General features: G+C 44.3%; 1 protein-coding gene across 1 annotated transcript; it reads right to left on the minus strand.

Annotated features, from left to right (window-relative positions):
* Nucleotides 1-8,787: 8,787 nt before the first annotated feature.
* Nucleotides 8,788-15,682, minus strand: Gja8 (gap junction protein alpha 8). The gene is made up of 2 exons (XM_031374919.1): nucleotides 15,528-15,682; nucleotides 8,788-10,271 (listed from the first exon to the last, which is right to left on the minus strand). Exon 2 carries the CDS (start codon nucleotides 10,263-10,265, stop codon nucleotides 8,943-8,945), a length of 1,323 nt encoding a protein of 440 aa, XP_031230779.1. The 5' UTR covers nucleotides 10,266-10,271; nucleotides 15,528-15,682; the 3' UTR covers nucleotides 8,788-8,942.
* Between the last annotated feature and the right edge of the window lie 56,407 nt (nucleotides 15,683-72,089).

Raw genomic sequence — 72,089 nt, forward strand, 5'->3', positions numbered from 1 at the left:
CTAAGATGGCTTCCAAAGTTACCTTGATGACAGAATCTTTAACATGATGGCTTTCATCTTCAATATGTGGCCACCAAGGTTTCTGTGATGACATGCAGGAATTTATATTTATTTATTACAAAGGAAACCTGCTTGCTTTGAAGCCTGAAAACCTGGCACCTTTAGAGAACCACTTTTTCAGACATATCCTTAGCTAGTGCCAACCTGTTCTGTTGCTGTGGAGAGCTTTGCCAGTTATCTCACTCCTGCCCTGCATGGTATTCATAATTCATTCATTTATTCATAAAAAGTAACTATGTTCCATGTACTGAATATATAGATATGTAGGATAAAATGTCTGCCCCAGTAAATTAAAACAATTTTTAAAAATTGACACGTATTTATTTAGTATGGGTGTATAGTCTCTGACTCTCTGTCTCTCTGTCTCTGTCTGTCTGTCTGTCTGTCTGTCTCTCTCTCTCTCTCTCTCTCTCTCTCTCTCTCTCTCTGTGTGCATGTGTGCATGTGCATATGTGTGTGTGCATATGTATGGAACAACCTGTTCCTCCATCATGTGGGTCCTGGGGATCAAATGCAGGTCCTTAGCCTTGATGGCAAGTGCTTTTACCCATGAACCATCTCTCCAGTCCCAATAAAACTATTTGATAAATAAAAAAACAGGAATGTTCATGGGTATCAGGGGTCTGAAAAGGAAGTTTCGAACTTTATCTTAGAATTTATGGAATTTCATAAACAAGAAGACACAGATCTGAAACAATGTAGGTTTAGGTTTAAGGTTAGATCCATCAGACTAAGGCAAATGTATGCAGAGAGATGAAGGAGATGAGGTTTCATGGTGGTACATCCATATAGGGTTGTTGCAGGTAAGCCATATAACTGATCTGGGGCTATGTGAAATTTAAAAAAAAAAAGAGGAGAAGAGGAGGAGTAGATGGAGACAGAGGAGAAGGAAGAGGAGAAGAAGGAGAAGAAGAGATGATGACAAAGATGGCGATGATGACAACCTCAGGGACAGCTTGACAAATTGAAGGAATGCTAAAAACCATAGTCTGAAAAAAGAAGAATTAAGTATTTCCTGGAGGTCTAGATATTCAAGGGGTTGTACCATCATGAATGAATTCCAACCAGTTTTCAGTTTCAGATATTCCACATATGAATGATATTCTAATTGGCTCAGTGGATCCCAAAAGCTGACCTCCACCAAGGAGATCAACTAAGAATCCAAGAGAGGCTGGAGAGATGGCTCTGCACTCAACAGCATTGGCTCCTCTTCTAGAGAACCTGGGTTAGATTCTCAGCACCCACATGGAGGCTCTCAATCCCAGGGGACCCGATGACCTCTTCTGCCCTCCTCAGACATGGTGCACAGACATAAATGCAGGCAAAGCGCCCATACACATACAACAAGGGAGAAAAAAAGAAGCCACCAAGTCTACATTCAACTGCAGAAGGAGGTTTCCTGCGGACAAATTGAGCTGTTATAAAAGAAGGGGATATCAGCAGGCAAAAGAGACATTCTCTGAATGAGTAGGCACAAGCCATAAAGAGCTTTGTCAATCATGGTACGGAATGAAGAATTACTAAAGAGATTTGAGTAGAGAGGAGACATGATATATCCTAGGCAGAAGCTTATGACTAATTTAACCTGAGTGTAAGTTTGTTTTCATACTTAACAAACTGTTTTATCTCTTGTTTAAATCCTCAAGGGCAAGCATGAGAACACATGCTATTCTTTTGCTTCTTTCCATGGGTATGTCTTTTGTTTTTTTTTTTCCCTGAGGTCTGTTGGAGTAGAAGAGGAAACATAATGAGCAAAGCTCTGCTGACTGGGAGAGTGTGCTCTGTCTGAATCATATTCTCCCTTGTTTCACCTAGAAGTATCTTGGATCTGTCAAGCAAGTCATTTGCTCAATTCTTAAGGATTTTGTAAGCCAGTTCCTCAGTACATTCACTATCAACAACTAAATTGTATAAACCTAAAAATGGAACAGAAGGTAACATATACTCAAAGTATCATTTTCTATTTTGCTATTAGTTTTTAGTCCACCAGTCAGCTTTCTATCACTGTAACAAAATACTGGACACAGGCTATGAGGAAAGAAAAGTTGTGTTGTGTGTAGCTTGGCCTTCATGTGGGTCCCCAAACAACTGGAGTCGGGGCTTACCCTGACTCTGCCACCTGCCTGGGGATCCTGTTCCCCTAACTGGGCTGCCTTGTTTGGCCTCAGTGGGAGAGGATGTGCCTAATCCTGCAGTGACTTGATGTGCTAGGGTGGGTTGGTAATGGAGGGGAGTGTGGAGGGGGAAAGGGAGGGCCTCCCCCTTCTCAGAGGTGAAGAGGAGGGGTTTGGGGGAGGGGCTGAGTTAGTGGGGACTAGGAAGAGGGGTTGGCTGCGATTGGGATGTAAAATGAATGCATGCATGGATGAATGAATGAATGGTAAGAAAAGAAAAGAAGTACCCTTTAGCTCACAGTTTGAGAGGTCTGATGGCAAAGCACTTGTATCAGGTCAACTCTGGTGAGGGCTCTGTGGTAGATGGCAGGCAGTAAAAGCAGGTGTTGCAGTGAGCAGTCATGTCTCAAGCCAGGGAACAGAGATATCTAGGAGAGGCCACAGTCAATCTTTACGTAACCACTCTCATGGAAGAACTATCAGGAGGACACATTAGACCAGTCAAGGAGTTGTGTGAGAATGACTTCATGCTACCAGTGAGCTAAGGGCCTTCTACTAGTCCCTACCTCTTAAAGATTCCACCAGCAGCTAATACCATCCCCTTGGGGACCAAGCCGCCCATTATATGGACTGTTGGGGACATTCAAGCCATAGCCCCAAGGTTACTTATATCTACTACACTGTATATACCTTGTATGGTAGGGAAACTTGATAATGTGCTACTGGACATGTCATAACTCTGCCAGTGACATCATACTGGCCTCAAAATGGGTAATGGTGGATGGATTTATACAAATCAAGTAAGAAAAACCCACAAGCTAGGGCTTCTTTATCTCAGAAAGAGTTGTTAAACATTTACTAGCATACAACTCTCCCTTTCTTTCCTGGGATCCCGAACTCCAAAAGAATAATAGTTAGAAACCGAGGCAGTCTTTTTACCCAATTGATAAGTCAAGAGAAAAAACAAAGACTAAAAGTCAAGTTAGTTTTATTTGTTTGTTAACAATCTAACATGTAGTTATTAGTTCTGACACAGGAATGGGGAAGGTTGGAAAATACAGATTGAAAAATCCCAGCCTCCCAGTGTGGCCGCTGAGAGAGGTTTCCCAGTGCAGTTAACTTTGGTGCATCTTCTTAGCTCCTCCTTTACTCGTTCTCTCAGATGGCAGAGGGCACACAGAGAAGGCAAAGGAGCGATTTCCTCTCCTTTCTGGGCAAATTTCTGATTTCTTCTAGAATTTGTGTACTGCCCTGGAAACTTCCAGAAGCCAGTAAGAGTAGAGACTCTAGTCTGTCCTCCCGTCCCTCCCCGCCACCTGGTGGCCACTGACAGAGTTGAATGGCATCACCTCGTCTCTGGGAGCAGCAGGGCCAAAAGCAGAGCACTAAGTTCTCTTACTTAATTGCTGAATCTAGAATTACATTTCCTTTATCTCCTCCCTTCACTTAAGGACATACTTAGCTATACCACAATAGTTTCAAGTTAGGGGAACCCCCCTGTCTTGTCTGTCATAATTTCTAGGCACACACTGCATCTTACAGAACATATTTATACTTAAGAGTTTTCCATCCAACCTGTCCCCCCTAGGCTGTACTAGCTTTGGCTGGGCAATTGTTTGTGTATGACATACATAAACGACTGGTTTGGAGTCAGAGGAAGAAGACAGGAGGAGGATGTAGTGGTATAAGAGCTGCTGTTGGGTGTCTGGCTCATTCTTACCCCTCCTGTGCCCTTTGCCTCCTCAGGAACTGAAGAGCGGTGGTCTGCACCTGTCTTGCTCGTGGCCTCTCCTGGAGCTTCAGCTGAGCAGTTCCTGTGTGCTCAAGTCAATCTCAGAGGGTGACATATCCCTGTCTGTACATGGGCTCTGGTAAGATGAACCCCTTAGCATTGCTTGCAACAGATTCTTATAGGATTAAAGATGTTCTTGTGTGTGATGCAATTCATAGGCCTTCAGGACCATCCCTCATTTCATTCACTGTCCCACAGTTCACCTGTCTCTCTGTTTAACAAGCTGTGCTTTATTCAGGAGGGATGAACGTCGTGCTTAAGGATGTACTTTACAATGTGATTGTTACGGTTTGGACAATGCCTTCTTTCTTTTCTTTTTATTTCCACATTAGTGAGTTTTTGAGAGGACAGATTAGACCTTGTGGTATAAAGGTATAAAGGAAGGGGGCTCATATGCCCTATTAACCTAGAGAAAACTATCATAGAGAACTGAGAAATGATAACTTGGCATCTCCAGAGTTAGAAAGAGGCAGCTGCCACACCTAACCAAGGTCAATGAGTTTTGTGAGTCTCTAAGCCATACTGATCTTCAGGAACATTTGTTCAATGCTGTGTTGGATGCATCACCTGACCAGCAAGGGCTAACGTCATGAAAACCAGACAGGTCTTTTTACAAAGCCCCAAATGCTAGGGACCACCCAGACAACGTGACTGAACTTTGAGTGATTCTGGGCTTCCTGGTACAGACCTCTCCTGATGGTGGGGTTACAACCACCATCAAGCCACTGACTCCTTCCCTTCCTCTGGGAGGAGCCACACTTCTGTTCTCTTGATAGCCAAGGCATTATTTATTGGTAGGACTATGTGCTCTAGGGATTTATCTAATGAGGGACTGAGTTGGAAGTAAAGCTGGACCTAACGGGACCCAGAGCATCACATTCCTGGGTCAGTCATGATTATTTGTGCCCACAAAGAGCACAGATACACAGGTACCTCGGAACGGGACCTGACAGGAGCCTTACAGCAGCTGAAGAAGAAATGATGGGTAACAATCACGTAAATAACTGCCTACCTATCCCTGGTATTTATATGGAATCAAGATTTTGTTGAGTCTTTTCTGAGAAAGATGGCAGCCACCCACCTGTTCTCTACCCTGTCTTACTGCTGTCAGAGGAACCTCTCAGGAAGTGGCGCCACAAAGCAGGCTCCAAGTGTGGCAGCCAACGCATGGGTTATGGTAACCCTGGAGGTAGGTAGGCGGTGCCATTACTTGTTTGTAGATGGGAAACAGAGCTATAGAGAGGATAAGAGGCAATAACATAGCCACTAACTGGCGGAAGTAGGAAGAAAGTCCATGTTGTTGGTGCCCGTGTCTGCTTCTTCCAAACTAGACGTCTTTCTATTGGGAAAGGCAAAAGGAAATGGCTGGCTACGTGGAGCTCTGAGGAGGTGTGGGCAGGGAAGCTAGACACTGCTTCATGTAAGGGAGTAACTCGCTGGCATCCAGCTGAGACAAGAAGGCCAGCAACCCTCCCTCACAGCTTTGCAACTGGTTCCAAACACCACTGGCAACATCACCTTAAAACAGGATTTTGTTTCTTCTTTTTTCTTTTTAAAATTTGGTCTTAGTTGAGGTGCCCAGATTAAACTCAGGGCCTTGAGAAAGAAGGTTCTTTTTAAATGGGAAGCATAACTACAGGGAGAGAGGGCAGCCTGTGGGGGTCAAGAACACTCTGGGGTCTCAGGCTTGGGATTTGGGTACATGATAGGGTCTGTGCCTGGATGTTCTTGACTGGTAGGGGTAAGATTCCAGCAGTAAGCAGAAAGTCCCGTGTTGAGCCGATGAATGTCTCCTACTCAACTGTCCGTTGCCTGACACATTCCTCCACTGAAAGTTTGTTACTTTGGTTTTCTAGATACACACACATAGTTAGTCCTTTCCTTTTAACTACAGATCTCCTAGGCATAACTATAAAAAAAAAAAAAACCAAAACTTTCAGTGAATTTATCTTTGAAACTGTTTTGGCTGAGAATTTGGCACCAGGCAATGAGAACACTCATAGGGAGGAATAGTTTTTGAAGGCTTATCCAGAGCAAATATGTTACAATGAAGGTGGTAGCCAGAGGGTTGAAAGGACTTTCCCACTTTGAGTGATGCTGGCCAGGAGTGGAGCCAGTCAGAGGGCAGTTTTGCTGGGTACCCTGGCCTCCTGTTCAAATCTCTGCCCTGTTAACTCAGTTTCTCTTCTCCCTACCCATCCTTGGCACATGGTCCATGAGGCATAGGGGTCAGGTGTGTTCAGACTCTTAACACCATGTTCCCATCCTCCACAACGTTCACACTGGAGACTCATGCATTTTTAAGCACACAAAAGTTACAAAAGAAATCTCATAGTATTTTAAGTAAGTGTGCTGGAGAGTTTTATGTCAACTTGACATAAGCTGCAGTCACTTGAGAGGAGGGATCCTCAATTGAGAAAATGCCTTCATAAGATCTGGCTGTAGGTGAGCTGGTAGGACATTTTCTTTATTTCTTTTCTTTTTCTTTTTTTTAATTAAAGATTTATTTATTTATTTTATGTATGTGAGTACACTGTAGCTGTACAGATGGTTATGAGCCTTCATGTGGTTGTTGGGAATTGAAATTTTAGGATCTCTGCTCACTCTGGTCAACCCTGCTCACTCTAGTTGGCCTCACTCTTTCTGGCTCAAAGATTTATTTATTATATGTAAGTATACTGTAGCTGTCTTCAGACACACCAGAAGAGGGTGTCTAATCTCACTACTGGTGGTTGTGAGCAACCATATGGTTGCTGGGATTTGAACTCAGGACCTTCGGAAGAGCAGTCAGTGCTCTTACCCGCTGAGCCATCTTGCCAGCCTGGACATTTTCTTTATAAGTGATTGATATGGAAGGGCCCAGCTCTTCGTAGGTGGTACCATCCACAGGCTGGTGGTACTGAGGTCTATAAGCAAGCAAGCTGAGCAAAGCCACAAGGAGCAAGCATACCAATAAACAGTTTCCCCTCTATGGCTTCTGCATCGGCTCCTGCCTCCTGGTTCCTGCACTGTTTAAGTTGCTGTCCTGGTGTCCTTCAGTGATGGATGACAGTGTGGATATGTAAGCCAAATAAACCCTTTCCTCCCTAGCTTGCTTTTTGATCATGGTGTTTCATCACAGCAATAGTAACTCGAACTAAGACCTTACTCTTATGATTTTGTGTTGGGCTGTATTCGTGGCTATTCTGGGCTGGACAGGAAGCCGGCTGCCATGAATTTCTGACTTCTTTTTTAAAAAAAAAATCAGATAGTTAGGTATCAAGGTTGCCATCACCTGATTTTATTCATATTATCTAATATCTATCTATCTATCTATCTATCTATCTATCTATCTATCTATCTATCTACCCAACTATCATTTATCTATCTATACACCATCTGTTCTGAAATCAATTAACTGAATGAAATTGTTCCCTGTGTGAAATATACATGTATACTTGATATTTTTTCCCTGATGGACTCACTGAGGTTTGTAGAAGGCTCATAGGGGATGAGGCCTACGAGAGGCCCCCTTTAGTCTCTGAGCTGCATCTCCTTTAGGGCCAAAGCTTGGACTGGGTACTGACTGAGCTGCATCTCCTTTAGGGCCAAAGCTTGGACTGGGTACTGACTGAGCTGCATCTCCTTTAGGGCCAAAGCTTGGACTGGGTACTGACTGAGCACCCAGTCTGTAGGTAATAGAGTAAGACACTTCGTCCCCCTCACCTCTCTGCTGCTAGCTTTTTGCTGCTCACTCTGCCCGAGCCAAGCTTGAGAGCTGCCTCCCTCAGGACAGGCCTGTGGGCAGATATCTTCCAGTTGGGAGCTGGTCCAGCTCCCAGCCCCGGTGAAAGGAGATGCAGATTTTAGGCTGAATGCTGATGTTGGGAGATGAGAATTGTTAAAAAGGATTTTTGTTGCTTCAGGGAAGAAAACCGAGGTCGGCTTGAAAGCCTAACACCCTCTCATTTCACAGGGAGAAGTCTGATAGCTCACTGGTTCTCTCACTGTGCTCAGGGCTGAATTCTTTCTGATACAAAGACTCAATTGCTTTAAACCTGGGGCACAGTGACCCAACAGAATGGTCAGCAAGAACCCTAGGCATCTCTGGACTGATGTCTTAAAACGTTTCAAAGTGGTAAAATGCAATTGGGAAACCACAAAAATAGGTCAAGACCATAAAAGAAAAAAAGTGAGACCAATTCCTTAGCAAATCTGGGCTCATTAATATAAACTGATATTGTAACTTACTACCACCCAGGTTAAATTTGGATACATTGCATTTGATCTGCATATTGTATTTAAAATTAACTTGCTAAAATTCCAATTATATTTTGAATTTCTTGTTTCTTATAAAACATCAAAAAACAACAAAGAAACAAAAACAAACAAACAAACAAACAAACCCGATGCCCAGGCATCAAGGAAACCACCGCCTGAAGGGGGCGGGCTGTTGTCCCTGCTCTCCAGCTTCCACGGTCCTATCTCTCTGTGTCACATTAGAGCATGGAAACTTTACTATTTAAATCACTAGCCTGGGCCCTGTAGGCTTTTGAGTTTGAGATCTCTCATGTAGGAGAGGTGGCTTATGCTTGGGAAGTGCTGGGGCTACAGAATTTCACTGAGTTTATGAGCACGAGAGAAGACTAGTCAAAGGTTATGAGGTAATCATGATTCTGACCTGATGGGTTTCCATGGAGAATGGAGGAGTAAAGCAAAGCACCCCCTCCCCCCAACTTCCCAATAGCAGTTGGGATAGAAGACCAGGGCAGGCACATGAAATTAGGAACTTCACTAGGGCAGCGGGTTTACCTTGACAGCCCATACAGGTGGGAGAGGAAGTCCCCTAGTTGTACGGCGTGCACTGTTCTAGAACAGCATCTATCCAACCAGGGGTGGGGGTGGACCAAGGGACACAGAAGACTCAAAGTATATTGGCACCAGCTGGGTTTCTCTTGGTCTGTATTGGCTGGAGGTGGGTTATCTTCTGCACCATGTCATATGGTAAGATCATCGGACCTGGCCCTGCTGCTGGCTTTGCTCAGCCTGCTCAAGGGCCGATTGTCATCGGTTGTCAGCTCCGGACAGAGTGAGGGTGCCTTCTCTGCAGACAGCCCTTGCTTGGTTACCTTTTCAGCTTGCAGCTCTTCTTTCTCATCATCTTTCCCCACTCCAGGGGTCTCTACTTTCTCCCCATCTGGCACTGCAACGGTCTCCTGCCCTTCTGGGGCCACCTTCTCTGCTTCTTGCTTCTTCTCTCCCACTTCGGGTTCCACCGCCTCCTCTACAGGCGGCTCTTCCCGCTCCACTTCCTGGGCCCCCACCTGAGCATAAGAAGGCAGGGTTTCTTGGTAACCCCGTGACATATCTGCCAGGGGTCCTGTCGCGATCTTCTCCTCAAACTGACTAAAAGGCTTGGCCGAAAGGGGGCTGGTCTCCACCATTCCAACCTCCGTCAAAGGGAAATAGTGTGATACGATCTTCTCTTCTTCTAGGAGCTGGTAGCCCTTGGCTTTCTGAATGGAGGAAACTGCAATGGAGTGGAGCGACTTCTCAGCAATCTCCCCCAGTGGTTGCTCTACAGGCCTCTTGAAGGCAGACCGGATTCCCTTCATACCCAGGTGGCTCATCTCCATGATGTTGAGGAAGAGAGACACAAAAGCCACCGACAACATGAAGAGGATAAAGATGGTTTTCTCAGTAGGCCGGGACACAAAGCAATCCACCACATTGGGGCAGGGCCACCGGCTGCAGCGATAGAGGGGCAGGATGCGGAAACCATACAGGAAGTAATGGCCCACGATGAAGCCCACCTCAAAGAGGGTCTTGAAGATGATGTGGCAGACATAGGTCCTTAGCAGTGTGCCCTCCAGCCGGAACTTCTTGGTGCCTTTGCTACTGCTGCTGCTCTTCCTGATGCTGGCCTGGTCTGGGGCGATTGGTACCCTCTCACCTCCGTTGTTGCGGGACTGCTGACAGAGCTCCTCAGCTTCACGGTCCTTTCGTTTTTCCTCCATGCGAACATGGTGTACCGCGTGCCCCACGTACATCAGCGATGGAGTGGAGACGAAGATGATCTGCAGGACCCAGAGGCGGATGTGCGAGATGGGAAAGGCCTCGTCGTAGCAGACATTCTCACAGCCTGGCTGCTGGGTGTTGCAAACAAAATCAGATTGCTCATCGCCCCATACAAACTCGGCTGCTGTGCCAAGGATGAGGATGCGGAAGATGAAGAGCACCGTGAGCCATACTCTGCCGATGACAGTGGAGTGCTCATTCACCTCTTCTAAGATGTTTCCCAGGAAACTCCAGTCGCCCATTGCTCACTACCTAGGAAGAAGAAGGCGAAACCTAATTGGCTACAGTGCAACTCCGAGACGATCTCTTTCCTAGCTCTTGGAGTGACCTTCCTTTCCGAACTGATGGAATGATCATAGTACCCAACAGCCTCTAGTGAGTGCCTCGTCTGTGCCTACCAGTGCTAAGAGATGAAAGGGATCTTGAAGTGTGTTTAATTCTAATCTATAAAATAGGGTACTAACGACATCTGTCCTCATTCACCTCACACGTTGTTTGAAAGGATTCATGAATCAGTATCTGTAAAACTCCTAGAGTTTATTGAGATTCACTGTGGACCTGAAATAGAAAGCTATGGTAACATGAATTTAAATCAAGACCATACCTTGCTGGAAGATTCACGAGTGGTAATGCTGAAGGCAGTCCCATATACTATGGGTACCTGGCTCCCAGCAACATTCTCATAGGAACGAAATTGTAAAGAGCTGCCTTACTTTGGTCTGTTTCGGGCTATGTCATGATCACACACATGAAAAGAATTGGAAGAGAATGAGCATTTATTGGACACCCATTATGGACAGCCCTTTGATGTTACATTATTTTGTTTATCTTAGTCCTGTTAGATCCTATGCTATCTGATGGTAGAGACCTGCCTGTTGTATTTACCGCTGCATAACCAATTCCTGCACACACAGATGTGTTTGCTTGTTTCCAACTTCCTTTCAATGTGTGAGAAAACAGGGCTTTGGAGGCTAAACAGATGGTCTAAGATCAGACAGTTAAATGCTAGCTGTTCTGTATCTGATCCTGAAGGTTGGATCCTCAGACCATTAAGAAATACTGCCTGCGATGTGGGCTACACGTTTTTCTGACTTCTGCAGTCCTAATTTATGCTTTCTTTTCCTGAGGTTGAGAGCTGGAAACCCCTCTTAATAGTTTTACAAATTGAGGGCAGTATATTTTTATTATTACCCTTTTAAATCCCAGGAGCAGAGCCAGTGCTTTAGGAGGGGATTGCATTACAGGAAGCCCGCTAGGACACATTCAGTGTTTCATGTAATGAATAGGCTGTAGGGTTTGTTACAGGTGGCTGTTTAAATACAGCTAGGAATTTGTTATGTAGGGGAAAATACTATTAAACTATATAATACCTCTAGCATAGCAAGGGGTGAAGAGAAGAGGACTGAGTTGATTGGGGGACACAAACTGGGCCACTCATTCAGGACTATGATAAAAACAACCCCCCCACCCCCGCATCACTTTAGGTCAGCTGTCCTTCTGAACTATCTCTGGAGCTGTGGAACTCTTTCATGCCTGCCCTTAAAGCAAGGCAACGGCTCATGTTGGAGAGCCCTTCTCTGGGTTTCTTCTGGCCACTATCCAGAAATAAGCAGGAGGGGGCTGGAGAGATGGCTCAGCAGTTAAGAGCACTGACGGCTGTTCCGGAGGTCCTGATTTGAATAATGTTCAAATCCCAGTAACCTCATGGTGGCCCACAACCATCTGTAATGAGATCGGGTACCCTCTTCTGGTGTGTCTGAAGACAGCTACAGTGTACTTACATATAATAAATAAATAAATCTTTTAAAGAAAGAAAGAAAGAAAAAGAAAGAAAGAAAGGGGAACTATTATAATTGGGTGGGCAATCCAAACATCAATCCCACACAGGAGATGGAGACAGATCCAGGGAGGCCCATTTCTTATCAAATAGTTCAACTCCAGCTTTAGTGCAGTCTAATTTGATAGGTTATTACTACCATGTTCTTAATCTGACTATCTTAGAGTAGGACATTTTGGGGTCACTTTTAGCTTTGTCTTCCAGGAGCCATCACAATGTAGATCAAAGCCACACCATAGTGTGGGCCCTCCACAGATGCCTGGAGACGGGGCCAAGAGTAATGGCTTTAAGATCTGATCTCTCAGCTCTCCAGTAGAGACAGTTATCACCAAAATTCAGGGACCCCACAGGAGTCTTCCTGCACAACAGCAGTGAGAATAAGAACACATTAAAAAATAATCAAGTTCATAAAATTTAGAATAAAAAAGAGACCTTGCAAGGATATACAAAGCAGGAGGAAAAAGAAAATAAAAAGGTAAGATGATCCAAACCAGCTATCTTGAATCAAAAATGAAGGCAAACCCAACCCTTTCCACACCTGGGCCAGATGGTACTTGTGTGAAACATCCTGAGTATAAACGTGTGGACCAGTGACTCTTAATGCAGTGTCATGATGCACAGTGTCATGTTGCCCAGGACCTTACTGACAGCCGACTCAGTCATTTCTCAATGAGAGCCAGAGCAAAGCATTTCCTATGTAACTCATCCCGCCACATTAGGATTGTTCGGGGCTTTGAATTTTTTTCTTATGTCTACTAACAGTGTTGTGCTAAGTTAAAGGCAACTGTAAGTTAGTATAAATCTTCCTGCTAGCACAGCAGTGAAACAGGCCACATCTGCTGTCAAGGCGAGAGGATTTAGAGATGCAGGGAGACGTGTTAGGTTATTAAAATATGTTTTAGATTTACTCTGTGTGTGTGTGTGTGTGTGTGTGTGTGTGCGCGCGCGCGCGCGCGCACGCGTGCATGTGTAGAGGTCAGAGAACTTTTGAGAGTGAGTTTTTTTCCAGATAGTTGAAAAATGTTTTAATGAAACACTAATGAACATGCTTAGATATTAAAAGAACTATACCAGGAGCCTACAGTAGCCAACTCGTGACAGAGAAGCACGTAAGTCAGAAGACAGTGTCACCACTAAGTCAATTATAATATCCAGGCATTTGTTTACATATAACAAATGCTATCAGGGTATAAGGTGTAGGCCTAACAAAAATTCTGATTTTTTCCAGTCATTAATATAGAAAAAGAGTTTGTATAGTGTAAAGATAACAATCCAGTAAGTTGGATAGTATAATTACCCAGTAATTAATCTCAAGAGATTGATATTTATATGAACATGTGTTGTAGAGAAAATATCCAACAAAATTAGAAACATTCAGAATAGTCGATATTGGGAAAGGAAAAGGAGTTCTCAGCAAGAGAGCACTAGGAGGGGGTGTGGGGCGGGAGAGGAGGCGAGTTCTCTTCTACTATTTTCTGGTAATTTATTCAGGTCACAGGCTTGGTGGCAGGACCATTAACCTGACCTGCTAGCCTCTCTTGCTGCCTCCTTCCCTCCCTCCCTCCATTTATTTATTTATTTATTTATTTATTTATTTATTTATTTATTTTAAAGCTTTATTCATTTAATTAATATGAGTACGCTGTCACTGTCTTCAGACAAGCCAGAAGAGGGCATTGGATCTTATTACAGATGGTTGTGAGCCACCATGTAGTTGCTGAGAATTGAACTCAGGATTCCTGGAAGAGCAGTCCATGCTCTTAACCCCTGAGCCACCCCTCCAGCTCACCTTTCTCCTTTTAAATTTGAAGAAATGATTTGAAAAAGAAAAAAAAAATCACTTATGTACTGGTGTTTTGTCGGTGCAGCACTGGTGCCTGCAGAGTCCAGAAGAAGTCATCTGATCCCCTGGGACTGAATCTGCACATGATTGTGAGCTCCCAAGTGTGTGTTGGGAAGTTAAGGCGAGGTCCTCTGGAAGAGCAACACATCTTACCACTGAACCATCTCTCCAACCGCCGCCCCTCCTCCTCACATTTTTATGTGTTTGAATTGTTGTCTTTTTTTCCTCCATTAATAAATATTGAACTAAGCATGCCAGGCAAGTGCTGTGTGAGTTACAGCCCCAGCCCTGGCCTTAACCAGGAAGTCACAGGAGCAAACTGGAGCACGGAAAAAGCTAAGTCAGAAGAACAATCTACTTCTGTCCTCCTCTCTGTTGCATTTTGCTTGTGAAAATGGAGGAAACCAGCCTAGTACAGATGGAAAATAAACTGATGTTTATTGTCAAGCCTCAGCCCCAGGACCTCAATATACTCCAGAAACTTCCTACTCAGGAATTGTGGGTAGAGGAGATAATTGAAACAACAACTTAAGTCGAGGGGTCACAGCTTTCCTAACAGTGATGTACACTGATGTGTCTCCTGTCAGTCCTCACGACAAACCATGGACTGGGCAAGTGGCCCTCATATTGAGAGTTCAGATTCCTAAACACAACACAACACAACACAACATAACACAACACAACACAACACAACAAAACAAAAAAACAGCACACAGCTGCCAACTCCTTATTTAAAAAAAAAATAAATGCTTTAGATCACTAAATAATGTCTATAGTCTGATTTCACCCTCATTGATTAAGGGGTTAGGGGTTGCATCTTTGAGACCACAAAACTTAAAGAGAACATGATCTCAGAATAAAGCCAAGTCTTGGAACAGAACACATTTAACTCGTGTTCCTTGTCTCTATCATTGCAGTTGTTTTTCTGTCATGGGCTGACTGAAATTTTGCCTTGAGCTAAAATGGACAGATCTACAAGTTGAGACTCAGAGAATGGAGAATTATTTACCCCATGGCCAGGAAGGGACAAGCAGAGAGGTTACATGAGTCTTCTAAAGTATCCCAGCTAGTGGGGGCAGCTCAGATGTGAGCCCCACTCCAAACTGCAAGGGAATTTCTAGGGCAGTGTGGCTGGCTGAAGAGGCTTGGGGCCACCTAAACACCCATGCTTACAGGTTTCTCGAAGCATCAGTGAGTCACCCACCACTCTGGCTGGTAATGGGGAGTGTGTGTGCCTCCACCCTTGGATGTAGAGCCATTAGGCAGCAGCAATTGCCAACAGACAACAGAACCTGCCCCAGGGAGAGCACAGATTATTCCTGTGCTCCATGAATTAACTGCTTTAACATTGTAAACCATGAGCATGCGGCTTCCCTTCCACCCATGGCACTCAACAATTCCCACCTTCCCTCCCATCCAGAGTTGTAAGTGGGAAAAACAAATAAACAAAACAACGCCCCTCTCTGAACTGGTAACTCAGATGCTCATTTCTGTCCCCCTGGATTCCTGGAGATTTGTTCATTCCTTCTGAAAACATAAGGACTTGAAGAAGTCAAGAGCTGGAGTTTGAAGGACTCTAGTTTCACCCAAGGCATCCTAGCGCTCTCCCTTCCAAACCTCTGCAAACCCTTAGATGAACTTGGAGAGGATTTTCAAGGTTGAGCTTGAAGGGCATCCATCTCAGCCCAATGAGAGACCTTGGTGACAACTTTTTCATCTCAGAGGAAGCTAGGTTTCTATTAGGAGAGCTATGGATGGCCCCAATCCTGCTTGGAAAGAAGGGAAGGGAAGGTTATGGTCTAAGGCCACCCAAGGAAAACTTGCCGTCTGAGTAGTGTCCCACGGAGAAACTGATGCCGTCTTTCTCTCTTGCTGCTCAGCAGTAAAATGGCAACTTTGGTGTCTTTCCTTTGCCACCTAAAAGCCCACCTCCCACTTCTCCACCCCGCCCCTAATGTGCTGCACGACTGAGCAGATATGACTGGATCGGTCCTGATGGGTAGGTTTTACTGTCCAGCAATATTTTAAGCTCCCAGCCAGACAGCTTTTATGAAGAGAGGGATGTTTGGAAAACAATGGGAGAGAGAGAATGGGAGAGCTGTGCTGGGCACCAGGGGAGGAGGGTGGGGGGGGAAAGCTGACATGGGAAAGCTTAGCTGGGGCTTCTGCAGGCTCTAAGCGTTTCTCTCAGCTACAGACCAGTCCTCTACGACAGGAAATCTTTGGCTTCTTGCAGAGGACAGCTGTGTAGGGGTATTTTCCCAGGCCTTGAAGCCATCATCTTGGAGACTCTTGGTGATGTAGGGAGAGTAAGCTGTGACCTGTGTGTGACCTTGTGCCTCAAGTTAGACTGAAGTTAGTTCCCTTCAAAGAGTGGTATTTTATCCTCCACTGGGGCTTGAGCTTATGACACAATACCTTTAATATGCAGCCTCCCTGATGAGTCTGGCCCTAGAAACAGTGGAGTGCTGGATATAGCTCTCAGCCCCAGGTGTGAGATACATGCCCCAGGTGTGAGATACATGCCCCAGGTGTGAGATACATGCCCCAGGTGTGAGAAACATGCCCCAGGTGTGAGATACATGCTCCAGGTGTGAGACATATGCCTCAGGTGTGAGACACATGCCTCAGGTATGAGATACATGCCCAGGTATGAGATAGATGCTCCAGGTAAGAGATACATGCCCCAGGTGTGAGATACATACCCCAGGTGTGAGATACATGCCCCAGGTGTGAGATACATGCCTAGGTGTGAGATACATGCCCCAGGTGTGAGATACATGCTTCAGGGTCAAGGAAACCCCAGAAGACCACTTCTCAAATAACATAGGCTCTTGCTATTGCTCTTGGCTGCCCACCAGAACTAGAGCCTACATTCACACTACAGAAGTCACTGTTGGTTGTAAGGTAGGTAGAGAGCAGGTGGGCACTGAGCTAGAATTGTTTCCATGTTGGCTATCAATCAAACCACAGGAGGGTGCTAAGCAGGATGCTGTAGGAGAAAGACTACAGTTGATCTTGCCCAGCTCTGAATCCTATGAAACAAAATTTTCACCTGCTGGGCAAACCAGACCTGCCCTTACCTGTACAGCAGTGGCTTTACTGTGCTGGGGATAACTAAATGCCTTCTGATTGGAATGCTGTGGTGGTGGTGGGAAACAGTCCATGCTTGGTCCTTTAAGCCCAGATAAACTGAGGTCTAGGGAGACTGCCAACCCCAATGGGGAACTTATTACTGATGATCAAGTAAATGGACAAAGCAGCAAACTGCCTTCTAAATAGATCTAGGCTTCTACCCATAGATCTAGAGAAGTCTCTCCCTGTAAACAACATTAGTGAATGTAGAGTACCCAAGGTGTCCCAAGATGCTGAGAATAAACAGCAGTTGTCGGCCCAGCCTAAACAAGACAAATATACCACCTCCTCTAAGGCTCAGGGAGTGTTGAAAAAGAGAGGACCAGACGTCTGTGAACCATAAGATACGGTAAAGGACTATAAATCACCTTCCTTTAGACCCAGTACAACTGCTGTCATTATTATACTCTCAGCAACTGTAGCTGCCTGCACTGGGCCCTCACAAGACTGTCCCTGTCAACTGTCAGTCAAGGAAGGAGGAGGAGCTATGGAGTTCTACCCCTTACCTCCGCACTATTGCCTACTGATAGCTTCTGATACAGGAGGGGCCATTCTCTCTGTTGTGTACCCTCTGTTGAGCTTGCCAGGCTCCAACAGGTACACCAGACCCATGGCCATATGGACAGCCCTGGTTCATCTAAGCAGGTCACAAAACAAAACGAATAGTCAAGAATAGTGGGGAGAGATTTGTAGGGAGGAGGGGTATGGGAGAAGGTGATAGGGAGGTAGAGGTGAGAGTTGTCAGTATGTGTTGTGTACATGTGTGTAATTGCCTCAAAACAATTTTAATAAATAAAAAAGTGAGTTTTGGATTCTAAAGGGCTTGGGTATTGTTTGTTAATTTTATATCATTTCTCGCAGTTACAAGTATCTTTGAGGAGCTGTGGTTGAGTGGAGGCATTAGGCAGGGTTATGCACTTTCTGTAAATGATGGCATGATGTTTCACTCAAGAGACTCTTGGATGGAGTATCTCACTGTGGCCTCATGAAGATCGACATTGGAGGCCATCTTGGAGGGCACAGACATGTGCTATCTGAGATCCGCACCTTTTCCACTGTCTGGGACTATTACCCAGCTATAAAGGTGGCTATTTGACCACGTTTTCCCAATGACTTAAAAACAACTTATTTTCTTTTTAATGATATGTGTGTGTGTGTGTGTGTGTGTGTGTGTGTGTGTGTGTGTGTGTGTGTAGGTATGCTTTTGCTCATGGAGTCCAGAAGAGGGCGCAGGAGCCCCTGGAGCTGGAGTTGCCTGGCTTGGGAGCTGGGAGTGAATTTTGAATCCTCTGCAAGACCAGTATGTGCTCTTAGCCACTGAGCTGTCTCACTTTGTGGTGGTTGTGTTCTGTTTTATCTAATTTTCTTGTTCTTGTTCTTGTTTTGAGACATAGTTTACCTTGATTGTCCAGGCTGGCCTCGAATGTGCACTTCTGCCTCAGCCTCCCAAGTAGCTGGGATGACAGGCACGCACCATTGTTTGTAACCCAAGTTTGGGATATTTTATTCCACAAATTTATTCATGAAAATAACAGGGCAAAAATAGTTGGTATTTGGAATCTTTCAGGAAATAATGATACACGTTTACTCAATCAAATACGAAGGGTAAAGCAGGCATCCGAAAAGCCGAAGGCTTGCTAGCCGCCTCCCTTCCACTTCTGCTGTTCCTTATATTTTCTGTGGTCATGGACACATTTCACTTTAATGACAGCAGTGTGAGGGAGATCATATTAACCTGTGTGAGTCACGAGGACTACTTTCATTACAATGTCCAGTAACCCACAGCCTTCTTTACTTTACCCTTCTGATTTCTTCTGAACTCTTAAGTTTTGAGGCCTGCACGCACCTGGACAGTGCCTTTCCAGGACATCTCAGCGAGGTGGGAAGGCAGAGGTGGGAGGGGAAGGAAGGCCATCCTTTTGAGGATCTCAGCGAGGTGGGAAGGCAGAGGTGGGAGGGGAAGGAAGGCCATCCTTTTGAGGATATTTGCTTACACGGTTATCCCTGCAGGTTTGTTTGCCCTAAGAAATTCTAGAACCCACAAGCTTGTCTTCAAAATGCTCTCCCCTATCCGGGGTGACCATATGACCTTGGCTAGTGTGGTGGGTGGTATCAAGTGCCATTTCGTGAGAGGACATTTGTGGAGGATATGTTTGGGTACAGACAGACAGAGTGACAAACGGCTCTGATCACAGTCTCATAGGTTTGGGATGTACCTTCCTCCCCTCCTCTCTTCTTTTTTCCCTCCTACCTTCTCTCTAAAGTTCCTCCCTCCCCTCCCTTCCTCTCCCCTCCTCTGCCCTTCCTTTTCCTTCCCTCCATTTTCTTTAAGACAGACCTCTTCTGTAGCCTAGGTTGCCTAGAACCCATTACATTGCCCATGCTGGCCTTGAACTTATAGTACAACTGCCTCACACTCTTGAGTGCTAAAACTAAAGTCACTGTCTTGTTAGCTTCTAATTTAGCACCTTCTTTGCTTATTTGCTTGGTTGACACAGAGTACTCTACTAACAAGGCCCAATTAGTTGACGGTTTTTTTTTTTTTTTTCCCGTTCTGTTTGCTTTTGAGAAGAGGTCTTGCTTGCTGTGTAGCCCAGGTTGGCCTCAGCATCCCCAGGCACTATGACTCTGTGCACCACTACTCCTGGATAATGAATTTTTGTTGTCAGTTTTATTTGCAGCTAAAAATCCCTTAAAAACATTAGTGTCCCATCTTGTACTTCCAGAGGTAAGTTTGGAAAGAGCTGGGGAGTGAGGCTTACCCTAGCCTTGCAAGAGAAAGGAGTGTCAGTTCCTACCCGGAGCCAGAATTGGTCTTGTAGGTCCTTCAGTGGCAAGTGAAGAGAGTCTTCTCAAAGAGGTCGAATTGCTTTGTGTGTGTGTTTTCGTGTCTTCTTCTCTTTCTCCTTTGAGACAGAGTCTCACTGTTTAGCCTTGGCTGGCCGGGAGCAGCTTGGTATGAAGACCAGGGAGTCTTCTAACTCACAGGGACCCATCGAATGACCTCTGCCTGCTGAGTTCTGGGATTAAACGTGTGAGCCACTGCCCTTGGCATTGTTTGATCTCTAAATCTCAAAACACCAGAAATCATCTAAATTTAAAGGCGAACTTCAACTCAAGTCACGTCAGGAGCAAAGCTCTGACAGAAGCAGGCAGAAGCAGGTAGCAGGAAGATGTAGGGGCCCTGAGGAAGCTACTCTCAGTCTGTCCCTTTGGAGACTGCAAATAGAAGACAAACAATCTCTCAGCTTCTGCTGTGTGCAAGGGTGTGTGAAGCCCCAAGAAACACCACATAGGGCTGGGCGCAAAGAAGATCACTTCTCCGAAAATTTCTTTGTAACTTAGTGAGCAGTGTTTGGATACTTATACACATGTCCATCGAAGACCCATGAGGTTGTTAGAGCTTGGGGGGGTGGGGGTGGGGGCTGGCTGGGGAGGGTAGTGCTCAGAGAGATGTGATTGATAAGGTGAGTTGGGTCCACAAGGGCATAGGCAGCTCAGCGTGACGGCTTTAACCCACAAAGAGCTTAGAGGGGCCGAGACAGAGTGGCAAGGGAAAATGTTGAGAAGTGTATTTTTTTTTTTTTTAATTTCCTGATATTTTTATAGATGTACGGTTGCTTACTAGCATATGTTCCAGACCCCATCACCATCAACAAGGGGTAGGCCCATTTCTTTCTACCACAGATTTTGTTAAGCAGCCACTTTGCCGAAAATGCAGAGATGGACCAGTCACAGTCCCTGGTTTGATGCCTATGCCTACGTAGTACATGAAGTGTGCAAAGAGGCCTTGCATACACATTGCATCTGCTGTTCAAGGAATCGTGGCAGAAGGAAAGGTTAAAAAAAAAAAGAAGAGAAAAGAAAAAAGAAAAGAAAACAACAACAAAACCAAAAGCACTGTGTATGCTCAACCCTGGACCTGCCTGTCATTCTGCAGAAAACTGGTGGAGGTGAGGATCAGGAGTGAGTGGTCTCAGCTCAGTACCAGCCAACTGCCTGACCCTGAAGAGGAGACTTTCTCTTCCTAACTCTGAGGGAACAGAGATAGCTTCACAGTCGCAGTGACTAAAAACAAATGTGTAAAACCGTGTGCCAGCCAAGCATCTCTTGAGAAATGGTAATGGCTGCCATTGCTGCTGCTAGGAAGAAGGTCAGGATGGCTAGGGTACCTCTGGAGGGAGGGTAAGGGTTCTTTGGTTCGCCTGCCTGGGAATCAATGCTTGCTGTTTCTAGGGTTCCGCTGCCAGGAGAGGGGCAGGCAGCAAGCTACAAGCCCCCTGTGTCCTTTCTCCCTGGCTTATTTGGTCATAAGTCAGACTCTTCGTTATCAGAACGTTTGGCTGAAGTTCAAGGACTCGTGTGCCCTGAGGGATGCAGGGGGAGCAGGGGGCACTTTCTCTCTAGAGAGGATTTTCATCGCAGACAGTTGTCAGGGCAAGGCGGGGCCCTCTATTGAACGGAGCAGTTCATGCATGAGAGTGGACCATGCCAATTCTATAGAACACGGCCCCTCGGCCCAGCCTTCTGCTAACAAAGTTATCTTTCTCAATCTGCTTAGGCAGAAGGGGGGCACACTTCCTGTCCTTGTGCTGAGCTTGTAACACGGGCGGGACCCAGGCCAGAGCTGGGTCTGGCTCATAGCTTTATCCCGGACTCAAAGACTTGGGCTCTCTCAGCTACCCCATCACTGCCTTGGACAGAGTCAGCTCAGGTTACAGTAACTGGCTTCTGGTTACTTGCAGAGCAGAGCCTGTGACAGAGTTCTTGATGCCTGAGGTGAGAGGAGGTATAGAGAGAATCCCAGAGTCAGGTCCTCAGACAGAGGGTAAAGAAAGGGGCCATATCTCTATGATGCTCTAGTGAGTGGGTTTTAATGTACGGTCACTACACTGCATTTGCAGTATCTCTTGAAATAATCCCCAAGATAAACCTGAGACCCAGGGAATTAGAAACCCAGGATGGAAACATTCAAACTCAGGGCAAGCCCTTCACGAGACTCTAAAGCATGTAAAATGCTGGATCCTCTGCTGGTCGTAGCCCACTTCCGGGTTCATCCAGGACCCAGAGCACCTGATCTGGGTTTTTATCCAGCCCCCTCCACACCTGCTGCATCTCTAGACAAGCTACTGCCAAGATAAGGCCTAGAGGGTTGTTTTTTTTTTTTCCATTTTCTGAACTATGTTTGTTTGTTTTCTTTCAAATGGGCAAAATCCTTTCAAAGACTTCTCTGCAGTTTCCCAGCTGCATTAGTGCACACTACACTTAACCACAGACTGACCATGTACACTTACCCCTTACTCAGAGAGGAGTGGGAACATGATATATACACATCAGGACTGAGGGGTGCACATTTCTCTCTCCACTTTATCGAGACCCAGCAAGGTCTAGGTCCCAGACACAGGAACAAAGGGCAGGACCAGAGCTGTCTCAGAGCTGCTTGACTCCAAAGCCCATGTTTGCTCTGGGCTGCTCATGTTGTCTCCTTTAATTACAGGATTTAGCTCTGACCTTTCCTGGTGTCTGGGCTCTTTGGTCTTTGTGACTGTCAGTGAACATTTGAAGAGCTGTAATTTTGTTGTTGTTCAGAAAGACCAGCATCACCGTGGACATTTTCTAAATACTTGAGGCTATTTCACTTTGCATATCCTTATTTTCAAGTGGACAAGCATAAGGTACAAATATAATACATGGGAGAAAAAATCCAACATAGAGGCGAAATTGTTCAACAGTGAGGGACTTGTCATTTACCACTACTGTGAGTGCCCAAGACAGTTTGTGTATACCTCACTCCACTTTCTGTGCTGTGCATGTAAATACAAATGAGACCAGTGTGTTGCACACGATAGCATCATTTGCCATTTCCCCTTACATCCTGTTCATCTTTGCAGCACATATAAATCAACCTCATTTGGCTAAGGCCCCAAATCATATTCCAGAGTAAGGCCTGCTTTAGGAATGTGGTCAGCCTGCTCTGAAGGCCTTTAGGATTGGATTCCTTTTTCCTCCTCTTCCCTTTCCTCCTCTTCTTCATCTTCCTTCCTCTCTTCTTTCTCCTCCCCCTTCTCTCCTTCTTCCTCTTCTCCTTCTCTTCTTCTTGTCTGTTCTGAAAAACCAACATCACGATGAACATTTTCTAAGTGCTGCAGGCTATTTGACTTTGCACACCCATATTTTCTTTTCTGATACAAACTTTTGAAATAATAACACGTGTGTGTGTGTGTGTGTGTGTATGTGTGTGTGTGTGTATGTGTGTGTGTGTGAACCTATTTTGAGCAAATGGAGGGAACTTCTTGTAGCAGAATTAACTTTTCAGAAGAGATAGAATTGAAAATTTGCAGAGTACAACAACTGTTCTTCAGGCAGACTCCCAGCCCGCATGGAAGCTCTCAGGAGGGCCTCTGAGCTGAAGTCCTGACGCCACCCATTGTCATCTCAGCTTTCTGACAGAAAAGGGCAGGAAGGAACCTGTAGATTTGCATTTTCCTGATTACTTGAGAAGTAAAGTTACTTCTGGAATGTTCGTTAGTTGTTCGTATCTCTTTTCCTTGGAATTTGTCTGCTCATAGCTTCCTAGTGTGTGTGTCTTGGGTGTTTGTTTTTCTCCTTGTTGATTTATAAGCTCTTTTTATGGGCTGCAACTCCTTTTCCTCTCTGCCCATGTTGTAAAACTTCCAACTGATCACTCATCTTGTAACTTTGCTTTTAGTGTGTTTTGCTGTGCAGAGAATTTATATTTTTATCAAATCAAATCCATCTTTTAAAAATTTATGGTTTCTTGACTTTGTGCCTGGCATAGAAAGGCCTCCAAATGCCATTAAAATTCAGGAAGCCGAGTTATTAAAATTCAGGAAGCCAAGTTAGGAGGTTTGTCAGGGGAGGTTCTTTCCAGCCATTCAGCCTGCATCTTAAAGCCCCGACCGACCGAGTTCTTTAGAGCCCCTTCGAGTCCCTCTCCTCTCACATTCCAGCTTTCTAGCTTTTTCGTCTGTTTTCTCAGCCCACTAGACAACAGATCACATCATCACCGCCCTGTGCACTGGCTCCTTCCCACTCGTTCATCGGAATGTTGAACTTGGGGGTCCTGTGCCTGATGCTTGCAATAGGTGCTTTAGCTTGTCTCTTTAGAAGCCTGAGTTATATTTGTTTTTGAGAGAAAGAGAGAGAGGCACACAGAGACACACACAGAGACAGAGAGACACACACAGAGGCACACGCACACAGAGGAGACAGAAAGACAGAGACAGAGAGAGATATGCAGAGACAGAGACACACAGAGGGAACGTTACTCTTTTTTGAAGGCATATTTTTTCCCTCCCTCTTCTCATTTTAAAACTGCTTGTCTCAGTAGCTCTAAGATGAACGTTGGGCCTGTAACTTCTCACCTACGAACAACACTGTGCTTTCTACTGCTTATCTAAGCATCTAGGCTGACCACCTTTTTCTTTGTAGACAGGGTCTCTGTGTATTCCTGACTGCCCTGAAACTGGCTATGTAGGCTAGGCTGGCCTCACAGAAATCCAAATGCCTCTACCTCCCCAGTGCTGGAATTAAAGACATATACCATTACACTTGGCTTAAACCTCTCTCTCTTTCTCTCTCTCAGCGTTTCATTTAATTGGTTTTGACCCCACTATGTGGTTGAGGATGACCCCCAGTCCTCCTCTGCTTGCCTCCACCTCCCAAATGCTGGCTCTCCTTCTGTGGACTCCATCTCTTATGTCTCAGTGTACATGGATGGCAGAAAAGTGAACCTCAAAGATGTCCACACTCTAACTCCCGGAACCTGTGACAGTGACAGGCTGAGACATATGCAGTTTAGCCAGCTGACTTTCATATGAAGCTAGTATTCTGTTGCACATTTATGTGTGTGTACAGGTGTGCGCTTCTGCACGAGCACAAAGGGGAATGTACACATGTGCACATTCGTGAAGATGTTAGAGGCCAGCTGTGGGTGTTATCCCTCGGAAGCCATTGCCGTGTTTGTTTATTGAGCCAGAGTCTATCACTAGGCCTGGGGATTTCTGATTAAGCCAGGTCAACAAGTCCTCTGATCCTCTCATTTCTGTCTTCCGAGTGCTGGGGTTACAAGCACACACCACCATGTGCTTGGGGGATCAAACTCAGGTTCTTAGGCTTGCAAAGCAAACACTTTACTGTTTAAGCTATTGTCCTAGTTCAGCCCTGTTCCTCTTTCCCTTCCTCTTCTTGTTCTTGTTTTTCTTCTTCTCCTTCTCCTCCTCGTCCTCCTCCTTCTCGTCCTCCTCCTCCTCCTCCTCCTCCTCCTTCTTCTTTTTCTTCTTCTTCTTCTTCTTCTTCTTCTTCTTCTTCTTCTTCTTCTTCTTCTTCTTCTTCTTCTTCTTCTGTTTCTCCTCTCTCTCTCTCTCTCTCTCTCTCTCTCTCTCTCTCTTGTGTGTGTGTGTGTATATATATATATATATATATATATATGTGACTCTGTGTACACATTAGAAGTTAGAAGTCAACATTAGATATATTCTCTTCACCTTTCACCTCTTGAGACAATCTCGCTGAACTTTGTGCTTACCAGCTGGCTGACTGGCTGGTCCACAAGCCCCAGGGTTACAGGCACATGCTATCACACATCCGGTTGCATGTGGGTGTTGGGGGATCTGAATTTGGGAATGCTGGGGCAGGCATCTTACCTGATGGGCCATCTCCTGAGTCCCAGGCTATTATTCTTAGAGGACAGATGAGCCTGGTATAATTCTGGGGGTCCTTAGGTGGAGAAAGGGAGACAAAAGAGAGAGTAAGAGAATCAGGAGAATACTGAGGAAAGTACTCTGAGTGGTCATTGGTGCCTTTGAAGGTAGACTAAAATCAGAGGATGTGAGTAGCTCCCAGAAGCTTCCCCCGAGCCTTCAGACAGGAGCAAAGGCTGAGGTTTGTTATCTCAGTGAGAGTTTTACTTCAGACTCATAACCTGAACGATTGTGAGGTAACAATGTAACGATGGCCAATGTTTTGAGCTACTAAACTTATGACGATTATCTATAGCAGAATGAGGACATAAACACAGAGCAAGGCAACAGATCCCGCCACAGATGTGACCACTGTGGCCACACAACTTGTGACTTTCAGGCTGCAGTCCCAGCATCCTCTTCTGATCCCAGGAAACATTTTGTTTCACAAAAAGCAGCTACATAGTCTGTAGAAATAAAACCGTTTCACCTCTGATTGGAATCGGCTCCTGGGTCCCCACACCTTCCATATTCTGGTTGCAATTGTTCTTCCTACAACCATACTCAAGTCTGGCCTGCAGCTGCACCCTGGCTGACATTCATGACAAATAAAACTACAGTCAGGGACAGTTGTCTTGAATTAAAAAGAAAAGGAAAAAAAAGAGTCTTTTTCGTTTGCCATTTTATTTTGACTCAAATAAATGTTTTGAATGTAACAACATGTCAGATCCCCCAATGTGACAACATTTCCCTAGGAAAAAAATGTGGAAATGGTGGCAGGAAAACTTCATTGCCTATGGTGCAATGCCAAGCATGAAGGGCTTCAGTTCCCTCACTTTTGAAGAGGGAGTAACAACAATCAAATGGGAATCACTGACTGCAGTCCCTAAGCCCCAGGAGACTCTACACAAAGTTACTATGCCTTGGGATCCTAGCCTTTAACATGGAAGTAATAGTGACACATTCCATCACTGAGTTGTTTTGGGGGGGGGGTGATTTAACAAGATAATAATACAAGCTGTTAGATAATTCTTCAGAAGCAAGCTTGAGGTCTGGCTTCAGTTCTACCACTAGATGGCACCATCAACACAGCCAGAGGATAAAGGACTCTGAAGTCAGGTTTCTGCAAGAAGTTAAGTTTAACAGTTCCAAAGAACTTGCCTTTTTCTTCTCGTCTGTTTGTTTGTTTGTGTTGTTTTTCTGGTATGATGCTGGGGATCAACTCAGGGTCTCGAACATGCAAGGAAAGTGCCCTGATGTTTCCTGTAGAGTTTCTACTTTTTGATATAAACTTTATTGTGGTCAGAACTTGTCTCAGGCTAAGTAGACTGTGCTGGGGAATGAGTGGAAGCTGGGTCTGGAAATCAAAACAGTCTTTTTGAAACACGAACCTGGCTGTGCCCTCCTTGTACTTAAGCCTCTCTGTGGCTTGCTATCAATAAGTCATTCATGGACCTGCTGGGAGGCACCAGGCAGGGCAGAAGGGAGGAGGAGGAGGAGGAGGAGGAGGAGGAGGAGAAAGAGGAGGAGGAGGAGGAGGAGGGGAGAGAGGGAAGGGGAGGAAGGGGGAGGGGGAGGTAGGAGGTGGTGGCGGTGACTGCTTGGGTCCGAAGCATGGTGCATGGGGAGGGGGAGGTCGCTCATCAGTTACTACTGTCCATCTCTTGCCACTGGTATCTTTGTACTTAACTCTCAGCATGTATGATCCTGCTGGGGTCCTGATTCCCATTACCTTCCTTGTCTCCAAGCCTCTGCCTATGCAATGCCTCTATGTTGAATTCTGACTTATCTCCTGAGGCCATTAAGCATTAGTTTCTCCAGAAAGTCTCCTCTGACCCTACAGTTCTCTTGTTCTCAATAGTTCATTTACGTGCTTGTCTCTCCTATTAGTGAGGAGATTGCTGAATGCAGGAGATGCATCTTGCTCAATCTATGGTGATGTGTATGGCGGGCAGCTGAGTGGTGATCAGAGACGGGCCTTCTGGGTAGGTGAGATGTAGGAGACAGATGGAAAAGCAAGAGATAACACTGCAGGTTCTGAGGAGTCAGTCATTGGTTTGAACTGGGACACAGGGGAAATTTTCCAGGGTTTTCTTCTAGGCCCCTGCAGGAGACCAGGGTGAGATTCTTCACTCTAGGCTCCAGTGAGACTCTCACACTGGGCTCAGGGTTGAGTGGTCCTGAAAGACTTGCTTTTAAGGGTCGTTTGGGCTGACCTTCATGGTGTCTGAGGTTGACATCTCTAGCTGCTCACATTCCTAAAGGCAATGGTCCTACCAGGGCTGCTGCTGGCAGAGGGCCCACAGAGACCCAGGATGCTCTTGGCCTGAGATAGCCAGTGAAAGCACAAGGCTTTACAAGAAATCGCTCTTACTGCATTTTCCTTCCAAGCCAGTCCCCCAGGCGTCTAAACAATGCCTCTCCAGGCAGCCTAGCACAGCTGTCATAAAATGCAAGTGAAATCGGTATCTATGGAAACGGGCTGGCTCCTAACTCCCTTTTGCCCGGCTCACTCTGCCTGCGGCCAGGATAGGTCTAGACTTCAGGCCCTGCCCTCAGATGTCAGGGTTGTGTCTATGCCCACACCATTCTCCCAGGTTTACCTGTTCCTGACTTTCTCTTAACAGAGGCAGGGGAGCAACTGTGGGGAGGGCAAACTTATTGGGGAAGCTTCAGGAGTCCAGACACAATGACTATGATGATTTTCCTGCATAGACACAGGGAAAGCACGGCAGGAACAGCACTGACTTGACTGTGGGGCTTCACTTACCTATCTTGGGTCTCAAGAAAGCCTGGACCTGTACCTGGTCAGTGTGGTCAACTCCCCACTCCTCTATCCACCCGATGTCTGGCTGTGATTTTTCTGGTCTTTTCTCTCTTCTGCCAAATTAATTATTCATTAGAGGTGCACGTGTGATGGAGCCTGATTTAAGAGGTTTATCTATTTACTTGGGTTTAAAATGAATGAAAACCAGCTTGTTTCAACATGACAGAATAGCCCCCAAAATGGGACCAAAAATAGAGTTTTCTTTTCCTTTTCGGCCCCAATCTACAGATTTACAAAATCACGAAACAAAACAAAACAAAACAAAGCAAAACAAAACTGTCCTCAGAACGGGCAATCTATCATCAAATCCATTGCAGTGGGCACTGGCTGCTCTTGCAGAGGACCTGGGGTGGGTTCCTAGCCCCACATGGTTACAATCATCTGTAACTCCAGTTACAGGGGATTCGGTGCTGTCTTCTGACCTCCATAAGCCCCAAGTAGGCATCTAGTGCACTGACATGCAGGCAAAGCACTCACACACATAACATAAAAAATAAATATATCTTAAAAAAAAAACCAACAAGTCACATTGGAGCATTGTACGTAGTTACATATCTTATCTGTGGGTAACGGGAGTGAGGTGGTGCCGTTTACAAAAGCCATTGAACAGCCAGCAATTCTAAGGAAATCATTTCAGCATTGTCTCCTGCCTGGGTAATCCAGCAAAGGGCCAGCCTGGCACAGTGGTGAGTCTGGACCACTAGGGGGTGATGCTGTTCCAGCTTTAGAGCCCAAGAGCATCAGGTGAATTTAAATCACACCAGAATAATGGGCGTGGAGCTGAGGGGACAGGGAATGCCAGGCAGGAAGGTGTGTGTGTGTGTGTGTGTGTGTATGTGTGTGTGTGTGTGTGTGTGTGTGTGTAGTATCTTTTTATTCGGTGACCACAATTCTTCTGGTCTTCCAATGTCCTTCTCACTAGACTGATGGGGTTAGGTGAACCATAGGAATGGTTGTTGTTGTTGGTGGTGGTCATTGTCATCTTCCTCCTCCTCTTCCTCCTCCCCCTTCTTCAAAAGCCCCTCTCATAACCGGAATCCTTGTTCTATCATCTGTTGGTCTCATTCCCAAATGACCAAATCCAGGTATGCTTCTCTGCTACATCCCCTTTCCCTCTCCCAGACCTGCCTGCATTTCTGCTGGGCCTGCAGAGCTCTGCTGTGCCCCTGCCTGTACCAGAGCTGTTAAGGACCTCTTAAATCAGGCTCCATCACACGTGCACCTTTAATGAATAACTAATTTGGCAGAAGAGAGAAAAGACCAGAAAAATCACAGCCATACATCGGGTGGATAGAGGAGTGGGGAGTTAACCACACTGACCAGGTACAGGTCCAGTTAAGAAGAAAATGTAGTGGGTGTAAGTTAGCGTTGTTCAGAATCTACTCTAAGAGTCACACCTGAGATTGTGTGAATTTAAGTCACAAGCCTGCAAATCCTAGGCAGGTCTGGCTGCAGGAAGCCCCTGCTGCTGTGGGTTCTAGCACTGAGGTGGGCAGCGGGGAGGAAGTCTCCTCTGCTGGTAGCTGTCTGTGCCAGGCCTGCCCTCCAAAGCCCCTTTCCTGGGCACCGTCTGATAGGATAGCTGAACCAACAGAGAGTTCAGGTTCCTGGGTCTAGTCTTCCCTTGGCCCATCTGTAAAGTCCAGCAGAGTGGAGAGACCTGGGGGAGCTTCTGTCCTAGAGCCCACAGCTGTATTTTCATATCGTGTGGATGAAAGTCTCCTAGGGGCACTGTAGTCAGAGCACTTGTTTGACTTACTAGTGTGCCTTAGTATTCCTGGGCTCTGTCAGCAGGCTCAGAACTCACTTTCTATCTATGGGGAGTTCGGCTAACTCTTCTATAATCTTAGTTTTTGTCATTTGAGGTGGGGAATGACTGTTATGGGGACTTAATGAAATAATCTATGTAAAGAACTTGGCCCACAGACTGGCTTTTATTCGCTGACAGCCTCTTTGCCAGCATACAGTGAGTGTAGGGGCTGGAGAGATGGCTCAGTGGGTAAAGTGCTCACTTCGTAAGGGTAGAGGACCCATGTTAAGCTGGACTTATAAATCTGTAATTTCAGTGCTCCTGAGTCAAGATGGGATGTGGAAACGGAGTCCTTGGAAGTTTGCAAGCGAGCTAACCTGGTGTAGGCAGCACTGAATAAGAAAGCCTGTCTCGAACAATGTGGAACCTGAGGACTGATACTTGAAGTGGTCTTCCTCTGACTTCCATGTGAGTACTGTATCATGTACATGCCTGCACTCATGTGTACCTCACATGTATGTGAGTGCATGTGAACACATTCACTCACCCCCAAGTATTTATAGTTAAAAATTATTTTATGTATGAGTGTTTTGCCTGCATGTATAAATGTGCCCCATGTGCATGCATCCCTGGTGCCTGTCGAGGTCAGAAGAGGGGAATCCCCTGCAACCGGACCTAGAGGTGGTTGTGAAGGCATCATGTGGGCGCTGGGAGCCAAACCTGAGTCCTCTGCAAAAGTAGCAAGCGCTCTCAACTGCTGAGCCATCACTCCTGCCCCAGAAAGACTTTTTAAAGAGTGCAGTGAGGATTAATGCCTAAGCCAGATGTCTCACCACTGCACTTTGCCATTCTTGCTATATGATCTCAGGAAGACTGATGGGGTTTATGTGCCTTAGTTTCTTTCTGTATAAAATATAGTTTAGGGTGTGGAGAGAGAGCTTGGTGGTAGTAAAGGCTGGGCTCAGCATGCACAGGGCTTGGGACTCAACCTGCAGCATCTCATTTAAACCAGGATCTGGGAAGACAGAGCAGTGGTTGAGAAGGCTTGCTGCTTTATCATGAGGACTGGCGTTTAGATCCCAGCACCCGTGTGCTATAGATGCTTGTAATGCTAGCTCCCGACCTCCTCTGTAGTGGTTTGAATGAGGAGGTGGATACTTGGTCCCACTTAGTGAAACTGTTTAAGAAGGATTAGGAGGTATGGCCTTGTTGAGGGAGGTGTAATCCCTGGGGAGGGATTACAGGTTTTAAAAGCCCATAGAATTCCTAGTCGGCTCTCTCTGTTTCTTGCTTGTAGAGCAGGATGTAAGATCATAGCTACTGCCCCAGTCGCATGCCAAGATGTCTGCGGCCATGCTCCCATCATGATGGTCATGGGCTCACTCTCTGACACTGTAAGCCCCAAATAAACCCTTTCCTATGCAAGTGTCCTTGGCCATGGTGTCTCTTCACAGCAGTAAAAAAATTAGCTAAGATACCCTCTTCTGACCTCCATGGGCACTTGTACATGCTTGTGGACATATATTCACTCACACACAAGTAGTAAAAGTAAATTCTTAAAAAATTGAATAAGTTAAAGAAGGTAGTTCAATAACAGCACCCTAAGGTGCTTGCATGGACCACATAGCCAGCACGTGTAGACTATCACACATAGCCAGCACGTGTAGACTCTCAGAACAGTCTTGGCACATAGTCAGCACCTAAGGAAGTCCAGCCCTTGGCACTGTGGTCTGGATTATCCAAAAGGATCTGCAGAGCCATGATGCATGCTTAGCAGGAGAGTTAGTTTTTCATTGCACTTTGTACTAAAATGAATCTGTATTTGTTGTTTGGATAACGGATTGACTCTGTGTTTCGGTAATTTCTTCCTCCAATAAGCCCGTATGAGAAACATGCAACTTAGCTATTATATTTATAAGCTATATGCCTAGGTTGGGCAGACCTATCACTGTACTAATTAATTTCCCATCTATGAGACCTCTTGGTATTTGCGGCTTCTGCAGGCCATGTGACTCTGCTCCATCTTCCTTCCACTTCCTCTTCCTCTCCCATTCCCTACTCTTCCCTCTCTCTCTAAAACCTCCAGTCCCACCTTTCTCTTCCACTGCCCAATCACAAGCTCTAGCCTTGATTGACCAGGTAAAATGAGGTAAAGGTTCACATGAGAACACCTGAGTACACGATCCACTCCTTCTCAGGGCAGCCCCTCTTGTGGATGCAGCACTAACATCAGAATATAAACAGCACCAGGGCAACCCACAACAACCCTGGGTGCAGATACTTAAAACCTGGCCAAAGGAGACCTGATATGTACACAAGATGTGCAATACAGTTCAGGGCAAAACTTCTTTTAAGGCACGTGTGTGATGCTGTTCCAACAGAGGTCCTGTAGAGTTTATCTTTTACTGATAGCAACCTAGAAAGACCTTTCTATCATGCCATTTATTTTTCAGGTGTAGAAAGAGATGAAAGAGACAGATTCTGTGTCCTACACAAAGTTTCAGAGGAAAGGTTCTATATGCACACACTAATTGTATTTAAAATAAAAGTTAATCAAAGAAGCTTTTGGTATTGCCTGACAGGACAGGTTATAGACGGTGTTTGACGTGCTATTTGACCCTGTTAGATGCCTTGGGCACAGCTGCAGTGAATCCAGAGTAAAGCCAAAAATAGAGCCCATCTCAGGGTTTATATTGTGCATCTCTGACTACTTATTTTTAGAGATGCTGCCAAGAAAATCTGAAGAATAGAAAGAAAGAAAATGTCTGGAAGAAGAGTTATGAATAAAATCATTAGAATAAAGAGAGTGTGCTGTTAATTTTAAAAATGTGAGAAAATTAATCTGGAGAAACAATTTTGCCTAACAACTTTGATGATCATAAATGAATTAATTGTAACAATGGCTATGTTATGACTTTTCATACATGGATGTAATGCATTTTGATCACATTCAGTCTGGGTTACTCTCTCTTACCCCACCCTGACTGCACTGATCCTTCCAACTTCTCCTTTCTATGATTTCACGTCTTTTTTCTCCTCTGTGGCCCAATGACTTTAATTGGCTTGCTTATAGAAGCATAGATAAGGGGTTATTTTCAGGATCATGGGAGACTTACTGGTTGCACCGAAGAAAATGACTTTTCTTCCTCCAGAAACTATTAATTGCTTATAGATCCTCAGGGAGGGGTGCAGCCTTATGAGCACCCCTCCTTCCAAAACGGGATGCTGAGAGGACCAACATTGTACATGTAATTGCAGCTGCTGTGACTCCTGAGTGCAAAGGCCATGTCACGCTGGAAGACAGTGTTCCGTACTACTCTACTCAACTGTCTTCCACTGCATCTTCTGTGCTGTTCCCTGAGCGTTGGAGTAAGCTATGTGATTAAAAAAAAATGTTCCTTTTAAGGCTGAGCCCTCTATAGTCACTTGCTGTCACCTACTATAAAAAGAAGATCCTTTGACCAAAGCTGACATCAGAAATAATCCATAGGTATAAAACATAAATATCTAGATGATTTGATGAGCACATATCCACTTAGCAAAAAAATAGTAATAAATCCCCACCCTCCATAGGACCCATGAATTTCCAAGCTATGGGGTGTTGATCAGGTTTACATAACAGACATAAATTTCCAGCTATGGAGAATATTTGAAGCCCAATCAGAAGGGGTTGGTTATACCCATAACAACTATGCCACTATTACACCAGCGGACACATCTTGCCTGGAAGGTTGGCAGAACAGCATCATTGCTGCAACTCTGCTCCCAGCCTGCATAGCATCTTTAGCCATTATGAAAGCTACTCAGCAGGAAGTTCCAGCTTGACTTTTCTATGTCCTGAAAACCAGAACTTACAGCACAGCAATTGTCTAAGTACATCTGGCAACATGGGGTCAGGAAGAAAATATTCTGCTGATTTCCTAAATAGGATGAAGATTAGCAGGGAGGTTTAGAGGTCTGTATGGCCCTTTTCTGATTATCTCCGAAGGAGTTGTCTGGATTATTCAAAGCAATATTTGCTTTGGGCTTCGGAAAATGTCATGATGTTTGTTTTGGCAATAGATTAATTTTCCAGCTAAAACTTTTAGAGTTGTTAAGATATTTTATTAGTGATGACTATATCAATGCCATATCTTTTTTTTCTTTCAGCGAATATTTATTGAATGCTTACTTTCTATGCATGCATTGGCTTAAAATACAAATGACAAAGAGTTAAACATGGTCCCTGTCCTCAAGAAATAATATACACACATAAATCATTATCTCTTTAGAAGATAGAAGAGCTCTAAATGCCCATAAAGTGGATCTTGTCTGGTGTGTGTGTGTTGTAATATGAAGGCTGTTCTATATATGTAAAGTGGTCACCGAAAGACTGAATAGTGTCATATATCATCCATGTTTGGATTTGGGTTAGTCTCTGAGTAGACATAAGTTTGCTTTTATGTAAAGCCAGGATACTGTTTCTGCCTGTATTTTCCCACTCTTTAAAATTAATTATTTTAAATATTAATTAATATTACTTCTTGATTGACAAACCATCACTACATATCTTTATAGAGTATGACATTATGTTTTGATGTGTCTATACACTATGCCATTATTAAATTGATGCAATTAACATTTTCTTTCTTTTTTTGTGGGAATAATTAGGTTTGTTATTAATGTACTATAGATAGACATAAGACCAACATCCCCTGCCTCAACAATGAAGTTGAAAAAACATTAACAAAAAGAGCATATGTTAGATATGCTAGGGAGTCAGAAATCCTATGACATGCCATCTCTGCTTTGGTACCCAGAAGAGAGTGTGAGACTTCAAGTCTTCCGAAGCTCGGGGGAGTCCAGGGTCATTTTGGGCAGAGTCCTTGGGGTGTTGCTTTGTAGGCCCTTATTGGTGTGGTGCACTTTTCCCAACTCTTTCTCGTCTGTACATTAAACTAATTCCTAGGCCAAAGTCTGACCCAGAGCTTCTGACCAGTTGAGACCAAGTATGACCCAGAGCTTCTGACCAATTAACCACTTTAACAAGTACATTCCCTTGACTTCATCTCAGATATGTGGGCCTCAGACAACTGCTTGAGCTCCATCTCACCCCTTCAATATAGAAACCAAAACCTAATGTCTCCTTTGGTCATTGTGAGTGACTCAGCCAAGGCCTCCAGAGTTTCCTCATTAGGGTTGGGGTCTGCCTCGAAGTGCCGTATGAGCTCCATGAACTGCTCAAGGGTGAACCCAGAGTTGCTATCTGTGGAAGACAGACTCTGAGTTGTCTCCATCTCATTTTTTTTCCATCATGGCTACAGATCACTTGAGTTCCCTTCAGTTTCCAATTAACATTTTCATCTACTTCTCTATTATTTTTCCCGGTGATCATTTGAAATGTACTCTTTTAGGTATTTTGAGATGGCCTATACCATACATCAATATTGACTGTACTCAAGCTATTGGGCAAGAGATTTTGAAACTTACTCCCGTCTCTGTTAAATTTTCTACTTTTTTTGATCATAGCCCAGATATAGAAACAACCTAAATGTCCATCAGTGGATGAGTGGATGAAGAAAATGTAGAATAAGTTGAGCATGGATGTGCATGTCTGTAACCTCAGCTACGCAGGAGGCAAAAGTGGAAAGTAGCTTCCACCCATTGAGTTCAGCACCATCTTAGACAACACTGCAAGACACAGTCTCAAAAACAAGACAATCAAAAAGGAAGACAAAATGCAGACACAACAGAACACGAGTTAGCCTTATGTGGGGTGGTGTCCCATCAACCGTTACAACACAGGTCAAGCTGGAAGACATTGTGCCAAAATACGTCAAGCACAGAAAGACAAGCATTCCACAGACACATATAATGTGGAATCTACCAACATTGAACCCCGAAACAGAGAGGGAATGACTGTCACCTGAGGCTGGCAGGAGAAGAAAGGTGGGAAGGAGGGAATGTGGTGGTTTCTCTCTTGAAGTTGGATAGTTTCCTTCTTCAGACTCCTCCTGAGGAGTGAGAAGGGCTCCTGAATTTGGGAAGTGGCTCCGAGGTACTGGACCAGAGAGACCAGTATAGCTCTATGATTGCATCGGGTGTCGATGATTGGTAATCTGACCAAAAATAATTTTTTTAAATAAAAGCACAATTTATTGGTTAAATTATAAACCAAAAGGGTGGGCTACTATTTATCTCATGCTGTTGGGGATGGACAATCTAGTTCTCATTAGACAGTTACAGTTAAGAGACATAGGTGGTGGTTGTGAGCATGGACAGGATGAAAATAGAGAAGTCAGTTTTCTACTGCACTTACTAAATACATACACTATGGCTGGTACCTTTATGTACATCCTGCAAGATCTATGAAGTATCTCACTGGGCTCCATTTTACAGATGGGAGTATACACACACACGCACACACACACACACACACACACACACACACACACACACACAATTTTTTAGATTATTATATTTTTTGATGCTTGATCTTTCATGTGCCAGATAACCTCTCTACCACTGATTTGTATTCCTGGCTCTGGAATAAATCTATCAATTTACTTGTGCAAAGTCACTATGCTAAGAAGTGTGAGAATCTGCCCAGACCCACTTCAACTATAAGTGTGTGTGCCCCATTATGTGGTACCTGCCTTGAAAGGTGGAGGCAGAGACAGCAGATCCAGGCCAACAGCCTGGAAACTTGCTTCACTTTCTCTTCACAAAGAAACAAGGAAGGGAGAAAAGAGTTCACAATAGAGTTGCAAACCAGGCATTTGTGGAAGGAGGTCTTAACCTCATTTTGTTTTATTTTATTCATATTTATCTCATGTGCATAAATGTTCTGTTTGCATGCATATATGTGCACCATGTGCATGCCTGGTACCTGCAGAGATCAGAAGGCAATGTTAGATCCTCTAGAACTGGAGTTGCAGAGGGTTGTGAATCTCCCGTTAAGTGCCGCAAACTGAACCTGGGCCCCTCTGCAAGAGCAGCAAGACTTAATTGCCGAGCCATCTCTCTAGGTCTTGAAATGAGAGAATTGTAGATAGGATGCCTTCTCTGAGGTGGGGTGGAGATTTGTCTCTTCACATGTGCTTTAAAGTGGAGCCAGTCTGAAGAACTCTTGGATAAAAGGAGCAGACTTGGCAGCATTGGCAAATGTGGAAGAGCACAAAAGACCCCAGGGTCACAGAGAAAGGAGAAATGCTTGCAACTCATTGCCACATTGAGTCATTTCTATTTAGAGAAACACCAATGACCCCCTTTAGCCCACCTCCTTGGCTTTGGTAATGTGAACTTCTGCAGGTCATTTCCACCATCTCTGACACCTTACTGTCACCCTGTGTAATTAGATACAACCTTTTAAGAAAGAGGGCCCTGGCAGATATGTCTCTTGGTTTATGAATAACTCCGTTTCTTTCATGTTTCTAGCTAGAAATTTATACTTTTAAATTTCATTTTGGAGAACCTATTGTAAACCATTCCTGGGGTTGGAAATTTCCTGATAACAAAGCCAGTTGGCTTCTGTTTTGTGGACTGCTGAAGCATACTGGGAGATGAGATAGAGGGAGAATTGCATAGGATAGGTTGATAAGCAAATGGATATTGGATAGATAGGTAGATAGGCAGATAGATAAATAGGAGGTGGCTTATTACAGGAAGCACAATTGGCTCAGGAGGCGATAAAGGTCAGAAACCTGGCAGAGTTCTCTAGTTCAAGCCCAAAGTTCTGAGCACTATAGGAGCTGATTGTGTAATTCCTAGTCCCTGGCTGAAGTGGGCAGAGCTGGGGAGCTGGGCAGGGTGGGATTGGGTGGGATGGAGTGGAGTGTAGCTTCTAGGACCAAGAAGACTGACCTGATAAGAGAACTCTCTGAGGATATAGAGGGAAATACTCACCTTTTCTTTCTGTCTTTTTTTCTACTCAGGTCTCGGGATTAGATGATGCCCACCTGCACCGGGAAGGGCAGATCGTCCCAGTCTGTTTTTACCCAACAGATTTACCCTGCCTGTTGACTCAAATGCCAATCTCTTCCCACAAAACCTTCATAGACACACCCAGGTCTGAGCATCCATCAGCTCAATCAAGATGACATCAGAGACATCAACCTGCTTGGCCCCTCTGAGTCCTCTCCAGCTGCCCTTTAGAACATTGCATCTCTAACATTATGATTCTCCATGCTGCCGTTTCCTCTATTCTTGGAAACAGAATGGCTTTGGTCCCAAAGGGAACTTTTTTCTCCTTTGTGTTAGTTTTAAGTTTAATGATTTTCATAATGTCCCTAAACTAACCAGTCCTTTCCCACACTGGCAGTGTCAGGTGAAGTTCATGTTTATACCTACTTAGGAGATAATTAACTTAGCTTAAGGATAGACTATCTTTGGCCCTAACTTTAAGTCAAGAACAATAGAAAAAATAAATGCAGTACTATAATATAATACTGAATATAGTCAATGAAAGAAGCTAGGGCCACAGTAGGGGAAGGTGGCTGATGCATTTCTTTTAATATAGTCATTTTCTGATCTAGCAACTATCTGTACTGCATTATTCTTGACAAACTCGTTTGGGTATTTGCAGTTAGTGTGATCATTTCTAGTTTTCTGAAAAAAAAAATAGAAGGAAAAAGAACAAATGACCTGTTGTTTCTTTGAAGTGGTCTGTTCTGTTCATGCTTGTCTTTATGGACTTCATTAAACTGCATGATGCTTTTCGGCTAACTCGACAGGTACCTTCAATAAAATATAAGTCCCTTGAAGGCATATTAGCTAAAATGACTATTAATAAAATTCTGCTGACCCTTAATTAAGTAGGGTAAGAAAATTTGATACTAAAACATGAAGGGTCAAATTAATTAGGTCAATGAAGCAACCAGCCGGCACAGCTAGCCAGAGGGAAGTGCATGTTACCTATCTCTGCCTGACTGGTTTGGGTAACTTCTGGTGGTGGTCCCTGGCTCCTGCTTTCTTGCACTCGTATCCTGGTGGAATTTCCAGGGTAAAAGTAGCAATTCACAAATCCCTTGGCTGGGAGCATTCATTTATCGCCACAATTCAAGTAGACATTTTAAAAACATCCCGGGGATGCTACAAATGGTCCTTTCGTTCCCTTCTGCCAGACCTACTGTTTCCCCTGCTTTTTCGTAGACTCCTTTTCTTCCTTTTGGAACTTCTTCTTTTTCCTCAGCTAATAAGAAGTGCAATGTACCACTTGTAAGAGTGGGCGCTCGGTGAGGGATATGGGCCAGTCTCCAAGTGTCTTACAGCCCGGTGCCATGCTGCTTCAGTTCGACTGTATTAGATACTAAAAAACTGCCTGTTACTATAAAAGAATAAGTACCATTTGTCTCACTCAGCACCACTAAGCAATGACTTGAACATCTTAGAGGATTAGACAACAAAATATATAAATAAACCCGTAAAAGAGATCAACATTTGGCGTCACTAAGCCTTGAGTATATAGACCAGGACTTCTAAAAATTTCCCTTGGGCAAATCCTTTGGCCCAAGAAATATTTTCATGACGCCAGGTATGTGGAAATATAGAATAAGTTTATAAGTATTTACTATTAATAAATCATAAAGAGAATTATTTTAAAACAAGTCTTCGTTTGGTACACATGAAGCTTTAACCATTGTTAAGGATGAAAGGAAACCAGCAGACTAATGAAACAGACACATGCTTGTTTATTTTTATATAAGGAATTAAACCTTGAGCCATGTGTGGTGGGTGGCAAGCCCAGTGGTAGGGAGGTACAGTCAGGAGGATCTAGAGTTCAAGGCCACCCTCCATTACAGAGTGAGCGTGAAGCCAGCTTGAGCTACATGAGACATTGTCTCAACCCACTCCTCCATCCCCTCAGAGGGAACCAAGTCTTGGCTGTTTGATATCCCATGCTGTAGAACCTGTACGATGCTTTCCAGAGTTGATCAATGGTCAGCTTTTATATTTGTCAATGCTGAGAATGCTGCTTCACAGAAATACATGGTACAAAGAAGTAGGCGAGTGCTTATGGCCATTTCAGACATTGTTGGAAATTCTATCCTAACCCCAAGCCAAAACATTCCTTAAATGATCTTTTAAGTGAAATTTAAGCTACCAACTCAAACAGCAACCTCAAAAATCAAACTTTCAAATAAACTGTAATCCAAGATACTGATTTGATGCTTAGATGCTGAGGAATGACATCAGGAGAACATAAAGATGCTTTCAACGGTCAAACTGATTTGCTTACTTGTTTTTTGTTTTGTTGTTGCTTCTTTCTTTATTTCTTTTCTTTTCTTTTCTTTTCTTTCTTTTTGAGACAATGTTTCTCTGTGTAGCCCTGGCTGTCCTGGAACTCACTCTTGTAGACCAGGCTGGCCTCAAACTCACAGACATCCACCTGCCTCTACCTCCCAAGTGCTGGGATTAAGGGCATGTACCATCACTGCTTAGCTAAACTGTTATATTTTTTTAATAAAAGAAATATATATTTTTGAGTCAGAGTTCACTATGTAGACCAGGGTGGCCCAGAACTCACAGGTATCTACCTGTCTCTATCTCCTAAGTATGTATCACCCAACGTAGCCAAAGAAGAATGCAGTGTAGAATACTGTAACTAATAAGACATTATAATTTCTAATGTGTACCAATTTCTGACGATTCTTCTTGATTTTGTGTAGTGTAATGGAGCACACAATACTCATTGGCATGTTGTTAGGAGCCATGGCTGCAACAGGGCCACGGTCTAGCATGCCAGGGAGACCTCAGATTCATTACGTATTTTATTTTGAATTAATTGTTGGTTGTTGTGTATTCAGAAACCTTTTACTGTTAGCAATTGTTTTTGTGAGCCTCCTATATCCATGAGGTGGCCATGATTCATTTAGATAAGTCATGGGCTCATAAATGCAAGCTACCTAAAGACATACTGATGACACACCAGCAAATCTAGCTCAGCAACAATTGAAAGTGCACACCAGACTGGCCTCAATTTCATAGTCAAAGCTGTACCTAAGTCTTGCCTAAACACACACTTGTATTCGGGTGAAAGTCAAGATGGATGTGGTTTTCTGGCAGAGATGAATAATTGGGGCTATCAAATTGTTTGTCAATCAATCTATGATTGATTTCCTAAGAAGCTGAGATTAATTTTAAGTTACATTTATTTTTTTGTATGTTCATTTGTTTATTTACTTTGTGTGTGGTTATGGATATGCCACAATCCACATGTCAAGATCACAGGACAATTTGTAAAAGTAAGTTCTTGCTTGCTACAACAGCAGTCCTAGGGACCGAACTCATATTGTCAGATTTCACCACAAGTGCCTTTACCCGCTAAACCACTCGCTGTGTTTCTTTTTTGATGGATAGCCTGTATATTTCCTGGTCATAATTGCTTCTGAGGTAGCCTTATATGATGGCTAACTGTGATTGTAAACTTGGTGAGATCTGGAATAATCTAAAACTCAAGCAGGCTCGGGCATGCCTGTGAGAGATTTTCTTGATCTGATCATCTGAGTGGGAAGACCCACCTTCTATCTGAGCTATACCTCCTGGGGGCAGCCCACCTAAAAGCACACCGAAGGAAGCTCTGTGGGATGCTGATGTGGATTAAGGATGGCTGAGACATCTAGCCTTATGGACTGAACTACCACCAGATTCTTGACAGCCACTGTTGGACTAGCCGGACCATTGACTGTAAGCCACTCTAATAATCAATGAATTATATATGCACTATATATGTATATGTTTGTTCATTCTATCAGCTCTGGTCTTTTTAGAGAGCCCTGACTCATATGCCTTCTGTAAGTTCTAACTAAAACCTAAACTAAATTTAGTAGAGTTTGTTGTCTTTGGTGAACTCTAACCCCCCTCTTGCTTCCCTACTATCTGGGCTGTGAATAGCTGTGTTCAGCCTCATAGTTGTAGATCCAGGCAACAAGTATTTCTAGGAGAGGAGTGGAGAGGAGTTTTTTTTTTTTTCTCTTGTCATCAGTTTTTGTCTTTAAGTCCTTGGCACAACAGTGGCTCTCAGAATCTTCAAATTGATGTTTTTCTTTTAAATATTTTATCTAGTGTTTTCCTCCCAACTGATTTAGGAGGCAAGCTGACAGGACTTACTGTTCTGCCACAGCTGTAAGTCTCAGTGCTATCAAGTTCAAACACAGGTTTTCCCAGATGTTTCTCATGTAATCAGCTGCTATTGGGCTTGGTGTAAAGAATAGCAGTAAACTTGGTTTATCGTGTTCAGCTTGTGTTAAGAATAGTACACATAGGTTGGAGAGAGGACTCAGCGGTTAAGAGCACTGACTGCTCTTCTGAAGGTCCTGAGTTCAAATCTCAGCAACCACATGGTGACTCACAACCATCTGTAATGATATCTGGTGCCCTCTTCTGGTGTGTCTGAAAACAGCTACAGTATATTTACATATAATAATAAATAAATTAAAAAAAAAGAATAGTACACATCAAGTTAAGAATAGTATACATCCAGAGCAGAAGTATGCACTTTGGGTATCACCAAAAGGGAGGCGGTTTTATGATGCAGTGGTTGGTGTGCCCTAACTCTGCCAAAGCCTATGAGAGATGGAGACCCCACTAGTTCCCTGCTTCTTGTAGGAAATCTGCAATCTCTTCTTCAGGGTCAAATCCTCTTCCCTTCCATACTTGCCTGGATGCATCTGCAGTTTTTGCACATTGCTTTTGTTGAGTGTCTAAGTCTTCCCCTGACTTTCTGGTAGTAGTAACCTGAAGGGAGGCAGGTACCACTCTTCAGAGCGATCACAGCCACATGAGGTTCTGCCACCCTGTGTTCTCACCACCATGGGACACAAGGGAAAACCCTTCTCTGGGCCTCAGTTTCCTTACCTACAAAATGAGAAGTTTGCACTAGTTGGTTTTAAAGATGTTCTTCCAGTTTACATGGTTAGTATTTATAACCGCAGTCATCACTTTCAAAAACCATGGCTAGGACCCCAGTACCCCAGACCCACGTCAGGCTCTGGGAAACAGCGAACTTTCCCTTGGTACAGAGTCAACCAACGTCTGATGTTTAGCTAAAGCCAGTGTTCGTAGAAACTATCAACCACATCTTCTTCCTCCCAGATGACTTCAATCGAGACTGCTCTCCTTCTAGAGGCCTCCTATTGACAGTAGCAAACTGGGCCTTCCCTGTTCAGCTGTATACATGAGTCTACCTCCTTCCTCAAGATGTAGAGAACAAATGCATGGAGTTTCTTGGCCTTTCTCCGTCAGAGTGCACAGCCCACTGGGTCCCAGCTTTTCTGGATACTTTCTTAATTCCCTGGTTGCTCCAGTCAGGTCAATCCCTAAAGTCTTCCGTGTCTCAACAGAAAACATAGCCATGCGTTCTGTGTGACTCTGGGCTAGGAAGAGTCCTAGCCTCCTGCCTTCAGACTCCTGCCTTCAGGAGGTCAGAAAATGAACTGGCGGACGACCACAAACAGAAAAGGTCGATAGATTTGCTGATGTGCCAAATGTCTGCTTATTCAGAGTCACTAACATTAAAGAGAAAATGCCAGTCAGCATTTAGGAAAAGTATTTGCAGAATACACATCTCATAAAGAATCTTTTCATATATACAGATATATCCTGGAAATACCAAAAAAGAGATGATCCAACAAATGAAGGAGCTAAAACAAACAAACAAAAACTTCAATAGACACCTCACTAAAAATAGTATAGGAATGGTTAATAGGCACCTGAAAACATGCTTAATATCATCATTAGGAAAATTCAAATTAAGATAGCAGGTACATATCACTGAACACCACCTAAATGGCCAGAGCAAGAATCAACAGTGCTAAGTGCTGGCAAAGACACGGGACAACTAGAACGCACTGCTCACTGGTGGAAACTTCAGCCAGAAAAAAATTCCAGGCAATTGGAAGGTAACAAATGCTAAACTTGTACCAAAACAAGAACACCAACAAAACCAAACCTGTACCTGTTTTACAATCCCACGACTTAGTTCTTAAATATTTGTCTCCTCACAGGAAACGAAAACACGAGTGCAAAAAGCTTTGTTCAAGAATGTTTATAGCAGTAGTGTGTGTGTGTGTGTGTGTGTGTGTGTGTGTGTGTGTGTGTGTGTGTGGTATTTGTATGTGTGTTTGGATGTGGATATCAGAGGACACCTTGGGTGCCCTGATACAGTGTCTCCCATTGGTGTGTAGTTTTGCCAAGTTGGCTAGGCCAGCTGGCTAGGAAGCTCCAGAGATTTGCCTGTCTCGGCCTTTCCCTTGCTGGCATTAGAAACATCTACCACAAAGCCCTTACTTTTACATGGGTTCTAGAAGTCCAAACTCAGGTTCTCAAGTTTATAAGGCAAATAATGTGCCAACTGAGTCATCTCCCTTGTGTAGTGACTCGAATAAATTACAGGTGTGCCCAGCAGTGCTTTGTAATGCTAGTGTTTTCTATTCCATGAAAAAGCTAAGGAAACTTTGATTGGCTAGGAAGTGTTTCTGGAATTCAGAAGTGAGAGAAGTGTCTGAGATGCTCTGGGTTAAGGCCCTACTGGGAAGACCTTGTTAATCAGAGAGGGAAGAAAGAGAGTATAGAAGGGAAAGAGTGGGATTGGGATGACCCTGGACTTGGCACATGTTTGAGGACAAGGCTCAGTATCCAGGCTATATAGCTCCGCTTGTGGAAATTATTCGAGGGAAATGGTCTGACTGGGAAAGGCTTTGGAATGTGTTCTGTAGCCCAATTTCTCACAGGAATTAGGGAGTGTGTGCAGAGGGTGGGGGTAGGGAAGGAAAAGTCCATGCATTAAGAATAATGTTCCTTTCCTGGACTTCATGGCAGAGGGCCGTGCCGAATGCTGGGAAAGGCTGGCTCCTCAACCTGGAGCCTGGCTTTCCTTTTCACACGGTATTTGTTCCCAGTCCCTGGCTGTCTCCCCTGGGGAGGACATCCGTGGGGACAGTTCCTGTTTCCCTGCCATTGCTGGCCCAGCCTTCCTTAATGTGATATGATTGTTTCTTGGGGCACAGAGCAAAGATGCCAAGGGAGAACGGAAGTAGCTCATGGCTCAGCAATCTTTGTACAGCAAAAACAGAAAAGACCATTGAACTTGGGAACCCTGGACGTTACGTCCTCTTTCTGGTGTGTAAGCAGGGACATTGTACAGACACTGCCAGTCGGCCCAGAGGGCCAGATATATCTAACATGGGAACCTGTAGGCTCTCATCTGAGCTGGCCAGGGATGGCTCAGTTCCTTCTAACTACTATATTTATGCAGTTTCCCTTGGGAATCTTGGAATGTGGACATGGAGCGCTTCACTCTTGCCACCCCTCCCCTTTTCTCTGCTCACATTCTTGTCTCCCTTTAACAGTTCTTTAGTCACTTGCTTATTTCTTTACTTAGTAACCTTTCTCTAATTTCTTAAGGGTCACCACATTTCTCAATTATCTATATGAAGTCATGTATGGCCAACCTTGGCTACATGGTAAGTTCAAGGTCAGCCTGGGCAGAGTCCCTGCCTCAAAATTACCTAAAGAAAGAAATATATATATATTTTGACATTGTTCTCAGTACAGAGCTCTTAAACATTTGGAACTTACACAAGTGACAGAAATGTGTTCTGTTACTTAGCCCTGAGTTAGTCAAGGTTCTCTAGAGGAACAGAATCAATTTCATGTATGTGTGTGTGTGTGTATGTGTGTGTCACATGCATATGTGTGCATGTATGCGTGTGTGTGCAAGTGCATGTGTGTGCGTGCATGCATGTGTGTGTATGTGTGTGTATGTGTAGTTAGTAATCAGCTTTAAAATAGCAACAACGACAGAATCAGACCTAAGAGAGAACCTGGTAGTTGTATTGTCCTTGAGGCTGTGTGTGACTCAGTAGTCCCAATCTGGTAACGTAAGTCTGAATGGCTTCTGGGGAGCTCCCAGTCCCTGGGAAACTCTTAGATACAGCATTCTGATAGCAGTGAGGGAGCCAGCAGCAGCTATGGAGCAAATGAGCTCAGTAGGCAGAGGAAGGCCTAGTGAGCAGAAGGCGAGCTGCTCTTCCTTCTGTCAGCCCCCTTTCTCTGGGCTGCTTCCAGCAGGTGCTGGCCATAGTCAGGGTGGGTCTGTCCACAGCAATCAAAGCAATCAGGGACCTCATCGCGTGAGGCTCCTACTCGGGTGACTTTAATTTGTGGCAAAGTAGCATTGAAACAGCGTCATTAAGCCTTTTCACTCGCACCAGGGTTTATGTTGTTGACCCTACATAGCCTCAGGATGGGGCACCTTACTTGGAAGGCCATGTCATTTGAGGGTAGGAAGTCACCTTCATCCTATCCACTGATTTCTGTGATACTGGCAGGAAGCTAGAGATTAAGAGCTATGAAAATCTTCGAATACAGGTCTGGTGAATTTCTGGGTTTTGGGAAACACTCGGGAGGGGTGGCAGAGAAGGTGTGGAAGTTCTGTGTGCCTGATCATTCTGTACCTCCCACAGCTCGTCTCTCTGGTATCTCTGTGTGTATCCTTTATCACAAACTTATACACATAAGTGAAATAGTTTCCTTATGCCAATGTGTTCTCCTAGTAAGTATCAAACCCAAGCAGAATGTGGTGGGGATGTCACCCCGATATATAGCTAAGTGGACAGAGTGTTGGGGGGGGTTAGGCTTGTTATTGGCTTCTGAAGTGGGGACAGTTTATAGGTCTGACCCCTTGATTTGTGGGACCACATCAGAACTAAAGTGAACTTCAGGCTGCCCAGCTACAGCTTGGAGGCTGGAGAAAGATGTAGGCATTCCCTTGGTGTACACCTGGTGTCTGTAATGCTTCCTGAGAGTGCAGAGAATTAGCGAGAACATGCTTATCCAGGTGAGGAGGAACCAGGTGTTGAGCTAAATACTAGGAACTTGGCAGTATTGGGGGGCTACCCCTCACATTTGCTCTCATGCGTCTACTGCCTGATAGGAAATGTCCTTTACCATGCTCACACACAGTTAGAAGGAAGGAGGGAAAGACTGGAAATGAGAAGGAAAGGAGCTCCTCAGCAGAAGAACCAGGATTCCAGTACAGTTAACAACAACATATGCTTACGGCCTTTCTCCTCACCCAGCTAATGAACCTGCAGTTTCCCCAGGATCCACTTCATAAACTCCTTTATAATAAAGGGACTTTTTCCAAGTCCTTGTGCAACCTGGTTTAATTTTATCAGATTGTAATCCCACCCAAAGTACCATTGGCAACACTCTGTAATTTCAATTACCAGACAGAGGAAATGGAGGCAGGAGAGGAGAGGGTACCATAGAAACCTGTTAAGCAATGGGATTCAAAAAGCTTCCTAAATCCCATGTATAATTACCACTAGGACATTTGAAGTGTATCTCTCTTAGAGAAGCCAACACCAGTGCTCTTGGGCAGCATGTCTTTCTCTTAACCCGGTGCTTAACATCTTCATTGAAGTATCTTTCCAACAGATTTCAGTTCTGCTTCATTCTGCTTCACCCTGAAATTCTTTAAGATGTCAAAGGGAGGTCTTTGCCAGAGGTCTAGGTCCTCAGCAAGTTGAGGGAACTCCTTGGGTACTGGGAAAACCAGATTGGAGCCGTGCCTCTGTCATGGCTTCTGCTGCAAGCTCAGGATTCTTTACCTGAATTCCTTGGGACCGGGCTTATGTGGAGGCTTCAGATTTCCGGAGTTGTCATGGCCAACCTGTACCAAGCAAGGGAGCACAGGAAACACATAAAAAGAGAAAGAACAGTATAGCAATGCTTCCCATAAAAGCCGCAGACCAGCGGTTATCAAGTGTGGGTCATGACCCCTTGGGGGTTGAATGACTCTTTCATAAGGGTTGCATATCTGATATCCTGAATATCAGATATTTACATTTTGATTCATAACAGTAGCAAAACTCCAGTTATAAACTAGCATCTAAAATAATTGTAGAGTTAGTGCTCCCCACAACATAAGGAACTATATTAAAGGGTAGCAACATTTGGAAGGTTGAGAACCATGGCCAAAAAAACCATTGAACAAGATCCCCAGTGCCGGTCAGGGAAACCCATCCTTTGAGTTGTTGGGAGTAGGAGTTCAAGAGACTCCCAAAACAATACAGGTATTTTCAGTGCCCTTCCCTGACCTTGAGGGTAACACCCTTTTGCTGATGATAGTACATACTTTGGACACTAGTCTTAGAGGAATTGAGCTGGTTCTGATCTCAAAGTCTCCTCCCTGAGGACTCCTCTCTGTCTGAAGGTGCTGTGCAAGCTGCCCAGCGCAGGGGTGATCAACAGCCCACCCAGCTGTGAAACCTGCAGACCTCGGCAATGACCACTTGGCCAGACATCCCTAATGGTGCACTAGTGGCAATATTATCTTGGCCATAATCAACAGCTGTCTAATTGGATTGAAGGCATGCTCAGTAAGAGGGAATTCATCCCTGGGACTGTAAACTTTCCCAACAACTCTGACTGGAGAGGCCAATGACCCTTCAGGAAAAGCTACCACTACATTTTCCCTAACCAGCACCATTTCTGACTGTATTTCAAATACGTATCCTTATACCTACAGACACATGTAGCTCTCATCCCTCATCTAAGAAGCTTCTTTTTGCAATAGATAGAGACTACTAAGGTGGTCCAAAATTGGTCAAAAATACAGAGAATGAGTGAGTGTAAGGTGCATAGCCCATTGACATATCTACGCCCCTATGACCGAGATCCAGGAACACGGGACAGAATATAGGACAGAAAGCTTGTACAAACCAGAAAGTTTTCTGCAAGACTATGTCTTTTAGACACGACAGGGAAGCTACACCCATAAAATATCAACAACATGGTTGTCTAAACAAACTCTGCATAATGACACCACCAGTTGACATCCCAGTGTGGATGGGGGGAATCTCAGAAGGCTCTACCCCAGCGAAGAACTATAGGCAAGCCATGGCTACTGAGAGAGAACCAGTCTTCTCCAGGGATGAGCTACCTGATAGAGTGTTTGTGTGTGTGTGTGTGTGTGTGTGTGTGTGTGTGTGTGTGTGTGTATGTGTGTGTGTGTGCGTTAAGAAGAGATCATGAAGTTGAAAGAAAATGGGGAGACACGAAGGAGTTGGAGGCAAAGAAGGAGGGTCAGAAATAATGCAAACATAGTACTCATGCATGAGCTTCTCAAAATATTAAAAATTTAAATAAAAAAGCATAACTTCAATCTCTTTGAAACCTGGGATGCTTACAAATCCCTCAGCTACAGCATAGGGCCCACAGCAGAATAGCATGACTGTCAAATAAAGAACATGGGGGTAGGGGGAGGTGTGAGGGTTAGGAAGTCACATGGTATAAAAAGAACAGAGGTGCTGGAGTCCCACAGACCTCAATGTAATTTCCAACTCTATTACTTTCTAGCTGATAAGCTGTATAGCTTGTGTGGGCCTTAATTCCTTATTTGATAAATAAGGATAATAATGCCCATTGTGTGGAAACTGAGGAGGGATGGATTACCATGGTGGTTCCTGGAGCCATGCTCAGGAGTTTGGTCTAGAAGCATGGAGACAGACGTGCAGGCTGTCATGTGCTGAGCAGTATTTCAGAGTAATGAAGCTGGGGCAGTGAGTTAGGTGCTGGAGGGGGAGGCACAGTTGGGTGACACCATAATCCAAGGGCATAGAGACCTGGATTCAGGGTAGAATGAAAAGAGGTGTGGAGATGATAGACTTTGAGGTGGAAGAAAAGGCAGGACCAGCTAGGGAAGTTTGCCCAGGAACCCCATCAGGAAGGAACTCAGATGTGTCATTCCATGGAAAGAGAGCCCACCAGGGTTTTCTGGTGGCCATTTGATAAATCTTTTCATATCTAAATCTGGTTATGATGCTTTTTGGTTAAATTTTTTTATTATTTAAATGAATTTTATAATCAAACATAAATAATATTGAGTATTTTGAGAATCAAATAATACATAAAAATTGTTCACCTTTTATATTCATATTCTTTCATACCCTAAAAATATCATTAATGAATATTTAATACTATCCATAACTGAGGATCCTATATCTTATGTTGGATACTAAATTGTTTCAAAGCATATAAAATATTCTTTGGGAATTAAGCATAGTAAAAGAGCATAAAATATTAAAAATAAATCATTAAGTGTATTCAAAAACCCTTATATGATACCACCTGACATAGTAAGAGAGTATTTAAAATGCATTATATATCTGTGTACATTGTTTAACAATCAGTCTACTTAAAAAAGATGATCAGTGTTTCTAGGAGAGAAATTATTTTATCAGTAAGTATATTTTAAAAATTTCAAAATAGCAAAAGTTCTTTGAAGTTAAACATTAAGAAAATGCTAATTTCAAGCAAGTGAGAAAATTATCAATAATATTTCCATGATATTTATAGAACATGATCTTAATATTTTCAACTGTTAATATTCAGCAGAATAATTATTTTATTTTAAGATATATTTTGTTGATATGTCTCCCTTTTCATTTCTGACTTTATTAATTTGGATACTGTCTCTGTGCCCTCTGGTTAGTCTGGCTACAATTGAGAGTTCATCTTGGAAGATTTTTCCTTTTACCAGTATGAAGTGTCCTTCCTTATCTTTTTTGATAACTTTTGGTTAAAAGTTGATTTTATTTGATATTAGAATGGCTACTCCACCTTGTTTCTTGGGACCATTTGCTTGGAAAATTGTTTTCCAACTTTTTACTCTGAGGTAGTGTCTGTCTTTGTCACTGAGGTGCGTTTCCTGTATGCAGCAAAATGCTGGGTCCTGTTTACGTATCCAGTCTGTTAGTCTATGTCTTTTTTGGGGAATTGAGTCCATTGATGTTAAGAGATATTAAAGAAAAGTGATTGTTACTTCCTATTATTTTTGTTGTTAGAGGTGGAATTATGTTTGTGTGGATATCTCTTTTTGGGTTTATTGAAAGATTACTTTCTTGCTTTTTCTAGGGTGTAGTTTCTCTTCTTTTGTTGGCATTTGCCATCTATTATCCCTTGTAGGGCTGGGTTTGTGGAAAGATATTGTGTAAATTTGGTTTTGTCATGGAATATCTTGTTTTCTCCATCTATGGTAATTGAGAGTTTTGCTGGGTATAGTAGCCTGGGTTGGCATTTGTGTTCTCTTAGAGTCTATATGACATCTGCCCATGATCTTCTAGCTTTCATAGTCTCTGGTGAGAAGTCTGGTGTAATTCTGATAGGTCTGCCTTTATGTTACTTGACCTTTTTCCCTTACAGCCTTTAAAATTCTTTCTTTGTTTAGTGCATTTTGTGTTTTGATTATTATGTGATGGGAGGAATATCTTTTCTGGTCCAGTCTATTTGGAGTTCTGTAGGCTTCTTGTGTGTTCATGGGCATCTCTTTCTTTAGGTTAAGGGCTTTTTCTTCTATAATTTTGTTGAAGATATTTACTGGCTCTTTAAAATGGGAATCTTTGCTCTCTTCTATACCTATTATCCTTAGGTTTGATCCTTGATTATATCCTGGATTTCCTGGATATTTTGGGTTAGAAGCTTTTTGCATTTTGCATTTTCTTTGACTGTTGTGTCAATGTTTTCTATGGTATCTTCTGCATCTGAGATTCTCTCTTCTATCTCTTGTATTTTGTTGGTGATACTTACATCTATGACTACTGATCTCTTTCCTAGGTTTTCTAACTCCAGGGTTGTCTCTCTTTGTGATTTCTTTATTGTTTCTAGTTCCAGTTTTAGGTCTTGGATGTTTTTGTTCATTTCCTTTGCCTGCTTGATTGTGTTTTCCTGTAATTCTTTAAGGGATTTTTGTGTTTCCTCTTTCAGTGCTTCTAGCTGTTTACCAATGTTCTCCTGTATTTATTTATTTATTTATTTATTTGTTTGTTTGTTTGTTTGTTTCAAGACAGGGTTTCTCTGTGTAGCCCTGGCTGCCCTAGAACTCACTCTGTAGACCAAGCTGGCCTCGAACTCAGAGATCCGCCTGCCTCTACCACCACCTGGCATCTCCTGTATTTCTTTAAGGGAGTTATTTATGTCCTTCTTAAAGTCCTCTACCACCATCATGAGAAGTGATTTTAGATTTGAACCTTGCTTTTCTGGTGTGATGGTGTATCCAGGACTTGGTATGGTTGGGAGAATTGGGTTCTGATGATGCCAAGTAACCTTGGTTTCTGCTGCTTATGTTCTTACACTTGCCTCCAGCCATCTGATTATCTCTAGTGCTACCTGCCCTCACTATATCTGACTGGGGCCTGTCCTTTCTGTGATCCTGGTTGTGTTAGAACTCCTCAGAGTTCAGCTGTCTCTATGATCCTGAGATTCTGGGTGTGTCAGAGCTCCTAGGAGTCAAGCTGCCTTTGGGACCTTGAGATCCTGGTGTGACCAAGCTCCTGGGCTCCTGGGCTCCTGGGCTCCTGGGCTCCTGGGCATGTTAGAGCACCTGGGAGTGGAACTTCCTATGGGTGTTGTGAGACTGGCTGTGGAGTTAGAGCCCAAGGTCTGCTCAGGGCACCGGCCTAGACTGGAAGGAACCTGTGCCACTCGTGGGCAGAGTTCCTAGGTGCCTGGGTCCTGCTGGTCCCAGTTACTTCCTGTATTGGGGCAGATGTTGTGTCCTCCTCACCTCTGATCCTATGTAGTATTTGTCTTTTGTGCACCAGTGCTTTCCCTGCTTTTAAGCTTGCACACCATTTGTGTGCCTGGTGCCTGCAGAGGCTAGGGAAGGCACCAGGTTCCATGGAACTAGAGTTACAGGCAATTGTGAGGTGCTGTGCAGGGAACCAAACTTGAGTTCTCACCAGCCCCTCATTATCTTAGGGATCATATTTTGTTCTGTCCCTCCCCTTCACCTCCTTCTAACCTTCTGTCTACAGCCAAGGCTACCTGATGGCTTTCCTGTCTTCCAGTTTCAATTGTAACTGTTGCTCAGGTTTTCTTCCCTTCTCATCAAGCCTTCACCGCATCAAGACATCTCAGGGAACTAGGGAACATGAAGTTCCATCTTCTCTTGTGTGTCGTTACCAGATCAAGTTTGAAAAACTGATCTCTGATCGTGTTGTTACTCAAACCTTCAACATCTCCTAGTTCTGCATTAGCTATAGAAAGATCATAGCCCAGAAGCATCATTAGTCTCCCAGCCTTCCAGGGACATTAGTTCCCTAGGGCTTCATGACAAATCATCTCAGACATTCTATGGCTTGGAACTAAATGTTTGCTATATTTTTCTAGGTGGGGAATTTATACAGGGCTTCACTGGGTTCTCTGTGTGTGCTCTCTTTTAAGTAAGACTCAAGGTGTCAGGTGGGAGCAGAGTCAACATGAGGTGCGACAGGTGGGGTTCTGCCTCCGAGCTTGCCCAACTGTTGTTGACAGGATGTAGAAGCTGCTGCCATATTACATTTCTTGCCCACTAATCCACGGTTAAACACCATCATGTATGTCTGTGCACCATTTGTGTCCGGTGTCTTGATGTAGAGGCCTCCAACTCTGTTTCCCTCTAAGCTTTACTTAGGCGATTCTGCCTAAATGCCCTCTCTACCTCCCTAGCTGGCGATTAATTTTGATAAGTAGGACTCAAATGCCACCCATAATTCCTGCAGAGCAGAGTTTTTCCTTATCGCCCAGAGTTAGAGATAATTGCCCACTTTGGAGTCCTGGGAAGCTCCCCGAGCTTTTTCTCTTTATTGGCTGTTGTCATTCTCTGCTCTGTAGGAAGCTAGTTTGTGGAAGCATACCTCCAGTACTCAACAGGCCCAGCTCCCGGAGGGTAGAATCACACCCCGGTAACTCTTTTGGCCTTAGGTTGCCTGGAACACAGTGAGCAGTCAAACATTTGTTGAAGTGCAACAGCGGATGCTCTTGGAAGGGCAGCAGCGGAGAAAGGAAACCCCGTGCTTCCCAGACAGCCCAGCGCTGCGCAGTTAAGCCAGAACAGCTGCCTTCCTGTGACTCCTCCGGGGATTAGAGAGGCACTGGATGCAGGGACTGTGGGCTGCTGGGGGCCAGAAGCCGCCGATATCTGAGATCTGTACAGGAACTTGGGAAGGCTGGTGGCCTTATTCTTATTCTTACTCTCCCATTTAAAGAAATAATTCCTCTTGGGCTTAGTGAAGCCAGTGCTGGCATTTCAAGCTCAGAAAACTCATTATAAAGAGAGTATTATTATGGACCTTTTGGAGATTAATTTTTTAAAAAAACCAGAATATTTAGAAGGAACCTCACTAAACTGTGATTCAAATTCAGGTGTGATGGCACACCCTGAGGCTCATTCCATCACTTTATACTGCTACTATATATTGGGCACTTAATATGTGTAGAGCTTTCATTCAGAGCAGTGGGCCACCCTCTGCAGGACCACCCTCCACACACACCCACAGCTCCCCCTCCACCCACAACATCTGCATGTGGGAACATAGTGACAGTTATGTGACAGAAGGGAAGAGCTCTTTAGAGGAGGTAGAAGTTATAGAAAAGGTAGGACTCTGGAGTTTTAGAAGGGAATAGTATGACTCTGCCAATGTCCAGCAGTGCCTCACTGTCTCATTCTGAACAAGATATGTGTGTATTATATGTATGTGTATATATATGTATATAAAATGTCGAGTATGTATATTCAACATTATAGGTGAGGAAGAGTAGAGTACATCCCTATACCTGAACCTACATTAAAGTTAAATCAGGAAATGCCAGGTTTGTAAACAAAAGAGTAAGTCAGAGTAAAATTTTACTCTAATAAACTGCATTCCTGTAATAAATTCCTAAGTGACTAAATGAGATGGGTTCCCGTTCTCTGGAAACAACAGCCAACTCTCTCCTGACGGGGAATGCTGAAGCGTCCCAAGTCTCTTCTCTGAGCTGCTGTGTGGTAGCTTTGGAAAGCTGACTGTGGGCCTTACATCTATCTTGGTTAGGCTTCATCCTGCTACTTGGGGAGATCATTTCAGGCCCCTGACACTCTTTGTGTTTTCTATTTTCGGCTTCATTTGTTGTGTTCTACATTGATAAACACCTTCCTGGGTTTTGACTGATTTAGTGTTTCGAATGTTGACTAAGAGAAAAAAGGGCCAAGGCCATCAGGCTGAGGCAGGCTCTTGTGGATCGGTGATGCCTGGGAACAGGCATATTGTAGAGTTCTCAGTAGGGCGAGGTGTAAACACCTCTGGTAAGTACAGAGATGTGGGTACCATAACCTCTACTGAGTGGGCAGGACGAACTAATGTGGCCACTTTCAGGTATTGTATGAGGCCCTATGCTGCAACAGAGTCTCACACCTATGAGGCTTTTAAAAAATGCTTTTGTAAGGCCAGCCTCTACCTTCCTTCCCTCCCTCCATCCCTCCTTTCCTTTCTCTCTCCCTCCCTCTCCCCCTCCCTTCCTCCTTCCCTCCCTCCCTCCTTCCTTCCTTCCTTCCTTCCTTCTTCTTTGTGGTTTTGGGTTTTCAAGGCAGGTATTTTTTGTGTAGCCCTGGCTGAACTGGAACTCGCTCTGTAGACCAGGCTGGCATCAAACTCACAGCTCCATCTGCCTCTGCTTCCTTAGTGCTGAGATCAAAGGCATATACCAGTACTACCCAGCTCTTGAGGCCTTTCTTATTTGGTCTCTACATCAGCTTTATGAGAGCATGTGCAGAGCATGTGCAGAATATGTGCAATGCATGTGTAGAGTGTGTACAGAGTGTGTGCAGAGCATGTGTAGAGCATGTGTAATGCATGTACAGTGTGTGTTCAGAGCATGTATAGAGCATTGCAGAGCACGTGCAGAGTATGTGCAGCATGTGCAATGCATGTACAGAGTGTGTTCAGAGCATGTGCAGAGCATGTATAGAGCACTGCAGAGCATGTGCAATGCATGTGGAGAGTGTGTACAGAGCATGTACAAAGTATGTGTTATTCTGATGATCATAAACTGCTAATGGATCCAAGGGATGTCTGCAGCTCTCAGGAGAGGAAGTAGGAGATTGAGGTATCCAACCGTCTTCTGACTTATCTGTTAATTTTCTTAGTAACAACAACAACGACAACAACAACCATTTCATTGTATGCTAACACTGCTATTTTTCCTTTCTGTTGTTCTTTATACCTGTGAGCCTGGTTAGTTTTATCTTCTCTCCTAGACTCTGCTCTGTGAGAACAAGGACCATGCTGGGCCATTCTTGTATGTTTGCAACCTTGTACACATGTTCAGTGAACAAGTTCATACATGGCATCTCTCTTGTTTTATCTGGGCTTTTACATTGCTCCCTTCCATTAACACTGGGTAAATGCAGCAATACAGCTACGTATGTTCTCAACATATAACTTGAGACATGCTATGCACACTCTGTTTTTCCTCACACACACCTTGACAACAGGTATGGATTGAGAACAAGTTCATATATGGCAGGAAAGTAGGGGCAGGAGAGGGGGGCATCATGATTAAACATACGAAAGAAGCCAGTTGTTGAGGGCTGAAATCCTTCCCCACCTGTGCCACCCCCAAGAAACAGAGCACTTGGAGGAGAGAAGCTCCCATTGTACAAACTAGGGGAGGAGGGTGCTGTGGGACAGCACTTCAGTGTATACACTTGGTCCAGCTCCCATTGGTCCACTCCCATTCTTGGGAGCATCCTTTTCTTTCTTCATAAACTGCCTCTATTTCTGTCAACTTACTGTATGTTCCTGGTATAGTTCTTTGCCCTGGGACACAGGAACCTGGAAACGTTAGTGAATGCTTTTTGAGCTGATACAGGCATCTATAACACATACGAGTGTAAAAGAGAAATGATTAAATATGAACTAGTATTCAGATGTAATTTTTAATGAAGAGCATCTCTCTTGTTTTATCAGGGCTGGGCTTTTACATTGCTCCCTTCCACTCAGCATTGGATAAATGCCCCAATACACCTACGTATGCCATCTTTCCTTGATACAGAACTTGAGACACGCTAGGCTGCACTCTGCTTTTCCTCACACACTCCTCGACCACAGGTATGGGTTGAGATCATCCTATCGTCCTTGAGAATAGAGAGATTCTTTATCTTGCTCAAAACTACACTGGCATTTTCAGGAGCAGCTGCTGATAGATTCTGTGTTTGTTTGTTTGTTTTTGTTTTTTAATTCAGCCCATTGCTGAGGATGCTGCTGAGGCTATCAGGCACCAGGGCCTTATGCTGCTTTTCAAGGGTCTACAATGCTCCCAAATTAATTCATGGAAATGACTGCAGGATTGTGGGAAAGCAGCTGGGTACTTCCCAGCAGAATTAGCTGTAGCCAGTTTAGTCACTGGCTGAAAGAAGGCAGGAAATCTCTTACAAAAGGCAGCCACACTCCCTGTATATAACAGCCAGCAGACATGTTGCCGAGGATCCCAGGTGCTGGGCTGGTTTAGGGAGATCAGGCCAGGCAAGAATGGGAGAGGTTTTACTGTTAGATTCTACTCTCTGATGTGGCTGCTCTGTTATGGATGAGTCAGATACTTTGGCAATAATGGAACTGATTTGTCAATGAAGTTAAAGGAGTCTGTGCTGTCACCAAACCTCAAACCGCACTCACACAGCTGTGGTGCCATTCTTTGCCAGGCCTGAGATCAGCAACCAACTACTAGCCTTTATTTAGACAGGGCAGGAAGTGCCCCACGCTACAGGCTGGAGGACAGCTTGGCCAAGGGGAGTCAGACTCAGATCTATTTATTTAATACTATACTATCACATTAAGTAGTTTCAAAAGAATTATAGAGTCGAGAAAAGGGCACAAATATGGTAGATATATGTTTTTGAACCTGATTCTTTATTGTTTCAAAAGGTTTGGTTATGTACTCATTTCTTACAAGTAAATGCCTTTTCTGGTGTGTCAATCAACCAACAAGCAACAGAAAATTAATTTAGGTGCATTACTGTCCTCAGAGCCCACTCATGCAGAGTGTTACAATAGCACCCTTTATGGCTAAAGGTTTAGGTTTGAAACTCATGCTACCTGAGCAAGTCTTTAGGTAATGCCATCTGTAACGGCACCCCATCTGTCACCCTTTTTCTAGTCTGTCACCTTTACCGATTATAAAGCTCATTGGCAAGTATCTCTCCTCTTAGCCTGGCTTGTTCTTTCCTCAGCAGGATGTTTGCTGTGTATCTTTGAAAGGAGAAAGAATGACCCAGAAGCCACGCTGTGCTCCCAGCGCGGTGCAAGCGTTCCGCTGTTCTTATAACTGATGATGTCATCTTTGGTTATGTTCCTCAGAAGATGCTGGCTAGGTGTTTCCAACCCCAGGTTACGTTCTCTCCATAGAGAACCAACATTATGTATAAAACAGATGAAGATCCATAGCTATGCTATTCCTCAGCATACGGTTGGTTTCTTAACTTACTGCTTTGTATCTGTGTGGGCTCCTTTCCTGCTTTATTTAATAATTATCACCACTCTCACTCATTTTGGTAAAGTGTGTCTAGTTCTGCCCCAGGAAGATTCCTCAAGTCGGAGTTTGTGTGCTTTGATAGACTCCTATCATTCCTCGACTATTTTCTTGTCTTTTGTGGAGGATAGTTTAGGTTTATTTTATACTTTTTTATTTTTATTTTTTTATTTTTTGAGACAGGGTTTCTCTGTGTAGCCTTGGCTGTCCTGGAACTCACTCAGTAGACCAGGCTGGACTTGAACTCAGAAATCCGCCTTCCTCTGCCTCCCAAGTGCTGGGATTAAAGATGTGAGCCACCACCACTCGGCCTATTTTATACTTCTTATGTTCCAACCTTGAGTCTGGGCATCTCAACAAGGATTCCTGGTTCTTCAAAGTAGACAATGGTATTTAGTAGGCAGTATCTGGGAAGTGTGTGTGCTTATTGCCACGGGGTGTTTTGTTTCCAAAATTCATTTGTGGACACCACTAAGGAATATATATGAGTATATTCACACATGCTTATATCTGTATTTATTTTAATAGCTAGCTATCTATACTGTAAACTGGCATCTCCAATTGCAATCCAACACCATTAAATTCATTCTCATTTTCCAAATTTGTAGCTCCATTTTTCTGATGGTATGAAACCTAGCTCTTGGGAACTTTAGCATGTTTAAGTGTGTGGTTTGAGCCCTGTAGGAAACCTCTCCTCTCTCCATTTCTATTGCTATCCCCTCCTCTGCAGATGTGCTCCCCTCCTCTGCAGATGTGCTCCCCTCCTCTGCAGATGTGCTCCCCTCCTCTGCAGATGTGCTCCCCCTCCTCTGAAGATGTACTCTCCCTTCTCTGAAGACGTGCTCCCTTCACTCTATTCCATGCCAGGCTCTCAAGAGCCCAAGCGACTTGCAGGAAGCAGGCTGACAAGACAACCCAGCTGCAAACATGCCCTGTCTGCTGTGAGGCTGGAAGGCTGACTCAGTGGTCAGAAGGCTGAGTCCAGGCAGTAGAAAGCTAGAGGAAATTTGTTCAGAGTCCTTGAAACTTGGGGAAGGAAGTCTAATGTTTGCTTGGTGTATTGATTACTTCTCTCATCGCTGTGACAACATACCTGATAAGAGCAAGGTATAGAGGGAAGGCTTTGAAGGGACAGCCCATCACAGTCTGAAGTCATGGAACAGGAGTGTGAGGCCACCAGCCGCATGGTCACATACATCCACAGTTAGGAAGCAGAGAGAGAGATGGCTGGTGGTGCTTAGCATGATTTCTCCTTCTTTACTCAGTCCGGGACCCCAGTCCATGAGATAATACCATCTACATTTGGAGTGGTATTCACATCTCAGGAAAACTTTTCTGAAAATGGCCTCATGGATAGACAGTCTGGAAATCTGTTTCCATAATGATTATAAGTCCAGTTAAGCTGATAATGGAGATTAACCAGGACACTTGGTGAATTTCAGAACTGTGATGGACCAGTAGACCTCTCCTTTTTGTTTTTTATCTTTACCTTCTATCTCCCTGATTTTGGGGCCACTTTTGAGTATTAGGAGTTTGGGATAAATAACTTGTCTTTCTAATTTCATAGGTCTTTAAGTAGGGAGAAAGTATGCACCAGGAGTTCTATTTATCCAGGATACTCATGTGGACCTGAGTTGAAAGATTTAGACAGTAAGATTTTGCACTTGAGCTGTTGCGATGAGATTTAAATGACCTATTAGGCTGGGTTCTCTAGAGAAGCAGAGCCTACAGAATGCACATGCCGTATAAAGTGGGTTTAGTAGACTGGCTTATGTAACAAGGGTTGGGAGGTCCAACATGGCCTATTTGCTGGAGAGACTTAGAACACAGTAGCTGATTGGTCCACAAACTTGATGTCCAAGCAGTCTCAGTCTAGTGAAAGGTTGGGGTGACTCTTGAAGGGTAGCTGGTTTTCAGTCCTTGTTGGAAGGCCAATGAAGCCAGAGTCTGAGGTTAACAGAGGATGGCTGTGGTAGCAGTGGTGCTGGCCTTTAGCTTGAACCTCTTTGTATGACTCTGGGCCACCTGTTGAAGGGCATCTGCTCAGTTAATCCCTTCTGGAAATATCCTCATAAACTCACTTTGAAGTGTGTCCCTTTATGGAGTCCAGATCCATACAAGTTGATGATCCAAATGACCATCCCAAATGGTGACATCCTGGGGTGAGCCTTCCAACGCTTCTGATGCAAAATACCACAGTCAAGGCGATTTGAGCAAAAATTAATTTTGTCTCAATTCTTGAGGTTCAAAGTTCAAAGTCAGGATGTTCACAGGATTAGCTTCTCCTTGGCTCCTCTCTCTTGGCTTCTGAGTAGCTGTTTCTCTACGGGGCTCACAGGCTCTTCCTCTAGGGGAGTTCAAATCTCCACATTCTATGAGAACCTAGTCAGAGTGCATCAGAGCTTAAACTTAGTTATCTCTTCAAAGTCCCTATTTCTGGACCAACAAATACCTGAAAAAAAAATGTTTAGCATTCTTAGCTCTCAGGAAAATGCAAATTAAGATGACATTGAGTTTCCATCTCACCTTAGTCAGAATGACTGTCATCAAGAAAGCAAACAAATGCTGAGCAAGAAGCAGGAGTTCCAGGGCAGAGGATAGGGAAGGCACACTGTTGGTGGCCATGTTAATTAGTGCAGCCACTGTGAAATTCAGTAGTAGGTTCCTCAAAAAAAAAAAAAAAAAAAAAAAGTTAAAGGTAGAATTAGCACTTAATTTTTTTTTGCTACTCTTTATTGCAAACCTCTTTTTTATTAGATATTTTCTTTATTTACATGTCATATGATTTCTCCTTTCCCAGTTTCCCCTCCAAAAAACAAACAAAAACAGCAAGAACAAACCCTTGTTGCCTCCCTCCTCCCCCTGCTTGCTACCCCACCCTCTCCCACTTATTGGCCCTGGCATTGCCCTACACTGGGGCACAGACCCTTCACAGGGCCAAGGGCCTCTACTGCCATTGATGATCGACTTTGCCATCCTCTGCTATACATATGCTGCCAGAACCATCAGTCCAACTATGTATAGTTCTTGGTTGGTGGTTGAGTCCCTGGGAGCTCTGAGGGTACTAGTTAGTTCATATTGTTGTTCGTCCTAAGGGGCTGGGTTTATACCCAAAGGAATGGAGGTCAGCACAGAATAGAAATGCTTACCCACCCCTGCCTACTGTCATATTGTTCCCATTGGCCAAGTTATGGAATCAGATGATCATCGGCAGAAAAATGGCTAAAGAAAATGCAATATACTCTCTGATGTGGTTATTAGCCCAGAAGTTCGGAATACAGGAAGAATAACCCACAAACCACAAGAAACTCAAGAAGAAGGAAGACCAAAATGTGGACATTTCATTCCTTCTTAAAAGGGCAAACAAAATACCTATGGAATGAGTTGCAGAGACTAACTATGGAGCAGAGAAGAGACTGAAGGAAGGACAAGCCAGCCTGATATAGCTATCTCCTGAGAGGCTCTAACAGTACCTGACTAACACAGATGTAGAGGCTTACAACCATCCATTGAACTGAGTACAGGGTCCCCAATGAAGGAGTTAGAGAAAGGACCAAAGGAGCTGAAGGGTTTGCAGCCCCTTAGGATGAACAACAATATGAACTAACTCAGAGCTCCCAGGGACTCAACCACTAACCAAGGACTATACATGGTAGGACTGATTGCTCTGGCAGCATGTGTATAGTAGAGGATTGCAAAGTCGGTCATCAATGAGAGGAGAGGCCCTTGGCCCTGTGAAGGTTCTGTGCCCCAGTGTAGGGGAATGCCAGGGCTAATAAGTGGGAGAGGGTGGGGTGGCAAGCAGGGGGAGGGGGGAGGCAACAGGGGTTTGTTCTTGTTGTTTTTGTTTGTTTGTTTGTTTTTTGGAGGGGAAACCGGGAAAGGAGAAATCATATGACATGTAAATAAAGAAAATATCTAATAAAAAAAAGAGGTTTGCAATAAAGAGCAGAAAAAAAAAAAAGAAAGAAAGAAAAGAAAAAAAGAAAAAAAAAAGAAAATGCGATATAGACAATTTTCCTCAGGCATAAGAAGAATGACTTATGTCACCTGAAGGAAGAAAAATGGATGGAACTGGAGAGCATCTTTTAAGTGGAAAAGAAAACAGACTGAGAAAAACAAATCAGGTATTTTCTCTCATATTTGGAATGCAATTTATATATAAAAAAAAGATACGAGGGGCTGGAGAGAGGGCTCAGAGCACTTGATGCTCTTGCAAAGGACCCTAGGTTGGGTTTCTAGCACCCACATGACAGTTCACTGCTAGTTTCAGAGGATCCAGTACTCTCTTCTGGTCTCTGTGCATACCAGGCCTGAACACAGTGTTATTACATATATGTAGACAAAACCCATATAAACATTGTCTTAGTTAGGGTTACTAATACTATAATGAAACACCATGATCAAAAGGAAGGTGGAGAGGGAATGAGTTAATTGACTTACACTTCCATGTTGCCGTCTATCATTGAAGGAAGTCAGGAGAGGAACTCAAACAGGGCAGGAACCTGAGGCAGGAGCTGATGCAGAGGCCATGGAGGGGTGCTGCTTACTGGCTTACTCCTCTTGGTTTGCTCAGCCTGCTTTCTTATAGAACCCAGGACCACCAGCCCAGGGGTGGCCCCACCCACAACGGTCTGGGCCATCTCACATCAATCACTAATTAAGAAAATGACCTACAGGCTTGCCTTCAATTGGATCTTATGGAGGCATTTTCTCAGTTGAGGCTCCCTGCTCTCTGATGACTCCAACTTGTGTCAAGTTGACATGAAACACATAAAACTGACAGTAGACACACACAAGATACAATATATTAGACTTCTTAAAGATATATGAAAGGGCTGGAGAGATGGCTCAGCGGTTAAGAGCACTGACTGCTTTTCCGGAGGTCCTGAGTTCAATTCCCAGCAATCACATAGTGGTTCACAGCCACCTGTAATGGGATCTGGTGCCCTCTTCTGAAGATAATTACATTGTACTCATACACACACACACACACACACACACACACACACACACACACACACACACATACATATATGAATGAAAGCAGAAGACATAATATTTGGTAAGAGAAAGGGGATCAGCTGGTGAGAGCCACAGGGATAAAAGAGGTGATGGCAGGTAAATTTGGTTAAAATCATTATATGCCTTCTGGAAATGCTACAGTGAATCCCATGAGTTATGCAATTAACACATGATAATTTAAAAAAGAGACCTGGTTTCTAAATGCAGTCCCACAAATGTAGGAGTAATGCAGGGGTAAGGTTAGAACATGAGTTTTACAAGGGCATGATTCAGCCCATAACAGGTGGGGTGAACATATATGGGGGGGCACAAATCATGGAGACAAAAGGAAGTGTAGGCATGTAGAATTCTAAGATGGTTCCCCAAATTCCTGCCCCTGGTATGTGCCACCCAATTGAATGTAATGTAAGAGTCACTGTGGTTATGTTCAATTGGATAACTCCTGTCTTAGACTGGAGGGAGTTAGGGTAGAAGAGAAAATGTCTCCTGTGGGATTCAAAGAAGAAAATGGCCAGATTGGGAGGGAACCCCTTGGCAAATGGTGGGGTGTCTAGAAGCAGTCCCTCCTGACAGACACAGGGAATGAGTTCTGTGGACACCCACATGACCTCAGCAGGGGACCCAGAGCTCTAGAAAGACGTGTAGCTTGACTGACCCTGGGATTCCAGACAGCTGAGACCCAGGGCAGAGGGCCCAGTTAAGCTGGGCCTGAACATGTGCCTCACAAGGACTGGGAGATAATAAATATATGTTTTTAAACATTAATTCATGCACATGCGCGCGCGTGCACACACACACACACACACACACACACACACACACACACGTGTGCGCATTGTGGTTAACTTGTTGGGGAGGAGGTCAGAGGACAACCTGTATAAAGAAGTCAGTTATCGCCCACTGTCCTTGGGATTTAATTCAGTTGGTTAGACTTCATGGCAAATGCCTTAGCTTGTTGAGCCAGCTCACTGGCCTGTAGGTTGTTTTAAATGGCTAAATATGTGGTTCTATGTCATGGAGCCAGTGCACTGCCCCAGATTTCCAGCCTTGTGTTGCTCTAGAGCTATCAACTTCAGCCTTTGCTACATATCCTGACTTCCAGCCAGCTAACCACTAATATATATGCATGCAGACACAGACACACAGATACAGTTACATACATACATACATACATACATACATACAGAGAAAGAGAGGGGGGGAGAGGGAGAGAGGGAGAAAGGGAGAGAGGGAGAGAACAGAAGAGAGGGAGAGAGGGAAAGAGGGAGAAAGGGAGAGAGGGAGAGGAGAAAAGAGGGAGAGAAGGAGAGAGGGAGAGAGGGAAAGAGGGAAAGAGGGAAAGAGGGAAAGAGGGAAAGAGGGAAAGAGGGAGAGAGGGAGAGAGAGTTTCAATTAAGCGTTCTTGTTGGGTTTGGTTTCATGGAAGGAACTAGCTGGTCATCTTAGCTTTACGGTTCCCAAACTTGCACTTGAAGTTGGTCACCCTTGATTGTATGAAATGGGCAAAATATGAAGAGCTGTGTGGAGGCAGCTAAGAGGCTACTGAAGAGGCCCAGAGAGAGGCTCGCCTTGACTCGGTGATGGGTGGGAGTCTGGAGGGAAGCAGGTGGATCTGAAACACTCAGAGACAAGCACTGGCAACACCACTATCTACCAGGCGAATGTGGTAGCCATTTTTCCCCTGATTCTCCTTACGTTCTGCACATATATACATATTTTACACTATTAGGATGTTTTAAATTTTGTATGCTGAATTTATACTTATTTTGTTGCCATCGATTATCTGAAGTATTATCATTTAAAATCATTATTTTAACAAGCCATTGCCTTTTTATTCTAAAACATATTAATAAAACAAATACCTAGCAGAATTTAGGGGGCGATGGATTGAATGATGGAGAGCGGGAGGAGGCACAGCCCTGTATGTATCACTGACTGTCTTCCTGAGATGCCGTCTACATGGAACCTGTGGCTAAGAAATGTGGTGACAGTAAGGCCATGGGCATCTCAGTGGTCCGCCCTCCTCATGGGTCACAGCTCACTGCCCCCAGCTCCCACCTACCAGCCGTAGCCTGTAACACCTCAAGTTTGTCAGCACGTTTATCACAGCTTAGCTACATACTGGGTGTCATCTGGGATAGATAATCGTGCACGCCTTCAGTCCCAGCACTTGGGAGGCAGAGGCAGGTGGATTTCTGAGTTTGAGGCCAGCCTGGTCTACAGAGTGAGTTCCAGGACAGCCAGGACTATACAGAGAAACCCTGTCTTGAAAAACCAAAATAGGGCTGGAGAGATAGCTCAGCGGTTAAGAGCACTGACTGCTCTTCTAGAGGTCCTGAGTTCAAATCCTAGCAACCACCTGGTGGCTCACAACCATCCGTAATGGTGACCTCTTCTAGTGCATCTGAAGACAGCTACAGTGTACTTACATATAATAAATAAATAAATAAATCTTAAAAAAAGAAAAACCAAAATAATAATAATAATAATAATAATAATAATAATAATAATAATAATAATAATAATAATAATAATTTAGAGGAGAAACAAGACCAGGTTGGGTATTAGGAAAATTGCCAGTTGGTAAACACTCTTCCAGACAACAAAACGAAGAGTTTGTTAAGACATCAGATCAAGAAGTTGGAGAGATGCCTCAACAACATAATACTTTCTGTTGTTCTAGGGAACCCAGGCTCTGTTCTTAACACCCACACCTGTGGCTCACAACCACCTAACTCCCTTGCCAGGGATCTGGTGCTCTGCTGGTCTCCATTACTTACAGACAAGTGCGCTTATATATGTGCACACACACGAGCGCACACACATGCACACACATGCGCACACACACACATGCACACATGCATGCACGCATGCACATGCACACACACACTCAAATAAAAATGATGAAATGGCTGGCTGTGGAGGCAGAGGCAGAGGCAGGGAGATCTCTGTGAGTTGAAGGCCAGTCTGGTCTACATAGTAAGTTCCATGCCAGCTAGGGAGACCCTCCCTGTCTTAGAATAAATAAACAAGTAGATATATGAATACATCTTAGAACAAAGGAATAACATCAACCATCCCTTGAGACTTAGTAACACTTTCTACTTAGGCCATTCAAAACTCTCTGCAGAACTTGCTGTCTGATTCATAGGAGTCTCCAAAGCTTACACACACACACACTCATGCACACACATGCACGCACACACATGCACACACACGCATGTGCACACACACTCATGCACACACACACATACACACACACACATGCACACACACACACAGCACTGCCACTCTATTCCCTTGAAGGCCTGGAAAGCAAAGAATGCTCAGGTTAGTGGAGACTTAGCTCTGGCCTCCCACCTCGAATTCCCCAAACCCTTATCTGTACTTCTTCACCTTCTCCTCTGAGAGACCAAGCAGGTCTTCGCCCTCCCACACACACACTCCGAAAGTTGTCAAATAATTTAAGCCATGGTGTTTGTGGATAGCAAAGGTGCTGCGCTGATAAGGAAAGTGTTGCTGATGGGTTTAACACCCACGGAAAGATCTACAGTTCAGCGGCAGCTTTCCCAGGAGACGGGGACTCAAGGAAGGAGTCTTGTGACAGATAGCACTGGGGGGCTGCAATTTGGAGGCTGAGTGCCAGGCTGAATTCCAGACTGGCCTGACCTTTGCGGAAACCTTTTAGCCCCTGTCCAACAGCAGCAGCCCTTTTGTTTCTTGGTCTAACTGCTGAGTTACTACCAGATGGTAAAAGGATCCTCACCAGCACAGCTGGCCCCGCCGGACCTGCCCCCTTCCTTCTTTCTTCTTAGTCTTAGAGAGAGCTAATTTCACCCCAGATTGGGAGATCTAGTGTAGAATTTTAGTTCTTTTTTTTTCCCCCTTGCTTGCATACAAGAAAGAGTTCTCTATAAATATTGACTTGAGGCTGAGCAGGTGGCAGTTCACTTCCCAGCACAGAGCCCTGGGTTCTGTCCCCATCACTTCATACACTTGAGGTGGTGCAGGGCTGTAATCTCAGCACTCTGGGTGGGGGATGGAGGGGTAGAGACGGAAGGATCGGAAGCTCAAGGTCGTTCAAGGCAGGGTTACATGAGACTCTGTCTCAAGAAAACCAACCACAAAGACAAGCACTGATTCAAAGTTAGCTACAAAATAAGACGGGCCAATAACGCTAGTTACTGCCCTGTTGAATGTTAGTGTTCAAACAGACAAATGGATGGTGTAGTGTTATAAAGTTAGGACTGGTCTTGTACTTTGTGTCTTTCTGATGAAAGGTCTGTCGCTGAAACACCTTCCCTCTGGGACACACAGCAACATCTATCCTTTCTCCTGAGGTCCTAATGACAACCTGAAGCACAAGTCCACCAAAGTTCCCCCTGCAAACCAATGAGTTAATTGGCCTTCCTTATAGAGCACACGCGAGGGGTTACTTGCTGGAGTGAGGGCGCTCCCTGATCTCCAGGGCTGCACAAGTCTTCACTCAGCTAGGATTACAGCTTTCCCATAGCAGCAGTGTTGGAACCTCTCTTTCCAGGTCGGCCTCCTCGCTGTGTGCTTTAGCTGCTCCAGAAGCCACGTACAACAGGTGGCAGGGAGCCACTGGACACTCGGATGAGGGTCTTGTGAGGGGGTGTAAATATTCAATAAGGCCAGCTGGGATATTCTTTTGCAAGTGGGCGCAGCTGAACTTCCCAAGATGGCTGAGCCAAACTGTACAAGGTCCCAAGTGTCCTTTCATGAGAGGGATGTCCTTCTCTGTTGAGATTCTTGTCTTTTGAGACAGCGTTTGCCTCTGTGTTTAGTTCCTTTCGTGTCTGTCACTTTCTCTAAGTTTGCCGTTATTTCTAGTCTTTCTTCTCCCAATTATTTATTTATTTTTATGTATGTGAACACACTGTAGCTGTACAGATGGTTGAGAGCCTTCATGTGGTTGTTGGGAATTGAATTTTTGGGACCTCTACTCGCTCTGGTTTGCCCCTCTCTCTCTGGTCAACTCTGCTCGCTTAGTCCCTGCTTGCTCTGCCCCAAAAATTTATTTATTATTATACATAAGTGCACTGTAGTTGTCTTCAGATGCACCAGAAGAAGGCCTTATGGGTGGTTATGAGACACCACGTGGTTGCTGGGATTTGAACTCAGGACCTTTGGAAGAGCAGTCAGTGCTCTTACCTGCTGAGCCATCTCGCCAGCCCACCTTTCTTCTTCTTTATTTATTTAGATATATTTTGTATATATGGGTGTTTATCTGTGTGTCTGTCTGTGCGTCATGAACATTTCTGATGCTCACAGAGGTCAGAAGAGGGTGTTACCTCCTCTGGAACTGGAGTTACAGATGGTTGTAAGCTGCCACGAGAGTGCTGGGAATGAAACCCAGGTCCTCTGCAAGAGAAGCAAGTGCTCTTAACCATGGAGGCATGTCCCAACTCCTTCTCTATACTTTATACAGCATTCTGTATTTGTAATTTGTATCTATACACTGTTACTGTTTGCCATAATTTTATCATGAATTGCCATTCATGTTACTTCTTTGAATTTAACATGATAAATGTTCAGAATATGGAAGAGAATTAGTTTTTTCCATAGCTGTACTCCCAATATTTAGACAGTAGCTAGAACGTAGTAGATACTAGTGAGTGTATAGTATGTTATTTTGAATGGTAGGAAGAGACTTCTAGAAACTTAGAAATTAAACCTTCCATGTCATAACAATTGGTGATTTTATATACATCTCTAACTTAGAAAAAAAAGTGAGCACCAGAAATGTCCACGGTGCATACACACAACCGCCCATATACATAAAGTAAATCCATGCATGCAGCACACAGGATTAGGAGTCAGGCTAACCCAGATCAACTTTGCTTTGACCTTGGGGTAGTGACTCCATTATCATTGATTGAGTTTTCTACTCTGGAAAGGGACTAATTTGAGTAGTTCCTCACAGGCGTTGTGGAGAGATTGCATGCCGGTTCCAGTCTGGTAGCAGGTTCAGTGAGTGACTGCTAGGTGCTTAGAGTTCATCCTTGGAGTCTGGGATGAACACTCCTCACTTCAGCAGTGAGACACAACTCTGCCATCCTAAGGGTGCTTGGCTTAGCTATTACCCTCCCCTCGTACTTTTCTCCTGGTGTCTGATCTTAGAGATCACAGTGGGTCGACTGACTAGCTGGTAACTTCGGCTAGCTTGAACACCTTTCTGAATGTAAAGCATTTTTCTCTGTAAAGGGGAAAGAGTAACTTCCTCCCTTGCAGGTTGTTAGATGTGAGAAGTACCTGTAAAGTGCAGTGCTGTGGCTGCTGATGAACGTTGTCATGGCTGTTGATGAACAAAGCCATGGCTGTTGATGAGCGCCACCATGTCCTCACCAGCCGCCTTATTCATCACACACAGATATGGACAATGGTCGAGGACTCTCTTACTTTGCCTTAGATGTTTTTATTTTATGTATTTTCAAAACTTATTTTAGTTTACACACACACACACACATCACATATGCAGAGGTCAAAGGGCAAGTTTTGAGAGTCTGCTCAGGTTTCCCACCATGTGTGTTCTTGGGATCCAACTCAGGCCATCAGGCTTAGCGACTGTCTCCCTGAGCTGTCTCACCAGCCCTCTCACATATTTTCAATCACTTTGTGGAATTCCACTCTCCCATGGCCACTTGGGCCTTCTTTGCTGAGTTCTTCAGGGCCTGGTATTTTGACCCATTTTTGTCTTCTCCCAATTGGCCACTTCTTTTCCTGTATTTCAGGCAGGAAATGGGGCTTAAGGTATCTCCAGGCTTCTAAAGTTACATATTTAAAATTTAAATGCATGGATTACCATGCATATCAATATCTAAATTTCAGAGGTTTTATCAATGAAAACATATATGTTTATATACCACCCCTTTCCATCTTTCTTGCTGGGAGCCCAGTTCACATGGTCACCCCCCTCGGTTTCTAGGTTTCTAACTGGACTCCTTGTCTCTAGTCCTTTCCAAAGTGTCTAATCACACACATAGCTACAAAATGATTTTCTTTAAAGACAAGGTTTTGGTATATAGCCCTGGTCAGCAGGAAATTTTCTATGTAGAGCAAGCTGGCTTTCAACTTATAGAGATCCCCCTGTCTCTGCCTCTCAAGTGCTGCAATTTAAAGGCATGTGTCACCACACCTGGCCAGATAGTTCTTAAGATGCAGGCTGATTTTTAAAATACATTTACTCACAGAGACCACATGCTGGCTTTCAGTGTCTTTATATTTTGGCTTCTCTTCCTTCTAGCCCAGTGGTTCTTAAGTTTCCTGATGCTGCACCCCTTTAATACAGTTCCTCAGGTTGTGCTGATCCCCAACCATAAAGTTATTTTTGTTTGTACTTCATAACTGTAATTTTGCTACTGTTATGAATCATAATGTAAATTTTTTTTGGAGACAGAGGTTTGCCAGAGGGGTTGGGACCCACAGGTTGAGAACTGCTGTCTAGCCCAGTCTTTCTGTAGTTCCCTAAGCCTTGTCTATACCTGATCTTCACTGCACAGTGCCTTCTGTCTGTGGGTCTTGGTTCTAATTGGAATATGCTAGTCTACTCACTGTCCTTTTTTTGTTTTGTTTTGTTTTTCAAGACAGGGTTTCTCTGAGTAGCCCTGGCTATCCTGGAACACACTCTGTAGACCAGGCTGGCCTCGAACTCAGAAATCCACTTGCCTCTGCTCCCAAGTAGTGGGATTAAAGGCGTGCACCACCACTGCCCGGCTACTGTCTTTCTTTACTTAAAGATACTCTCTTTGTAGGCACCCCAGACCTCTTTACTGGCTGTCAATCTCATTGAGTATCTGCTGCTCTTCTGTAGCTCTTCCCACAATTTTATGCTCCCTAGGAGAGACATTTTGGAGTTTTATTCTCATCTGGTATAATTCCTTACATGTGTATACGCACATAGGTGCTGACTCTGACAACCTGATTTTAGAGTATTCAACTTTACACATTGAAGTTCCTTTTCCAAAAAGACCTCGTTAGGCTAAGTGTGACTCTGTGATGTGAACTATGCAGTGTGAACATGACACACTTGTTCCCGGCCCACCAGAGCCCCCTCTACCTGCCCTTGCATCTGTGGTTTTCCATGGCTTCTCACCTGGCACTAACCCAGCGAGGAACCCGGGTCTTTGAGCAGTCTCTCCATCTTTCCCTCCCGCGCTCCCCCCACCCTCTTAGCCCTGGCAGTTTTTCAACTTTCCTTCTTGCACAGGTTCTCCTCTCTGCTTCTTTCTGTCTGTCTTTCCCCTTTTGCTTGACCCTCTCATCCCCATCCAGTGCTATACAGGATTTGGAGTTTGGGCTAGGGCTGTGGAGAGACAGCAGAGGATCGGAACACATCTGGCAGGAGAAAGACGAACCCACTGGACAGAGCTGCGGTCCCCTCATGGCATCCTCATCCCGCAGAGGCACTAAGCCTCTGGCTTCTGAGAATGCAACCATCCCGGTGCCTGTCTCGCTGGTTGTGAACTGCTTACAGGTACGTTGCAACCCAATTCTGTCCCGCGTCTGCTACTCTTTACCCACTGAGACCTATGGGCTGCAAGTGCTTGCTATTTCCACAAACAGAACCAGCTGTTGAGAGCCAGGAATTCTGCCACCCTTCAGATGGGGATAGTCACCTC

The sequence above is a fragment of the Mastomys coucha genome, unplaced genomic scaffold (genome assembly GCF_008632895.1).
Source record: "Mastomys coucha isolate ucsf_1 unplaced genomic scaffold, UCSF_Mcou_1 pScaffold16, whole genome shotgun sequence".
NCBI classification, from domain to species: Eukaryota; Metazoa; Chordata; class Mammalia; order Rodentia; family Muridae; genus Mastomys; species Mastomys coucha.

Bases quoted from the DNA above. Each gene is read 5' to 3' on its own strand.
- Gja8 (XM_031374919.1), bottom strand. From the start codon at position 10,265: ATGGGCGACTGGAGTTTCCTGGGAAACATCTTAGAAGAGGTGAATGAG.